We start from the raw sequence: 63,062 nt of genomic DNA, 5'->3' as shown, positions 1-63,062 counted from the left end.
TTTGGAAGCTGGGAGGCAGATGGATACGTCATAACTGACTTAGCACATCTGAGAACGGCAGGTTCTGTGCTGGCAGTGAGGAGAGCTGAGAACTAATCCTGTTTGCACCACAGAATCATCAAAAGGCTCAAAATTTAGAGGCACCAGGGACCTTAAGGAAGTCAAAGAGAGAACCACAATGAAGAGCAGAAAACAAGAGGCTAACAGGAAGGGTCAGGAAGATTTGAGAGAGACCAAAGGGAATCTCCAGAAACAAATGACAGCTGAAACTTAAAAAGTAACCAACAGGCTAAATATTCAATTATAAGCAGTTGAAGAGAGGCTTTGTGAACGAGGTGAAAGGATTTTAATAAGAACAACAAAGAGTTAATGGAATGGAAAGTATGGTGGAGAAGGTGATTGAGGGGTGGAGGACAGAATGCAAGAGTTTCAGATACATTTGATGCCAGCCCCAAAAGCCAACTTAGAATGGAGAAGAGACAGTGTTGGAAGAGCTGTTGGCTGGAACTAATGACAGATGTGATGATGGAAAGATCGTTTATTTCAAACAGGATAAATAACGTCCATGTTGAGAAACGTCACAGCAACGCTCCAAAACACCAAAGACCAAGACAACGTTTAAAGCAACCAGAAGTAAGAGCTCTTCCAGGGTGCTAACGGGTCCTGCTTGCCGCTCCTCAGCGCTCCCGGCGCCAGGAGGACAGTGGGAGCGGCCGGAGACACTGGCCTCCTGCAGGGTAGCCTCCTGGAGCAGGGTGGAATGCTGTTTTCAGAGAAGCAAAGAATCATCAGGGAAAGCATGCGTTGCAAAATGGAATGGTTAACAAATGGTGAACATATTTGCATGAAATAATTATATTTTGTAGGGTTCAGAGAGAGACTACACAGCAACATCAGGGGTGCTAGATGCAGCAGAACCCAGGTTTGGGGTGGGAGAGCAGAGAAGAGCACTGACGTCTGGGAACCCTGTCCAAGGGGCTCGACGCTCTGCAGCTCTCTGGACACATGGAAGCCTCGCAAGGCCTTCAGAGAGAAAGAGACAGAGAATTGAGCGTCCGAATGACTTTGCGCTTCTCAGTAGCAGTTCTGGAGTCTAGAGGTCTGGGAAGCAGTAAGTTCAGAATCTGATGGAAGGTGACCTCCAGTGTGGTGCTCCGCCCACGGACGCGCCCTGCCCTGCCGTCCTGGAAACGACCAAGATGCTCTTTACTGTGTGCGGTGAAGGGCGGCCCCTGGCCACGGCAGCGCCCAGCGATGGAGTGTGCCTCTGAGCGTGTTCCTCTTGCCGGGAGCGGGGCGAGGCTGAGCGCCTGCGTGTTTCCACCGTTCTCCGATGCGGTTGCCGCCCCAGCCGTTCAGGAGCCTTCGGGCATCAGCATTGCGGCACCTGCGTTGCAGGCGACGTTAGGAGCGCTAGGGGCCAGGACCAGTTGCCTCCTGTGCTCTTCCCTTACCCCAGAGGCGGGAGCAGCTCGAGCCGCCCGGGTGACCTGCTCGCCAGTTTCACCCCTGTTTCCTTTACGTGTTCCCACCCCTTTCCCGGTACTACTGCTGATTCTTCACTCAAATTTGCTGGTGTTTGGGAGGTTTGGGGTTGGTGTGGTAGTAATGGGGACAGAAAAGTAACTTTATATTTTGGGTGAGGAACCAGGTGTTAGGCGAGGTGGGAGAGAGGGACCCAGGGCGCTGCTGTGGGTACCACGTGAGACAGGAGCAGGGTGGGACGGTGCCAGTGGGCTGGGCAGGTGGCGATGGGGAGGGTGGGTTCTGGGAGAGGCTGCAGTACTTGGCATCTTCCTAGGATAACCGGCCACCTTAGAAATAGGAGACTGGAAAGCTCAGCTAGGGAAATGGCAGTGGGCGGAGCAGCGCCGTCTTGATGCGATCAAGACTCAGGTGCCCGCAGCACTCCTTGAGTTGGTCGCTTGATGTCTTTGGTCAGTTTGGGGACGTTCTCGGCCGACATCTTTTCGCATATTGCTTCTGCCCACTTGTCCACTCTGGCCACGGGAACACGCGTGGCACCCCTTCTCACGGTTTCCGTGTGTCTGTCTCTTCGGTTTTTCCACCCTTTTCCTCTCTAGTTGCGGTTGGACCATCTAGGCTCTTTTTCCAGCTCCCCGAGCTGCGTCTGCAGTGTCCATCTGTCCATGAACCCAACGGTGGAGCTCTCAGTTTCGGTTTCTGTGTTTTACACGTGAGCCCTTTCTGTGGATTCCACTTCTTTGGTCTTGTCGTCTGCTTTCATGAATCCACTGGTCACGGATGTTTAAAGTTAACGCCTTGTTGCAGAAGTCCCAGCGACACTGTGGGTCCGGCCCAGATGGACCCCTAGGGTGCTGCCGGCCATGCTGCCCCTCGCTGCCTGCCCGCCCGCCGCCTCAGCCAGATGCCCAGTCTCCGCACCTGCCCCCCGCCCCCCAGGTCCCCGGCGTAGGCTCCCTTCCCCCAGGGTCAGCCGGGGCCTTGGCCCCTTGGGTCCTGGCCTCCACGTAGGTTTCTTTAACCTTTTTGTAGATTTAGTTTCTGGTTTCCTCAGCCTGAGCTCTGCCTGCTGAATGCCCTTCCATCACTGGATGGAGAGTGTCAGGTGGGCATCTTGAAACAGAGGTGCATTGACCACTCAGGTCTTCTGTCCTGTGATGCCCCTGAAGTAGTGCCCGCTGAGGCAGAGAAAACCGTGTGGCCGGTGGTGCAGAGGACTTGGGTCAGCGGGCGCCGAGGGGCCTGGTGATGTGTCGCGGCCCTGCAGCCTCTGTGTGGATTCCACCAGCTGCCTGGTCCCTTGCTCTCTCCTCAAGGCTTTTGCCGTGGGAGTTGCAGCCCCTGTCTCGAGCCCCGTCTGCCCCAGCACAGGGGCTTGGCCACGTGATTTGTGCTGATGCGGGGTGGTCCTGGAGCGGGAGCCCGAGCCTTCACCTGCTCTGGCTGTGTCATGACAACGTCCTGCCCGAGAGGCTCAGTTCCAAACCTCATTCTGGGAAGACTGCGGGCAGAGCCGTGCAAGCAGAGGAAACACTGCTTAAGATCTGGGTTGTGGGTCCCTGTGCTGGACGTGGCCCCGACTGGTCTTCACAGTGTGGAACTGCTGCCCTTTACGTGTGGGCCAGAGTGGGAGCTGGCGCCTCAGTCCCAGTGGTGAAGGGCGGCGACTGCAGGAGGTCTGTCTAGCCCACGTTGGCACTTATGACTTTTACAACTAGTGCAATTTAAATGCTTCACATTTTGAATCATCCTATTAGCAGATGCTCCTGACGGTTGAACTCTGGCAGCTGTCACATCATCCAGAATAAACCCTTCTTTTATAACTGGCCAAACCCTCCTGTCCCACGTCTGCATGACCCTGGCAGTCTCGCCCCGGGCCGGGGGGCCGGCAGAGCTCGTGGGGTCACAGCCTCGCAGGGGCTCTCTGGTCGCTCACGTGGTGCTGTTGTCTTGGTAGCTGCAGGTCAGGATTCGGTGTGAGCTCGGAGCTGGGCAGAGCTGGGCATCCCTGGGACACTCGTGGGGGAGGCAGCGCTCAAGCCAGTGCCACAGGCTGGGCAGACTTCCTGGGGGCTCCCACCCCTCCTTGAGTTTGGAGCCTGTGCTTGGATGGTAAAGGGTGTGGGTGCAAATTGCCGACCATCCCTGGGCAGTAGGGCTTCACTTGGTCGGCACCTGCCCATCCATCTCCCAGAGGGACACGTGGAGGCTGGTGCGCACAGGGCAGTGCGGGTGCTGGGGAAGGTCCATGGGGACTGGATGCTGGAGGAGGTTCGGCCTCAAGTGGCAGCCACGGTGTGGTCTGGGAGCCGTGGGGTGCGTGTGAGCCCCGAAGGGTGAGTGCCCTGTGGAAATGTAGGATGGGCAGGGAGGCGCTTCACACCTGCTTTTGGTTATTAGAGGAGAAAGGAGGTTAAAAAAAAAAAAAGAATCCTAAGACTTGAGGTGAGCGTTCCAAATGCTGGTGGCACTTAGGACAGACTGGGGAGAAAGCCCGTGGGGCACCGTGGAGGTTCTCCCAGGGCTGTTTGAGAAGTAGTTGTGTACTTAGATCCTCTCCCTCGCTGCCTGGAGTTGACAACTGCCCCTCCCTGTCCCAGGAGGCGTGTGAAATCTTTCCTCCTGGGAGAGGAGGCAGAGGTCACGGGAGCGGGGACTCTGGCACCAGTGAGGATGCAGGTACCTGCCCAGGACTTTGGCGGCCAGGCCTTTCCCTCTGCACCAGCTTTTGGTGGGGAGAGTCCAGCCAGAGAGGCCTACTCTGGCGCCCGTCCAGTGGGCCAGTGTACAGCCCTGCCAGGCCCAGATTTGGAGCTGAGCTTCCAGAAGGAAGTGGAGAAGCATCCACGTCGCTGAGGTGAGAGGACTTACATTCCCAGGGAGCAGGCAGTGCTGTGCAGGAGGGGACGGGGCAGAGTGCGGGCGGGAGGGCAGAGTGAAAGGTGCAGTGAGTGAAGCGAACGTAGTCATGCAAAAGGAGAACAGAAGGACACGAACAGTAGGAAATAGAGAGACCAGTAGAGGCCACTGCAGCTGGTGCAGGAGCCTCAGCAGCACAGGATGGGGTGTGGAGCAGAGGGGCCCCGCGAGGGCCTGAGGGCAGGCTGGCCGGCAGGAGCAGGGGACCTCGGAGGTACCTCCAGACCTGACGCATGAACTCTGACCCAGCCAGATAGCCCATCAGCTGTCCAGGAAGGATAAAGGCGTTTTCAGACGCACACATTGTCAAAACCTTAGCTCCCACCTGCCCTTTTTCAGGAAAAAGAGAGAAGAAACAGGAGCCAGGAAAAAGCTCTCGCAGAAGGGAAGGCGGTCCCAAAGCGGCGGTGCCCCGGGGCTGCCTGTGGGTGGAAGAGGCAGAGCACCGAGCCCACCCTGTGCCCACCAGCAGCCTCTGTTTGCCAGGACCCTGGGCTTGCCCTCATCGGCTGGGCTGGAGGGTCCTGTTCACTTTCCGTATTAATCGGCTCCACTGCAGCGCCCCTGGAGGACGCCCCGCTCCACGTGTGCCGTCTGTGGGCTCCCCCAGCTCCGTGTACTGGCAGCTGAGTGCCTGGAGAGGCCAGGCCCGGTGAGGACAGGCGCCTAGGCTCCGGGGGGCGGTTGGAGAAGACGGTTCTTGCTTTCTGGACTCGCATTTGAAGTAGACAGGCTGCTCGTGTGAGGACGTCCAGAGTCTGGGTGTGAAGAGAGGTCAGTGGAGAGTGTGTCGAAGGTCTCCCAGGGCCGGGCCTGTCCCTGGGCACCGCACGCTGGGCCGGGACTCTGTGATGCCAGCAGGAGCCTGTCAGCTCTGGCACACGCCTCTCAGTAACAAGTGTTTTGGAGGTTTTCAGCTGAAACGAGGCCCCGTGACCCCACGTCAGCGGCAGCGCCCTCTGCCCACCTTTGTCGTGGTGCTTTCCTGCGGTGGTTCTCACAGCTTAAAAACGAACAAGACAGCTCTTGGCCTCTCCCCATGCTACCACCCCGCCTTCCTGTACCTGGCGCACCTGTGCCTGCTGTCCCTCCTCCCTGCTCCCCTGAGCCCGCCCCCACCGCCTGTCTCCGCAGGCTGCCAGCACCCTCTCCACGCAGGCTTCCTCGCCTCCTCCAGCCCTTACCTCTGTTGTCTCCGCTAGTTCGCTGTGCCCGTAAACACGCTGGGCAGGAAAGTGAAGTTCCTGTTGTGTGCTGATTTCTCCTAAGCTTGCATCCAAAACGTGGCCCTCGTCCCGACCCAGGTGCGTGTGGCCGACCACCTGCTTGACGCGCCGAGTCAGCGCCTGCTGGTGTGGCGGCTGCCCTGACGCTCTGTCTCTCTGCCTCTTGCACCCGTCATGCTGCCCTGGCTCGGCCTGTGCTGCCACCCAGGTTGCTACTCGTGCACCTGTCGAGCGATGTGTGGTGTGCGGTGAAGCGGGAAATCCGTCGCACGGGGCGCCACAGCAGATGACACCCTGCTCTGAACGTGTAGAAAACTTCTTCCAGTTTTCTAAGAAAAATCCCGAGGAGAGTAAACCGGCAGCTCTGGGGATCAGGGAAACAGTTGAGATCTCGAGGAGCACATGATCCATCCCATGTGCGCTGTTTAAAACCCCAGGGCCGACGGGGTCAGGAAGCGGCTGGTGGCTGAGGTTAGGCAGACACCAGAGAGGGCTGGCAGCGCGCTTACCTGCAGGTCAGCTCCGCTCGGGACAGCTGGGGGCCCGATTTTGTCCTCTGCTTGCTCTGTTGGTTATCCAGGGAGAGGTTTAAGTACTTCTGCTACGGCTGTGTCTGGGTCTCCTTTCGCTCGGGTGTCTGTGTGCCTGATGCTGCGTTGTCTTGTTTTGTCCTTTGGTGGCCCTTCGTGGTGGCGGAGTGACCATCTCTGGGCGTCGCTGTCTCCTCCGGGTGTGAGAACCGCTCTGAGTGTTCGCTGCCGCTTTCCTGTCATTCGGTCCCAGCCCTTCATGAGCCTCCCGCAGTGGCTTCACTCTGGACGTTACGATGGCCACAGAGGAAGGAGCCACCCTGGACACTGTCCACGTTGAGGTGACAGGCTGGGTGAGAGCCTGCATGCCCCCAGCTGCTCCGGAAGTGCCAGCTCTTTTGGGGGCGCAGCTTTCTGAGGACTTGGTGAATCCTCCTTACTTTCCTTCTGTACCGCGGCCTGGAGGGGCAGCCGGCTGCAACCAAGGCCCTTGGAGAAGGGGTGGGACTGGAGACTCCTTTCCACTGTGCCCTGGCCCCCTTCTCCCCCTTCCCCCTCTCTTCCCTGCCGCCTCATAACATCAGCAGGTGTGGGGGGCTAAATGGCCCCAGGAGGGCTGTTCTGATCACCAGTGCATCCCAGCTTTAGGACAAGGGATTCATATCCTCTCATTTGGACAGGTACTGAGAAGTACCTGCTTCAGGGGTGGCTGGATCCAGATGCCAGGTGGTCGTTTTCTTTTTTCCTATTACTTACTTCTGCCTCCTTTTTTTTTTTTTTTTTTTTTTTTGAGAAGCCTCTCCCTGTCGGGGACAAAGTGGCCCAGCAGCTGCAGGCCCCAAGCCCCATGCTGGCGCTTCCAGCAGGCAGGGCGTGTCTTCTCCTGTGATCCTCGGGGACGTTGCTTCTGCCCTGCACCCATCCCATGGGGTGGGGTGCAAGCGGGGCCTCCACTCAAACACCTGGAGGGGCACTTCCCTGGTGGTCCAGTGGCTAAGGCTCCACGCTCACAATGCAGGGGGCCTGGGTTCGATTCCTGGTCAGGGAGCTGGATCCCACATGCTGCAACTAAGAGTTCATGTACTGCATACCGCAACGAAGATCCCACGTGCCACAACTAAGACCTGGCGCAGCCAAATAAATAAATAAATATTAAAACAAAAATCTAATGACGTTAAAAAAAAAAAAACACACCTGGAGAGCCCCAGGGAATGGGGCTCCTAGCAGACAGGAGGGAGAGAAGCATAGATGGACAGGCCGGCTCCTGTGGCACGTGCTGGGCCCAGCAGGAGCTTCGGAACGTGAGCTCAGACTTTGGCCTTTTAGAAACGGGACCTTGTTTTCTGTTCTGTAAGGTGTGGACGGACACAGCTGCCGCGTCCCCAGGTGTGCAAGAGGAAATGTGATGGTGTTTGTACAGCTCTTCCCAAGCGTTTTACTGTATACAGTAGGTGCTCAGTAAATGATGCCGCCAGGGCGAGATCTGTGCCAGTTTAGATGCTGAAGCTGAGGCAGTTTTGTGGAGCAAGCGCGTTTTCACAGGCGGTCGGGGCAGTGTCCTGTCGCACTCAGGCCACCTGCTGAGTTGTGGGTTCCATGCTTCCTGCCCCCAGCCAGTCCTCTTCCTCATAGTTGCTTGTGTGGTGATTGCCCTTGTGCATACAGAAGGCTGTCTCTGTCGTGACCTGCTCTCCCATGTGTGCTGCACAGGGAGTGCAGGTGCCCCCCGGAGCGCGGTGGGGTGGTGCGCAGGTGCATACGGTGCCCTTGGGGTGACTGTGGCTCTAGGTTCCTTAGAGACGCCGCCGCAGCAGGCAGCTGCAGCCTCACCTGCTCGTAGCACATGATGGTCCTGCCAGCTTTCCAGTCCCTCCCCAAAAGGTCGCTTCTCAGCCGTGACCCCGAGGCCACTGGCCGTGGAAGCGGTGCGTATATCTTCCTTTTCCCCACGAGCTGTGACCACGGATGACTGCTGGGGCGGGGCCTTCTCACTCCCTGACTCACTGCTGTATCCCATGGATAGGGCTGTGACTGAGCAGCTGGGCCTTTGACCTTTGTTGGGAGCTCTGACTTTCATGCCCTGGTGTGGGGTCAGTTTTCAGAGATGTTCCAAGGATGGTCCCCTGAGATGAAGCCTGGTTAGCTGTGCTGGCTCTTCCTTCTCACAGATGTGCGGCCCCCCACCCCACCGTGCGGTGGGCCGGCCCGTCAGGCCTGCTTCTGGAGGTGCCTTCTGCCCACACCCCAGAGCCGCACCAGCTCTCCCTCAGGTCAGAGTGTCTTGTCCATTCTTGACCTTCACAGTTCCACATCCTTGTGTTTGAATGTATCTGGATCTGTAAAAATCTGGTCTGACAGTCTTTGTCTTAGCTAGACTGCTGGTCCATTTATGTTTATGAAAATTATTATATTTGAATTTATTTTTACGGTCTTATTTCACACTTTATTTGTCCTGTTATTTGGGGACAGATTACTTTTTTCCTCCTTTCTTAACTTCTATTTTATTTTATTATTTATTTATTTATTTTTTGGCTGCATTGGGTCTTCGTTGCTGCACGTGGGCTTTATCTAGTTGTGGCGAGCGGGGGCTACTCTTTGTTGTGGTGCGCGGGCTTCTCATTGCGGTGGCTTCTCTTGCTGAGGAGCGTGGGCTCTAGGCATGTGGGCTTCAGTAGTTGTGGCACGCGGGCTCAGTAGTTGCGGCTCGCGGGCTCTAGAGCTCAGGCTCAGTAGTTGTGGCGCATGGGCTTAGTTGCTCCGTGGCATGTGGGATCTTCCCAGACCAGGGCTCGAACCCATGTCCCCTGCACTGGCAGGTGGATTCTTAAATACTGCGCCACCAGGGAAGCCCTTAACTTCTTTTGGGTTGATCTTTTTTTATTTCTTTTTCTCTCCTCAACTAGATTGGAATTCATTCACTTGGCTTCCATAGTGGCTGCCCTGGATATTTTAACACACAGAATTCATTTATCAAAATCTAAATTAATTGATATTTTTACTCTCCTCCAAACAATTCAGTGCTCTTAGAACACTGTGCATCTGTTTAGTTCCATCCCAGGTGTGGGCTGACCTCTCCCTCTCCCCCTGCAGCTCCTGCTTCCTCAGGGTGGGAGGGCTGTGTTTCCTAGTGGCCCTCATTTACCTGATGCCTTCGGGGCCTCAGCCTTGGGGGTGTCTCCGAGAGAGTCCACACCTGGGCACATCCAAGGCTTTCTGTTCACTCGCCTGCCTCTTCTAACAGTACAAATGCTCAAGATCAGCCAGGCCCTCAGATGCAGACAGCAGAGGGGTGCCTTGATTTCCCCTGTTGCCGATTTTACTTAGCTTTTGCCCTCTGAGGTTCCGAACTTTCTTCCTATCTCATCAATGGGTTAAAAATTTTTTTCAGTAGTTTAAAACTGTCATGATAGTGTGTTTGTTCTCTCTTAAGAGCGTTGGTCAAAGCTGTCTGTTTCATTATTGTGGCAGAAATGGCAGTGTTCTCTGAAGTCTTTACTCCCAGTAGGTCCTGGGGCAAGCCTCCTGTGTGTGTGTTGGTGGGGGGCGTGTCCCCTGCACGACGGGTCCCAGCTCTCCCAGCGGCCTGGCAGGCTTGGCCCTGCCAGGAAGGCACCGTCTCTTCTGCTACTGGAACTTGGCAGAAAGGAGTCTCTGACAGTCTGAGTTGATGAAACGTTCCTCATGTTTATCAGTGGTTTTCTGGAACCTTCAGCGAGGAACTGGATGGGACATCCCCCTCCGCCCCCCCAGGAAGGCGAAGCCCCCTCAGATGCTGTCTGACAGCAGGGCTTGCCCCAGGCCTTCTGCACAGGGCCCTGTGGGACCCGTGGGGTCTGTTACTGTGACTGCCGGCACCACCTGCAGGTGTGCAGGGGCCCAGATCCATGTTTCCTGATGGTTTTCCGTCACGTAGATAAAAGGTTTCCACTTTGTTTTCCTTTCCTCTGTGTCTGGTTAATATTTTGTCGCACACTTGGGGTGAGTCCTGACAAAGCCTGTGGTCACCCAGTGCCTCCACCCCCCGGGCCTGAGAGCTATGAGAATGACTGGGAACCACGCATCACCCTCCCCACTGCTCCGCTCCCTCCTCCTTGCTTGCTGGGTCGTGGGAGGGAGGTGTTGCTGTTGCTTCTGTGGTGGAAACCACATTTTACTCCTGTTTCTGAGACGTGACCTTGCCGACCTTGGGACTCCTTGTGGGTCAGCATCTCTGGGTTTCACCGTTGACCCTGTGGACGCAGCCCCCTCCTCCGCTGCTGCCTGAGAAGGGCTCCACCTCCTGGCTGGGCCACCTCTTTGCTGGGCTGTGTTCAGCCGCGTGGTCTGTCTGCTGGTGGGAATTGGCCAGCTTTGCATTCCAGAAATATCTGCTGGCCTTTCAGCCTTGGGGGCGGGGAGGTCCTCAGGGAGGCAGTCGGCTTATGGGAGCGACTCAGGCCATGGCAGGCAGGACCACAAGGTCGTGCAGGTTGGCTGGCCCCTACCACCTTGCGTGGAGGTGGGGAGGACAGCAGGCCGGGGTGGGCAGGGCAGGGCTGGGCGGCCTCCTAGAGGCGGCTCCTGTCTGTCTGGACACACCAGTGGGTGGAGGGTGCCGTTCAGTGTCCCAGTGCCCAGCCCTGCCCGCCAAGGGTACCGCCAGTGGCTGTGGGCTGCAGGGGTCTTGGGATGTCCTGCCCTTGCCGTGGCCCCTTCCCTGCCCTTGCCGTCTCAGCGGCCCGGGGGAGTTGGGTGCAGCACGGAGGCAGGCGTCCCGGGCCCCAATCAGGCCTCAGGCTGTCGCTCCGGCGGGCGGTGGGCGCCGTGCTCACACGTGTTCACACGCTCACGAGGCGCACACCCCGCTCCACGCAGGCGGCACCGGGCAGAGCGTCCCCCTCGGCCCCCGGCCTGCAGGTTGCAGCTTCCTGGGGCTCGTGCTCCAAGCAGACCCCATCAGGAGCCGGCACAGAGCGTTTCTGTTCCAGAACTCGCGTAGGAAGTTGGAATCAAGAACCTTCTCGCCCACGGGTGACCGGAGCGTTCCTGCAGTGGGGGCGGGGAGGAGCGAGCAGCGGTCCGGTCCAGCTGCCCCTACGCAGCTCCGGCCTCAGCACCGGCCCAGGTCTGTGACAAGGACAAGCCGACCTGCCTGCGCAGCGGGGGAAGGGCGCCGAGCGACCACGTGGTGAGGTCGGTGGGCGGTGCGGCTGCTGAGAGCTCGGCAGCACCCGGCAAAGGGCAGCCGTCGTCACAGCCCAGTGAACTGTTTGTGAGTTTTTCGGTGTCTTTACTTCCCCTTGCGCCAGGTGCTCTTCAGGAGGCGGGGCTGCGGAGACCAGGTGCCGGGTCCAGGGGCTCCTCTCCTCTTGAGCTAGGGCAGCCGGGGCGGAGCCGGCCCCCGGCTCACCGACGGGGGCGCGGGGCGCCGGGGGCTTTTGAGGGGCCTTGGTGGGGAGGGTATCCCTCCTGCGGTGACTTTCAAGGGAGCAGACCTCCTTCAGGTGAGGGGTGTGCATGGAGCATTTTGGGGAGCCGGCCAGGACAGGGTGAGGGCGGCCCAGATCCGTGAGTGGGGAAGGCCCGAAGCGCGACACTGCGCGGAAGAGCAGCACAGAGAAACGCCAGGCGGCCGCGTCTCCACACTCAGAGCCACGGGAAGCCTGACCACCTGCCCCGGCGCCACCTTCGCCCGCCGGGCGGGTGAGAAGCGCCCTAGGAAACCCCCGAGTCCTGGGCAGACGGCCTGTCGCCGCTCTTCTCTGTGCTTTCAGCCGTCCCACAGCGTTCTCAGGAGTTTCCTTTTCCTCAGGGACCCTCTGTCTTCTCCTGGGCGGGGTGGGGTGGGCGGGGCTGCGCGCGGTGCCACGTGGCCCCTGGAGTGAGTGTGAGAAGCGTCCGCGCTTCCGCCGACTTTCCTTTGAAGGAGGCAGGCCTGTCACTGCAGCGAGTGCTGCTGCGTCACGGGGCAGAGGGCTGGCTGCTGGGGTGGGAATGAGCAGAAGGCACAAGGAGGTTGGAGTAATAAGGAAACATCCTCTGCCTCGAAGCGCCGCTGCTCCTCCTTCGTGGAGGCCCCGTCTCTGTCCTGCACCCCCGCCCCCTCGCCAAAGCCCCCGCATCATCTTTTGGGGCCGAGGCGGCTGGGGGCTCAGCCTGGAGGGGTCGGGACTGGCTGCCCCGTGGGCGCTGGAGGTGACAGGAGGGCTGGCGTTGGCGTCGTGCAGAACGACAGGCCTGTCACGCCGTCCTCCTCTGGGCGCCAGGGCGCTGTGCGCCTGGAAGGTTTGGGGAACCCGAACAGTTCGCTGGTGTTGGGCTGTTCCTGTCACAGGCCAGCTTGTGTCCCCGACCTTGGCTCGTGAACGTGTGATAGAGATTTTGTTCTCTCTAAACGGTCCTGCGGGGGCTCCGGTGCGGTTTTGTTGGTGAGGAAAGCCCAAGAAGGTGAGGGCTTGGGGACGCACACCGCGGGTGAGCAGAGGGGTCTGTGTGTCCTGATTGCCTGTCATGCAACCCCGAGGCCGGACAGAAGCCACGTGCTGTCCCCAGAGTGGCAGCTTTCCGAGAGCTTGCAGGGCAGCTCCAGCCTCCGAGATTCACTTTACGTTGCGTCCAGTTGACTCCAAATAGCAGTGTCCTTTCTGTGTGGGGTGCGGTCTGACGTCGTTTTCCAGAAAGGTCTGATAAGCTGGTTCTGACCTACAGGTTGATTCCATGACTTGCTGACGGATTGGGCCACGATTTTCAGCGTAACAGCGTGGCCCGTGCATTTGGGGGGTGGTGGAGGTCAGTGAGAACAGCTGCAGCGGGAGGTGTGGAGGCGGAAATGCCAGCCCGGCCTGTTGGCTGAGCGGGGAGAGCGGGGCCTTGTGCTGCCAGCCCACATGAAACTGAGATGGGCTCATTGTGCAGAACTTGGAAAACGTATTAAAAACAGCCTGGAGAATGGAACATAGGCCTTCTGGAAATGATGGCTGAGTAGAGGCTTGTTTGTTCTTCTTTCCTCCCTGAAACTCACTGAAGTGGACAAAAAGAATGAAAAATAGGGAACAGGATTTCATCTGCAGTGAATCTAAGGAACAGCCACAGCCAGAGGAGGGTGTCGGCCAGACAGGGAAGAGGAGCGAAAGCCAGAGCCTTGAGCGGGGCTGAGTTTTCGCCCAACAAAGAGGATTCTGGGGGCACCGTTGGCGACATTTACTTGGCAGAATGGGGTCTGTGGTTTGGGTGGGCCTTGGGGTAAACCGGATGTGGGTGGGCGTCCGGTGAGAGAGGAGCCGAAGGAGGAGGGCCCAGGTGCTCCAGCCGCATTTTCTACAAGATCCAGACTCTTAAGCGGTGAGATGGGGAAGAAGAGAGGGGAAACGGCACTCCCTGAGGACATGCCGGCCTCTGGCAGTGCCTTGGGCCGTGTCCCCCGTACTGTGGGGGCTAAGAGGCCTCCCAGTGAGTCCCCTGGCAGGCAGGCAGACAGTCACCCAAAGGAGCTTTTGCAGGAGGGCCTTCGGATGCCCATGGAGCCGCCTTCCCACCTGCCCCCGCACAGCACCAGTCAAGGCTGAGGTCCCAGTGCTCACTCAGAAGCCAGGAGACTCTTGCTAGAGCCAGAGGGAAGAAACTTCTGGCCGTGTTTGGGGGTGTCGCTGTATGGCTCTTGAGAGAGCCAGCCTGAGCAGAGAGTATAGGGGAGAGCGGCCTGGGGCTTCCTAGAAACTGGACAGCCCTACTGGGCACGGGTGCCAGCTGCTCTGTCTTAAGTTTGAGTTGGGTTTCCGTCACTTGCAACCAAAAAATGTCCTAAGACCAGAAACTCATTTCCAGAGCAGAACCTGTAAGGAAACTTGGCAGTCGAGCATTCTGGAGCCACACAGCTGTGGGAGCTCCCCGGCTCAGTCCTGTCCCTGCCCTCATTTATAGATGAGCAGTGATCGGGAGCCAGCGTGGGACCCTCATGTAGACACTGGAAGGAGGAGAAGGCAGCCCCGGGGGCAGGAGTGGAGCTCAGCTATGCACAGGAGGAGGAGGCTCTGGGGGACAGGATGCAGGGAGAGGGCACTGGCAGAGCTGAGAAAGGAGCTGGGGGACAAGGGCTGTGAGAGACGTGAGGGCCCCATGAGCAACGGCAGACAGCGGGGAGAGCAAGTCCCCAGGACAGCTGCTTGCAGAGAACGTGCCGTGCGGCACAGACAGGAGCAGACGGAAGACAGCTGGACGATGGCCAGGGGCTGCGAGGCGCCGGGCAGCGGGGCGTCCAGGGGGTGCACGAGACCCCCTGGGGTGGAGGGGCTGGCTTTGCGCCTTGAGAGTCATGTTTGGGAAGAATTGGGCAGCACGGCCCAGGACCTGGTGCCCAAACGGAACCCTCTGTAAAGCGTGGACCGCCGCCCTCTGCTCAGGTTGGGGGGGTGGGCTGTGCACAGGCGGGTGAGGGGGGCCCTCCAGGAGCTCCCTGGGCCGGGCCGGGCTGGGGCACCCGCGGGAGGAGGGTCCGTAAGGGCCGAGCGTCTGCATAGATTGGTGTTTGCAGGGGATATTTGTCTCTTCTCCCCATTTTACTTCCTTATTTGGTCATTTATTTATATCAGTATGGACTTAGGGATATCCTTTTATACTTTATAAAAGTTATAAAGTATAATGGGATGACTTTTTTTTTCCCTCAAAATGTTCCAGCTTTGGTCATTGGGAGCTCTTTTATTTAGCGCCATTGTCCCTTTGGCAGACCCCTTCATCGTGGGGTTTTGTTTTTGTCTTGTCTTCCTTACTTTCTGACTCTACGAGATCCTCCAGGATCATCTTTTTATTTATTTATTTATTTATTTAATTTATTTATTTTTGGCTGCATTGGGTCTTCGTTGCTGTGCGTGGGCTTTCTCTAGTTGCGGCAAGTGGGGACTACACTTCGTTGCTGTGCGCGGACTTCTCATTGCGGTGGCTTCTCTTGTTGCGGAGCAGGGGCTCTAGGTGCGCGGGCTTCAGTAGTTGTGGCACGTGGGCTCAGTAGTTGTGGCTTGCAGGCTCCAGAGCTCAGGCTCAGTAGTTGTGGCACACAGGCTTAGTTGCTCTGCGGCTTGTGGCATCTTCCCGGACCAGGGCTTGAACCTGTGTTCCCTTGCATTGGCAGGCAGATTCTTATCTACTGCGCCACCAGGGAAGCCCCATCCTGAGAACTTCTGACTTCCTGAATTATTTTCTTTTAAATTTGTGTACATTGAGGTTCACTCATTTTGCTGTAAAGTTCTTTGGGTTTGAGAAATGCATATTGTCAGGTATCCACAATGGCAGTATTACACAGAACCGTTTTGCCACCGTAGAAAATCCCCTGTGTTCCCCCATTCAACCATCCTCCCTCCTGAACCACTGGCATCCATGATCTTTTTACCAGCAATATAGTTTTGCCTTGTCCAAGCTGTCTTAATACTTGGAGTCATACAGTATGTAACAGAACAAACATTTGAGGTCCTTAATTGTACAGTGTGCCAAAATAAATTCCAGGTGATTAAGGAGTGTGTTTATTCAGTAAATGTTTGATTGGTTACTGTGTATCAAGGATATAACAAAACAAACATCATCTCTGCCCTCAAGGAGCTTACCCTCACCCTCTAGTGGGGAGACAGACGGCATATCACAGTTATAATGACTTATGTGTGTGTGTGACTATACTACAATCCACCTACACACGAGATGGAGTAACAGGGATCAGATTAGCCCTCCCACTCGAAACTAATAAAAAGCTGGACGGCTCCCCTGGTGGCGCAGTGGTTGAGAGTCCGCCTGCCGATGCAGGGGACACGGGTTCGTGCCCCTGTCCGGGAAGATCCCACATGCCGCGGAGCGACTGGGCCTGTGAGCCATGGCCGCTGAGCCTGTGCGTCTGGAGCCTGTGCTCTGCAATGGGAGAGGCCGCGACAGTGAGAGGCCCATGTACTGCAAAAAAAAAAAAGCTGGGCAATAGTTGTGAAACCTTGGTTTTCTAAACTTTGGGTATGAGGCAACAAAGTACAGTGATGCTTACGGGATGAGAATCAAACAAGATGAGCCTGATGGTTTCTGCAGCTCTTACGGCATTCAGGGAGGTGTAAGGATGCAGAGCCTGGCAGATTCCCTCCATAAAGGAGCTGGAGCTTAGAGTCCAGGGCAACTAAGGGAACTAGAGTTTGCAGGCAAGAGCACCAGAGAGCAGAGAGCCGCAAACAGAGAGAACTTGGACATGTGCAGAGGGTCTCTCGTAGTTTCCAGCAGAGTGTTGATCAGTGTGTGGGTGTGGGGAAACCACCAGAGGCCAGGGAAAGAGTCACTCAGAAGGATTAAGGGGAACAGTACCCAGAGCTGTCACAGCACTGTGAAGAGTGCCTTGTCTTCAGGCAGACTGAAAACCTTCATAATTCACAGGCCTCTGGGCAGGCTACTCAGTGGAGAACAGCTAGCCCTGGAATAAATGCTGCTCTGTGCCCCTGAACAATCTTAGAAACAAGAACCAAAAGTTTCACACTGTTTCCAAGTAACTGTATCCCCAAACAAAGCTCAAAAATATTTATAGGAATACAAAAATATACAGCTTACAAAAGGGTAAAATTCACAGTGTCTGGCATCCAATCAAAATTACCAGGCATAGAAAGAAACAGGAAAATACAACTCATTAGGCAGTGAAAATTCAGTTGAAACGGATGCAAAACTGACTCAGATGTTAGATTTAGCAGACGAGGTCATTACAGCAGTTATTATAGCTACATTCCATATGTTCAGAAAGCTCAAGGAAATATTCGAGACTTTAAGTAGAGACCTGGTGAAGTAAAGACACTGAACTAAAGATCCAAACTAAACTTCTAGGTTTGACACTACACTGTCTGAGTGCAAAACACACTGGATGGGATTAACAGCAGCTTAGATGTGGCAGAAGAAAAGATTAGTGAACGTGAAGACAAAGCAGTAAGAAGTATCCGAACTAAAACAAGGAGAGGAAAAGTACTAAGTAAACAACGCAAAAAACGAGCCTGACTGAGCTGAGGGGCAGTGGGCAGAGGCTGCGATTTGTGTAATTGGAGTTCCCAAAGAGGGAGGGAGGGACAGAAAAACTACTTGAAGAAATGATAGCCAAAAAGCCTCCAAGTTTTATGAAAACTATAAACCTAGATCAAACAATCTTAAACTCTGAGCACAAGGAACATGCACAGACCACATCATAATCAAATTGCTCCAAGTCAGTGATGGAGAGAAAGGTCTTAAAAGCAGCCAGAAAGGGCTTCCCTGGTGGCGCAGTGGTTGAGAGTCCGCCTGCCGATGCAGGGGATACGGGTTCGTGCCCCGGTCCGGGAAGATGCCACGTGCCGCGGAGCGGCTGGGCCCGTGAGCCATGGCCGCTGAGCCTGCGCGTCTGTAGCCTGTGCTCCGCAACGGGAGAGGCCACAACAGTGAAAGGCCCGCGTACCACAAAAAAAAAAAAAAAAAAAAAAGCAGCCAGAAAAAAAGACATAATTACACACAGAGGAACAAAGATACGGACGATGGCAGATTTCTCTTTGGAAACAATGCAAATGAGGAGACAGTGGAGCACCGTGTGCAAGTGCTGAATGAAAACTGTCAGCCTAGGAGCCGACACCGGGGCAAATATCTCTAAAATGAAGGTGAAATAAAGATACTTCAAACATGCAAAAGCTGAAAGACCTTCACAGCAAGAAATGTTATAGGAAATTCTTCAGGCTGCAGGAAAATGAAACCAGATGGAAATCTGGATCTATGTGAAAGAATGGAGAGTCCTGGAAACGCACCTACATGACTAAATATATGACACTTTCTTATTATTTAATTCTCTTTAAATGGCATCTCTTTAAAACGCAATTATCTAACTAAAAATAATAACAGTTTAGCAGAGTTGGGGGATTGTAACATAAATAGAATAAAATATATGACAAAAATGGCACAAAATCCAGGAGAAATGGCAAACTCATATGCTTGAAGAAATATAATTTCACTTGAAGGCAGACTATGATCAATTAAATATGGATGCTGCAAACCCAGAAGCAGCTGCTAAAATAGCAAAACAATGAATTACATACAGCTGATAAGTCAACAGTGGAGATAAAATGGAATCACATAAAATAATTCAAAAGAAGGCAGAGGGCTTCCCTGGTGGTGCAGTGGTTGAGAGTCCGCCTGGCGATGCAGGGGACACGGGTTCGTGCCCCGGTCCAGGAGGATCCCACGTGCCGCGGAGCGGCTGGGTCCGTGAGCCATGGCTGCTGAGCCTGCGCGTCCGGAGCCTGTGCTCTGCAACGGGAGAGGCCAGGACAGCGAGAGTCCCGCGTACCACAAAAAAAAAAAAAAAAAAAAAAAAAGAAGGCAGAAAAATGGAATCACATAAAATAATTCAAAAGAAGGAAAAGGGGGAACAAAGAACAGATGGGAGAAATCAAAAACAGGAAACGAGGGTAGATTTCAACATAACCTTGTCAACAATCACAAATATAGATGGTTTAAACACCCCAATTAAACAACAGAAATTGTCAGATTGCATAAAAAAGCATGACCCAATTATATGCTGGCTTACCCAATAAACCCACTTTAAATATCAAGAGACAAATAGGTTAGTAAAAGAAAGGCAAAAGAGATACAGTTCTAATGCTAATGGAAAGAAAGCTGGACCTGCTGTAATAATATCAAATGTACTCATTCCAGAGCAAAGAAAACTACCAGGTAAAGATATTTCATAATGACAAAGAGGTTAATTCCTCAAGAAGATACTATAAATTTTAGGTACTTAATAACAGAACTATGAAACATGTGAAGCAAAAACTTAGAGAACTGCAAAAAGAAATAAGCAAAGCCACAATTGTAGTTGGAGCTCTCAGTACCCTTTCCTCAGTAACTGATGAACAGGTAGACAGGAAATTAGTGTTGGCACAATCAACCAAGTTGATGTGATTGACATATATAGAGCATTCCACCCAACAGCATGTTTTTCCAGTGCATATGAAATATTTACCAAGATAGACCATTTTTCTGCACCATAACATTTTTGACAAAAACGGTACTAAATTAGACTATAAAAATGTCTGGGCCTTCCCTGGTGGCACAGTGGATAAGACTCCATGCTCCCAATGTAGGGGGCCTTGGTTCGATCCCTGGTCAGGGAACTAGATCCCACATGCATGCCGCAACTAAGAGTTCGTGTGCCACAACTAAGGAGCCCGCCTGCTGCAACTAAGACCCAGCGCAACCAAATAAATAAATTTTTTTTAAAAAATCTGGAAAATCACCACCTATTGGGAAGGTAAATAACATACTTCTGTATAATCCACAAGTCAAAGGAGAAATCAAAAGGGAAATGAGACAGCTTTTGAACTGGGTGAAAATGAAAATATAGCATATCAAAATTTGTGGGATATCGTGATAGCTGTCCTCTAAAGGAAATTTTATAACACTAGATGCCTAAATTGGATTAAAATTTTAAAAGGTCGCAAATCACTGAACTCAACTTCTACCTTAAATTAGAAAAAGAGCAAATTAAATCCAAAAGAATGCAAAGAAAGGCAGTAACAGATCGAAGCGGAAATTAATCAAAGCAGAAAAATAATAGAGAAAACTGATAAAGTGAAAAACTGTCTTTTTTTAAACAAGGTCAGTAAAATTGACAAGCTTTTGACCAAACTGATTAGGTAAAAGAGTGAAAAGACATAAATTACCTATATCAGGAACAAAAGAGATGGCATCACTACAGATTCTATTGATCTTAAAAAGATAATACAGGAATACTATAAGAACTTTATGCCAATAAATTCAACAGCTTATATGAAGGGGACAAATTCGTTGAAAGACAAAACCCACGAAAGCTCACTCAAAAAAATGCATGCCCAGATAGCTTCACTGGTGTATTCTACCAAACATTTGAGGAAGAAATAATAGCAATTCTGCACAGACTCTCCCAGAAAATTGAGAGGAGGGAATATTTCTCAAATCATTTTATTTTGCCAGTATTATCTTGATACCAAAACCAGACAGACATCACAAGAAGAATAAAGTACATATGAACATAGATGCAGAAATTCTTAACAAAATTTTATTTTGTTAAGAATATATAATATATACAATATATATACGTGATACACCAATATATAAAAGTGATAATATATCCTGACCAACTGGGATTTGTTCAAGGAATACAGGGTTCGTTTAACATTAGAAAGTTAATCAATGGAATTCAACTGTTCTGAAACCAAAAAAGAAAAATCATGTGATCATTTCAATACACATGGTAAAAACGATTTACAAAATCCAACATCCATTTCTGATTTTTAAAAAACCCCGCAAAGTAGGAATTCAAGGGAATTTCTTCAACCCAACACAGGACATTTATGAAACATCTGCAGTTAACATCATACTTTTTTTAAAATAAATTAATTAAGTTTTATTTTTAGCTGCGTTGGGTCGTCATTGCTGCGCATGGGCTTTTCTCTAGTTGCAGCGAGTGGGGGCTACTCTTCGTTGCTGTGTGTGGGCTTCTCATTGTGGTGGCTTCTCTTGTTGCGGAGCACGGGCTCTAGGCGTGCGGGCTTCAGTAGTTGGGGCACACGGGCTCTAGAGCACAGGCTCAGTAGTTGTGGCGCATGGGCTTAGCTGCTCCGCGGCATGTGGGATCTTTCTGGACCAGGGCTAGAACCCGTGTCCTCTGCATTGGCAGGCGGATTCTTAATCACTGCGCCACCAGGGAAGTCCAACATCATACTTAATAATGATACACTGGCTGCTTCCCCTGAGATCAGGAATGAGGCAACTGTGTCTGCTCTTACCCATCCTAGTCAGCATCTTGGCGGAGGTTCTAGCCAGGGCAGGGAAGGAAGAAAAAGAAAACGATCCATATTGGAAAGGAAGAAGTAAGATTGTCTGTGTTCACCATTGACATGATCATCTATGTAGAAATTCTAATGAAATTTTTGAAAGGGAGGGCACAATTAGAGCTAATGAGTGAGTTTAGCAAGGTTACCAATATGCACAACCAAATGATATACTTCTGTACTAGTAACGAACAATTGGAAATTGTTTTATATTTTGTCAGTGTCCAAAATATGAAATACAGGTAAATTTGACTAAATATGTACAAGATCTCTGCACTAAAAAAAAAAAACTACAAAACATTGCTGAGAGAAACTAGTAACTAATGGAGAGATATGCCCTGTTCACAGATTTGAAGACTCAGAATTGTTACGATGTTAGTTTTCTTCATGTTGATGGGTAGATTCAATGCAACTGCAAGCAAAATCATAGCAGCCTATTCTGGAGAAACTGAGAAGCTGATTCTGAAATTCATATGAAAATGCAGAGGACCTAGAATAATTAAAACAACTTCAAAAATGAAGAGCAAAGTTGGAGGGCCAACACTACCTGATTTCAGACCCGGGGCATTTGGGTCACCAAGATGAGGTGTCTGTCCCAGATTGGAGAAGGCTTTCTGGAGGAGGTGATGCCTTAGCTGGCACTGAAACGAGGAGGGCAGCCAGATGCACTGGAGGTGGTAGCCTTGCTGCTCTGGACCAGCCGGGAAGGATGGCAGATGAGTGAAAGGAGGTGCACAGGTTGAAGACATTGATTTGAGTTGTTCTCAGGTTATGGTAGGTACCTTTTACTTTTTCCAAAATTTCGCTAACAGTGCTGTTTTAATTTTTTTTTTTTAATGTTGAAGCCATAAAAGAAGGTCACCTATTTTCTGTTAGACAATTAGAAAGACTTGTTTCATTTTTTTAAAAATGGCATTCCTGGCAGTCTTAAGCATTCCTAGTAGTTGTGTGGACATTCCAGTGGTAGGAAGGAGGCGGCTGGGAGCCTGTTCTCCAGCCCAGGAACTGAGTGGAGTTGGGTGGGACGGGGCGTCACAGTCCTTCTGGGCCTTAGAGAAAGTGTCTGATTGGCCAGCAGCGTCCCTTGCCCCTGGGCCCCTGGCTGGCTGTGTTCCCGTGCCCTGAACCTGCTTTCTCCCTGCCTTGATTAGCACAGATAGGATCTGTGGACCGGCCTCTTCCAGAGAGGGCCTCGTCCCGAGAGCAGCTGGGGTGAGGACGGAGCAAGGGGCAGGTGTCCCCTGCTGCGCTGCCGCTGCTCCGCAGTTCTTCAGACGTTTTACTGAAGTGAGGCTTGTGTACAAGAAGGTGTGAAAGCGGTGGCATGGAACTCCAAGAGCTTTTTTTTTTTAAAATTAATTTATCGGGTCTTAGTTGCGGCATGCGGGATCTTTCGTTGCGGCGCACAGGCTTCTCTCTTCTCTAGTCGTGGCGTGCAGGTTTTTCCCTTCTCTAGTTGTGGCACGCGGGCTCCAGGGCATGTGGGCTCTGTCGTCGTGGCGCGTGGGTTCCAGAGTGCGTGGGCTCTGTAGTTTGCAGCATGCAGTCTCTCTAGTTGAGGCGTGCGAGCTTAGTTGCCCCATGGCATGTGGGATCTTAGTTCTCTGACCAGGAATCGAACCTGCATCACCTGCATTGGAAGGCGGATTCTTTACCACTGGACCACCAGGGAAGTCCCTCTGAGAGCTTTTATAAACCAACACATGCTCAACGGTGGCCCTGCCCCTTGGGCCCACCTGTCACTACCTGGCGTAGAGGCGGCTGCTTCTGATGTGTCCGCAGAGGCTCGTGTGCCTGAACGTACGTAAGGGGATTGTGCTGGTGACTCCAGTGTGTCAGGCTCCTGTCTCTCACGCCCCCGGAGCCACACCCAGGTTGTGGGGGGCAACTCCCGTGTGCCGTTTCTGCTGTGATGGACACGTGGCAGTTTCCCGTTGCGGCTGCTGGGAATGCCATGTGCAGGCCTTGGTGAGCGGCCATGTGGCCTCTGCTGGCCCCTGGCAGCCCTGGATGACAGGGCCTCGGGGTACGTGCAGCCTAGGAAGTGCTGCCAACCCGGTTGGAGGGTGTTAACCTGCGCCCTGCAGCCGGTGAGCCTCCACACTCTGGCCAGCGTGGGGTAGGTTTACTTTTCCATGCTAGCCATTCTGGTGGGCACGCTAGTGTCCCATTATGCTTTTAATTAGCATTTCCCGATGACTAATGAGGTGGAGCACACTTCTGTGTGTTCATTAGTCATTTAGATTTTTGTTGTTGTTAAGTGTGCTTTCAAGTCTTTTGTCCTTTTTTCTATTGATTGTGGTTTTTTCTTATTTATTTCTAGGAATCTTTTATATGTTCTGGAAATAGTCCTTTGTCAGATCAGATCATGTACACACATTTATGTAATGTATTATACATATTCTATGCATCAAATATCTCCTACCCTGGATTTGTCTTTTTTCTTGTAATGGAAAAAAATTATTTTTAAAAATTTTATTCGTCTTCCCTGGTGGCGCAGTGGTTGAGAGTCTGCCTGCCGATGCAGGGGACACGGGTTCGTGCCCCGCCGGGAGGATCCCACATGCCACGGAGCGGCTGGGCCCGTGAGCCATGGCCGCTGGGCCTGCGCGTCCGGAGCCTGTGCTCCGCAACGGGAGAGGCCACAGCAGTGAGAGGCCGGCGTACCACAAAAAAAAAAAAAAAAAAAAAAATTATCGAAGTATAGTTGATTTACAATGTTGTGTTAATTTCTGCTGTACAGCAAAGTGATTCAGTTATACATATATATATATTCTTTTTCATATTCTTTTCCGTTATGGTTTAGCACAGGATATTGAATATAGTTCCCTGTGCTCTACAGTAGGACCTTGTTGTTTGTCCATTCATTATATACTAGTTTGCATCTGCTCATCCCAAACTCCCAGTCCTTCCCTCCCCCACCCCACCCCCTTTGCCAACACAAGTCTGTTCTCTATGTCTGTGAGTCTGTTTCTGTTTCGTAAATAAATTCATTTGTGTCGTATTTTAGATTCCACATACAAGTAATATCATATGGTATTTGTCTTTCTCTTTCTGACTTACTTCGCTTAGTATGAAAACCTCTAGGTCCATCCATGTTGCTGCAAATGGCATTATTTCATTCTTTTTATGGCTGAGTAATATTCATAATGGTAAAAATTTATAAGCAGAGGTTCTTAATATTATAGTCCAATTTGTTAATGTTTCTTTTGTGGTTAGTGACTTTTTGTGTCTGATTATGTGCACCTACTCTAAAACCACAAAGATTTTCTTCTACATTTTTTCTAAAAGTCTTACTGTCTTACTTTTAATGTTCAGAGCATCGGTTTACCTAGAATTGAGTTTAATGTATTGGATGAGGTGGGGGTCAAGGTGCATTGTTTCCCATGTGTAAATCGTGTCAATGCAGCACCGTTTTTGAACAGCCCCCTCTGTCCTAAATCTGGGGGCCTTGCGTGTGCATAGGTCACCCTTGAGTGTTGCCCAGTCCAGGGCGTGCCATGTGCCTCTCGCTTGTGGACACGGTAGCGCCAGGTGGGTAGTGCTGTCCCTGTTTACCAGGCAAGAACACTGCTCTCAGAGGGGGCAGGCAGCTTGCCTAGAGCCAGCTGGCGAGGGGGTCTGGATGCCCTCCGCGGGGGCTGGGCAGGGGCCGGATCCCGGCTGGGGTTCAGGGTCGGGCGCGGGAAGCTCAGAAACCAGCTCAGGCAGGAGTGTGCCTCATTCTCGCCGGCGACCTGGGCCATGAGGGGCCAGGCTGGGAGTTACTGTTTCGCCAAATACCCAAAGGCGTGATAATGTGGCTTCTGCTCTCAGGGCGGTGCCTTCCCGACTGCTGCTGAGGGCATCCCACTGACCTGCTGACATCCGTCCACCTGGGTCCTCAGGAAGAGGCTGCGATGTCCCAGACGCAGGACTACGAATGCGAGAGCCATCATGCTGGCCTGCAGGAGTCTCGGCTTTCAGGGTCTAGCACGAGGTAAGGAGGCTGACATACCGGGGGCCAGCGAAGCAGGAGGCTTTTCCTCGGCTTGTCAGCGCTGTCCTGCCTGCTTACGCGGCCTGGCCCCGCTCTCCTCCACGAGGAGCTGTGTGCTGCCTGCTGAATCTGGCTTCCCCGGGGAGCCCCACCTCCCGTCGCCAACGGGCTGCAGAGCAGGGAGGGCTTCTCCTCAGGCAGTGGACACCCTGCCAGCCCTCAGCTGGGCCCAGCCCCTTAGGCGCCCTCTGGGCATCCACACCGAGGCAGGCGGCCACAGATGATCACTTGCGTTTTTCTAATTTATGGCTTTGTTTGGGAATAATTCCACAAGTTGCACGAACAGAAAGAGTGCTCTGAGCATCAGGTCCCCTTACCCAGATTCATGCTCTGTGCCGCCGTGCGGCCGCTGCTCCTTCCACAAACAGCACTGTTCTGAGTCATCTGGGGGACACGCACATCCAGCCCCGTGTTTGCTCACATCTCCCGGGACAGGAGGCGCCATGCGTAAATCTGTGCGATGGGAAGCACCCGCCTCCTGTACCGCCTGGTCCGGCTTTGGCCGCTGGCTCCTTGCCGTCCTTCGTGGCATTTCCGGCCCCTCCAGCGCCGCTTACCCCGAGTCTGCTGCACGTCTCCTTTGTGTTTTGTAACCTGGAAGATTTCCACTTCCTTCCTCTGCCTTTTGCGACATAGACACTTTTTCAGGGAAGCCACCCTTGTTAAGATAGAGCACTCGGGTTGGTTTTTCCGATGATTTCTGAGCAGAGTGTGTCCTTCTGCAGGTTCACGGCCACCTGCCGCCCACCTGCTCTCGGGACAGTGGCTGTTTGCCTCACTGCCGTGCTCCTCGCCAGTTTCGGGGCTTCCACCGTTTCTTCCTCGACCTGGGCCTTCCTGGGATGGGTGCAGAGCTGGATGCCTTCCCAGCCACGGCACCCGGTCCACGCCGGCCGGCCGGTGCCCCCTGTCCCTCGGGAGCAAGAGCCCCTCCTCCCCATCGCTGTGTTCACTTGTGGATCCCTCTCAGTGTGGAATCACAAATTCCGTTCTGCTTTCCGTGGTTTGTCGTTCATCCCGCACTTCATGACTTGGTGCTCTGTTGTACCAGGTGGGCTGGTGAGACTCCTCCAGGCTGGCCCTGGTGATTCCTGGTGGCTTCCCCGGGCTCCAGGTGCATCCTGGGCTGCCTCCCCCCACCCCCGTCAGCTGTTTCTCTGAGGGGCCCCGTTCCCCAAGGGAAGACGAGGGTCTAAGGACCAGCGCGTGTGCTCGTGGCTCCTGCGACGTGTGTGTTTCTTGACCCTTTAAGCAGAAGGGCTAGAAGCGCTGAGTTTGCGTGGACATCTCCGGTCGCGGCCGGCCCTTTTCTGAGGCGTTTTCTTGCCGCCTCCTGTACCACCGTCCTGCGCCTCCTCCAGGAGAGCCCTGTTTCCAAGAGCCGCAGTGCAATGACTCGTTTGTTCAACTGACAGTGTGTCCAAGATGGTTTCAAAGTCGCTTGCCCATTCTGCTACAGAGTTGTGTGTGTGTCTGTGTGTGTGTGTGTGTATACATACACATACTAGAAAAACGTCCAGGACTTATTTCACGCCCACACGCACCCTTCCCCCAGCAGCAGGGTTGGGGTCTGGTCCTGTGCTCACACCGGGTTAGCTTGCTTCTCCCTCTTGTGGTTGTGATGTTCATCGAAATACAGTTGCGTCCATTTGTTTCAGTTTGAGGTTTTTTCCTCTCCCTTTCCATTCTTATTGATTTAATTTTGTTTTGGTTTGTTTTGGTTTGGTGTTTTTGGCCGTGCCCACTCGGCTTATGGGATCTTAGTTCCCCAACCAGGGATTGAACCTCGGCCCCCGGCAGTGCAAGCGCCGAGTCTTAACCCCTGGACTGCCAGGGAAGTCCCTAATTTTGTTTTTTAAACATGTAGACCCTTAACATGCTTTCAAAGGACAAAACTATTCAAAAGGTATTTATATTCAGAGAAGGGCCCCCCCAGACCTTCTCTGTGCCCCCACCTACCTCTTGCAGGAGGTTTTCTGGTTTATCTCCTACGTCTGTTTGGAAGGGTGCCCTGGACCTCGGGCCCCAGAGGTGGCCCCCTTTGCAGCCTCCTGGGTGTGGTGGCCTACCAGCCCCGTGTTCAGTGTAGGTGTTTCCAGTTAGCGTGCACTTAGGAGTGATGCTGCGGTGAGCGCCTGGTCCTTGTGTCATTTTGTTTTCTTGGCGGTGTGTCTTCGGGGAGATTGGGGTAGGGGTTGCTGGGCTGGAGATGTCGTGCCCTCACGTGCCCTCCGTGGGGCCCTGCACGCTGCCCCTGTCTGCCCACAGCCTCCCCCAGGACAAGGCTCGGGCCTGGATGTGGTGCCCGGGGGCTGGGGGCCTCAGTGTGGCGTGGGTTTTATGTCTGATGCCAGGTGAAGTGGGACATTTCACATATGTTATTTACTTTAAGAATTGTCTGTTCTTATCTTTCGCCCATTTTCCTATAGTATATTTGTTTTCTTCTTGTTCAAATTTATGTATTAAGTATATGAACCTTTTATCTGTAATTTAATATTTAATATTTAATTTAATATTTAATATTCTCACCAAATGTGTCCAGAGAAACCAAATCTCTTTTACTTTCCAATTTACTGATCTTTTTTTAGTGCCTCTGGGTTCTTAGTCACTGCTAGGCGTGAGCTTCCTGTGTGCGGCGTGAGCTAGGGGCCCTCCTGCCCAGAGACCTCAGCTTCCAGCACCGTTTGCTGGAGAGGCTGCCCCTTCCCTGGTGAACGGTCCTGCCTCTCCTGTTGCAGGATCCCCACTGCAGGGGCTGTGCTTGGTCACACTCGCCTCCCTTTCACCTGGCAGATTGCCTGGGACAGACTTGGCACTCGTGAGGCTCTCCCCGGAAGTAAGTATTTGAACAGGTCATTGTCTGCGAGCAAACATCTCCAGGACTTGGAGGAAAGAGGCAGGTCGTCCACGCAGCCTGCCCGGCCCACGGGGAGAGGCCGCGGCCGGCGTCACACCCAGGAAACCACTGTCATCTTGAATCTTCCGGCTCTTTCCCCAAATGGCTCATCGTTTCCTACCCAATTCATGTTAGACATCGTCGCCATATAAATCTCCCTCGAACTCCATCGATGGTGTGGGTGGGTCACTGTGATCAGTCTGTCACCCACAGGTCCCGACCCTTCCTACTGGCAGGGAAGCCCCAGAGTGGTTTCAGCACCGTTCCTCCATCACGCGCCCAGGGACCAAGCATCCTTAGGCTCTGCAGCCTCCACTGACCGGGTGCTAGGTGTGGACAGCACCGACCTCGGGGACGAGGTCTGCCCTCCCCTCCCTGCCATGGGGTCTGCTCGGGCCCCGCTCGCTCCCGACCCTCCCCAGGCTCCAGATTCCAGCACATTCTCTGCCCCCTGGGTCCCTGGGGGACTTGGTTCAGTGCTGTAGGGAGCGCCCAGAACGTTCTTCTGAAAAGGCGGGGTCCTGCCCACGTGCACACAGGGATGCGCTGAAAAGGGAACAGATGCTTTTCTTTATTCAGAGAGAATTATCGCCATTAAATTCATTTGAAAACGTATTTAGAGCAAAAGTAAGAATTGTTATCGCTTCCGTGGGGCTCAGAGTGTTCAGTCCAGTGCTTTCTGAGCATCTCTGCTGGGTCAGCCCTTCCTTGGGTAGCGTCTGCCTTTTGTCCCAGCCGATCCCATGCCGCGGCCCAAGGGGAGAGCAGGCGGTCAGCTGAGGGCAATCTCGGAACCTCAGGGCTTCCTTCCTCACGGGAGCAAGACCCCCAGCTCCTGGCCTGGTCTCCAGGCGCCTTCGTCCCTGGGTGGGGGGCGCCCTCGGGCAGTGCCCGCCAGCTTCCAAGCCTGGTGGCACCCGTATCCTCTGGCTGAATGCGGGGTGCCCGCTGAGCTGCGCTGGCGGTGCCTTCCATCCTAGGGCAGTGCAGGCGGCCGCAGCTTCCTGGTTAAAAGTACCCAGTTCCCAAAGTTAGAAGTTTGCTCCGTCTTCTGTGTGGACAATGGCCAGCTGGCGGCCATGGGGATCCAGGCAGGAGGGGACGAGAGGACAGGAGGGTGTGAGAGGGCCACACACTCCCACCAGGCAGAGAAGCAGGCCAGGGGCTGGTCCACTCAGTGCCGCGAGGTCTGCCTCCTGTCCTCTACGTCTAGGACACCGCCTCACAGCCTCTGTCCCTCGAGCCGTCTGACCCCAGGATGCCCACCCAGCCCTGCTCCTCCCGCCCCTGCTCCTCCCGCTACAGGATGGCAGGTTAGGCAGCGGTCCCACATGGGCAAGCACGGAGCCCCAGTGCCCTCCCCCACTGAGAGCTGCCCAGTGTGACCGCAGGTAGAGGGAGACGGGAGGGCTGCAGCTCGGAGAGAGAGGGGGCTCGCTGGCTGGATGACCGGGGAGGGGGGAGGCCGCTCAGACGTAGCCAAGCCCCCAGGCCGGGCCCACTTCGCACTTCCTCCTCCAGCCCTGAGGATCCTCAGGGCTCTCCCTCTTTCCTGCTCCCTCCTCATCTCCTGCCCTCTCTGTGGCTCCACACCATTTAGCTGCTGTGCCCTGCCCACTATGCTAGCCTGCCTTGGCTCAGCTGGCTTCCAGAAATGACTGTGGACCCAGAAGGAGGCCCTAGAGCCTGCAGGGCTGCTGCGGGGCAGGTGTGTGTGTGTGTGTGTGTGTGTGTGTGTGTGTGTGCGCGCGCGCGCGCATCCTAAGCGATCGGGACTCATCGCCCGCAGGACTGTGCCTTTTCTCCTCCCCACCCCGAGCACTTCTGGCCTCAAAGAATAGGAATGAGGTCCCCAGAGAAGGATGAGGTCCTCAGAGAAGGGCTGCCCCCTCAGCCCTCTGCCAAAGCCCACCCGGGCTCCCAAGTGAAACACTGGGCCTTCAGCAGAGGGCAAGGAGCACGGTGCCTCCCCTTCTCTCCGAAGCCCTGGAAGCTCCTGACCATCCCAGTGGTGGTGAGGACCAGGCCCATCACAGAGTCCAGGAACAGTGGACACGGTGCATCCACACTGCAGAGCAGTGAATGGCATTTAAGATGGTTGTTTGTTGAAACTTGGAAGCAGAATAAAAAATGCTCCTTGTCAGCTGGAGCACACCCTGATAATCAAAACATTGGCATCATAATTGCCTTGTTCTGAATAGCTTTAATTTACACTCTTAAAAAAAAAAAAAGGCCTTACGTGGATGGAAGCCCTCTTCTCGGGGTGGGGGGTGCTCGGGGGGCCTCTGGGGGGAACCATCTCCGCTTTTGACTGGGGCATCACAGTAACGGTGGAGTCCGCTTCTGCTGCAGGTGGACGGGTGGTGGTGGCCTGCAGTGGCTGCTGCTAAGAGCAGCCGGGGCATCCTGTAGGGACCTGGCACCTGGCTGGGAGGAGTGTGGGCAGTGCACGTGGTCCGGGCCCTCTGAGGACAGGGGGCCAGAACCCAGGGCATCCCTAATGTGGGGCCAGCAGAGAGGGGCCAGTTGGAAGACCCCCAGCACTCCCAGGGCTGGGCTCTAATGAGCGTGTAGAAAATCAGAAGTGGGTGGAATTTAGGTATGCGTCGGTTTTATAAGTGACAAGATTTCTTGCTTTTGAGGCAGGCAGATACGAGGACGGGTCTGGTGCTGGATGAGCCATTCTGCAGACACGGGACGCAGGGTGGGTGGCCCGATGGGCAGGATATTCGCACCCTAACGCTGCCGCCCCTCTCCCCAGGCTGGAGTGGGTGGAGATCATCGAGCCGCGCACGCGCGAGCGCATGTACGCCAACCTGGTCACGGGCGAGTGCGTGTGGGACCCGCCGGCCGGCGTGCGCATCAAGCGCACCAGCGAGAACCAGTGGTGGGAGCTCTTCGACCCCAACACGTCGCGCTTCTACTACTACAACGCCACCACCCAGCGCACGGTGTGGCACCGGCCGCAGGACTGCGACATCATCCCCCTGGCCAAGCTGCAGACCCTGAAGCAGAACACCGACTCCCCCAGAGCCTCGGCTGAGAACAGCCCTGGGAGGGGCAGCAGCGTCAGCCACGATGGCAGCACCAGCTCGTCCCTGGAGCCCGAGCTGGATGCCGGCGACAAGGTGCAGGAGAGTCTGGGGCGAGCCAGCCGGCAGGCCGTGCTCGGGGCGGTGAAGGAGGAGAGCGGCAGGTGAGGCCGGGCCGGACGCGGGGGGTGCAGGGGCCGCGGGGGCCGCAGCAGCCTGCCTCCTGGGGGTGGGACCCTGTGCAGGGAGGAAGGGCCGCGCTCCCCTGCCCCCGCTGGGGGCGGAGCCCGGCAGGCAGCGAGGGCTGCTCTGCTCTGCTCTCCGGACCTGTTGCCTGGGGCTGGAGGTTACCTGGCCACTTGTGAAATTGCTTGGTTCTTTCCGCGGGGGGAAGTGCGAGCGTGGCTTCGGGACCCCAGAGCCGCCCCGCAGAGTACGCGTGAGGAGGGGGTGCCTTCCCCAGGCAGACCAGCCTGTTGGTCTCGGGACGCAGATCCGTGGGGATCCGTACCACCTGGCACCGAGCACCCCTGCCCAGGCTTGATAGATCTCGCCAGCATCCTGGGAGGGAGGTGAGGGGGTCACCCCCGTTTTACAAAGGAAGGACTGAGGTGGTCGGCAGCGAGGCGGAGCCCAGGAAGTGTCTGCCCTCTCCAGCGGCCGCCGTGGCTGTGTGCAGAGGTGACTGCCCTCCTGGACTGGAGAACAGTGAGGGCTTCCACCTCCTGCTGGCCTCGCACATCTGGACATCTCCCCCCAGCTCTTGTGGCCCACCCCAAGTGCCCATACCCCAGAGCCTGAACCCCGAGTACCCATCCCCCAGAGGCTGAACCCTGAGTGCCTGTACCCCAGAGCTGGCACTCAGCAGACCCTGTCCCAGGCCCCAGAGTCAACCCCAGGGCCCAGCTCTCAAGGGACCAAGTCCAGAAGGAATGGCCGGATGACATGTGCCCTGGAGAAAACAAACAGGCTGGAAGTTACCAGAAAGAAGCCAGGGAGGATCTGGAATTGGAGGCTGGGCAGGGACAGGGTGGCGGGAAAGGGGCTGGGCAGGCTGGGTTTCACTTGGGGACGGTGGAAATCACAAAGCAGTCGAAAGCCGACTTACACGGTGGGTCCATTTGCTTCTTGGAGAATGACGTGCCAGGCCAGGGACGGTGGCGTCATGTGCCAAGGGTGCAGGGGGCAGACGGCAGAGGCGGACGTGCTGGGACTCGAGACTGACTGTGCTGCTCCCGTACAGCACGGGGAGCCGGACACGCGTGGGGGCAGGTCAGCGTGGGTGCTGGACACACACTGGGCTTGGGCCAGAGCCTGAGGCCTGGGCAGGTGGCCTGAGCGGACTGACAGGCTGTTTGGGAGCTGTCCTCAGGAGCCAGAGCCCGGGATGAGCCCCAAGGAGGAAGCCAACGGCTGAGTTTTAAAAGCAGCCTTCCGCCCTTCTGGTGTCCTCATGGAGCTCAGGCGGGCTGCTTCCTCCCGCCCCGCAGATCTGACAGCCTTTGGGCTCAGATACCCTCCCGTTTGCCTTGGATTGTGGTGGGTGCCGGCTCATCCTTGCAGTCAGGTGAAGGGACGGGACTCTTTAGGATTCTGTTGACCAACGTGTCCAGCACCCACGCCCGCTGTCTGTGGGTGGGAGCGTCTTCTTTCCAAAAGCGTCCTGGGTGCAGTGTGGTGACTCGGATCATGGGGCGGCTTGGGATCAGGTTCCCACAGGAAGCCCTTTTCGGACATGGATTCGAATTGTGTTGGCTTTGTGGGGAGTAGGCACCTTGATTATGTCACCTTATGCCATAGATGAAGGTGGTGCATTTTACACTGTTTTCCACAAAGGACTTGCATATGTTTTTAAGGTTTATTTTTAGGTACCATAGAAAGTCATATGATCGTACTGGTACACAGACGAGAATTTTTATTTGTCAGTCCTGTTTTTACACTTTTGCTGCACTCTCGTTAGTTTCAGTAGTGCTCACCGTCTGTCTCCCGGGTTGCCTGTGACACTGGCCAGCTGTCCCAAGCTGGCCAGCACTTTCACAGTGAGGATGAACCAGGGAGGGCTTGTCCCTGCGCTCAGGCTGCTGGCCTGCTGGCCGCGTAGCGCTGTGACGCTGGCCTCAGGCTGCGTGACGCTGGCCTCAGGCGGCGGCGTCCCTTTCTATCATTAGGCTTTTTAGCATGAATGGATGTGGAACCTCATCCAGTACATTTTCTTAGTCTATTGTGGGTTGAATTTTGTCCCCCAAGAGATATGCTGAAGTCCTAATTCTCAGCACCTGTGAATGTGGCCTTATGGAGAAACAGGGCTGCTGCAGACATCATTAGTTAAGCTGAGATGGGGCCACCCTGGAGTGGGCAGGGCCCTAGTCCCGCAGGACTGGCGTCCTTGCAAGAAGACAGAGATGCACAGGACAGTACCCTGACGGCCGAGGCAGAGGCTGGAGCCCTGTGGCCGCAAGCCGAGAGACGCCAAGGATGGCTGGCCCCACCGGCAGCTGGATGGGGGCCTGAACAGACTCCCTCCAAGCATCCAGGAGGAGCCGGCCCTGTTGGCACCTTGATCCTGGGCTTCCAGCCTCCAGGACCGTGAGAGAGTGAATGTCTGTTCTTCTAAGATGCCCACTTTGTGGTGCTGGCTTCCGCGGCCCCAGGCACTACTACAATCAGCATTTTTAAACAGTCGTCTCTCTCATGTGTTCCTGGGATACTCTGTGTAATTTTTAAAATAGATTCAGGTTGCGAATATTTTATTTAGGATTTTTTTCCATGTTGATAAGTGAAAATGGCCTATACTTTTCTCCTTGTTCTGTGTGTCCTGGCTTTTTATCAACAGTGGGAGTGTTTCCTCTGAAACGTTGTCTGTTGCTAGAGTGTCTGGCAAAGAGCACTCGCTCACCAGCCAGGCCTGTGACCTGTGTGGATGGAGTTTTAACTACTGGTTTCTGTTCTTTACTGCTTGCAGGAATGTTCAGGCATTTACTGTCTGAAATCCTATTTTATGGAGGCCTGCTGATCTAAGTCACAGACACGTTGGCATAGGCTGCCCTGGTGCTGCCCCTTCCTTCGTGGACGTTTGTCCACACAGGCCCTTCGCTCCTGCTGCCGTGCCTTGTGCCGGTTCCTGGAGGATTTCCACGTGCTCAGTCTTCTCAGAGAACCCGCTCCGGCTCTCAAGAGCCTCTTTTGTGTCACTGCCCTTCTATATATTGGACATTTTTTTCTCAGTCTTTTACTAACTTATTGTTGGAAACTTAACTCATCTATTTTCACTGTTTCTTCTGAAACGGACTTTTGAAGTCATGCTTCCCTCAGCATACTACTTTAGTTTTATTACACAACTCTTGGTATGTAGAATTTTCATTGTTCAATTTTAAATATTTTCTACTTTTAATTATGATTGCTTTTTTGACTCGTTTGTAATTTAGAAATGTCTTAATTTCCAAAACTGTAGGTTACTCTCCATTCTTGTTCTTGATTGTGAACTTAATTTCATTTTGGCCAGAAAGCATGATTTTTTTTTTTTTTGACTTGCTTTGTAGCCTAAATCCTGAATTTTTATAAATGATTTCAGGACTACTTCAAAAATTTCTGTTCTCTGTTAGGTCCAGAGTTCTCTGTGTGTTTGTTAGGTCAAATCTGTTAATTGTGTCAATTGAGTTTCTTACTAATTTTTTGTCTACCTGATGTATCGATTCTGAGAGGTAAAGTCTCCCCACACGGTGGAACTGGTCTGTCCCTCCTTCCTGTCTCGCATTGCTGCTGCCTGTGTGTGGAAGCTGTGGGCCGGCTGCATATGGATTTGCAGTTAGGTGTCCTGATGCGTTTTTCCTTTGTCGTTACGTTGTCTACCTGCTGATGTTTTTTGCCTTGAAGTGTGCTTTGGAACTGACGTCGGCCAGTTTCTCCGTGGTTAGTATTTGCCTCTGAACGGCAGTCCTTTCCCATGCGCTTTAGGTGTGTTTCTCATCAGTAACCTGTAGGGTTAGGGTCATGCTTCACTCATTCCATCACCTGTCCTTGGTCTGGCGGGATGGTTGCGGGGGTGCTTCCTGGGGATCCCTGATATGGCGAGAGGATGTGGTTTACCATCCTCGTATCCTCCAGGCCCAGGCTCTTCCTGTCATCCTTCTTCCTGCATCGTCCCCGAACTGCTCCATGCGTGTGTCCACCGCCCAGCGTGTTCCTGTGCACGGGGGGCTGTGGACTATGCTCCCGCCGCAGGACACTGCTCTTAAGCTGCGTGCACCCTGCAGCCCGGGGCAGCCCTGCACCTCCTCCTCTGTGCCCGGGGCCCGGGTGGGAGCGTTTGGGGTGAGTGACCGGCAGGGCGGCCCTGGACCGGGCTTACCCAGCAGATCTGGTCAGGCAGAATCTCGCAGATGTGAATCGGCTGCTTCTGCCTTTCGCACACTTTCTTCTGGAGCTGCTGGCTGACTTCAGTGTGCAGGAGCCCTCATGGACCCCAGGGCTCAGCTCCTCCCCTCGGCGTGCCTGCTGACTGGTCCCTGGTGTCCTTGATTTTGACGCAACCAAATTTGCCATTATTTTCGCCTTATGGTTTTTCTTTTTCTTTTTTTTTTATAATAAATTTGTTTATTTACTTTTGGCTGCGTTGGGTCTTCGTTGCTGTGCACGGGTTTCTCAAGTTGCGGCGAGGTGAGCGGGGGCTACTCTTGGTTCCAGTGCATGGGCTTCTCGTTGCAGTGGCTTCTCTTGTTGCGGAGCACGGGCTCTAGGCACACAGGCTTCAGTAGTTGCGGCGTGCAGGCTCAGTAGTTGTGGCTCGTGGGCTCTAGAGTGCAGGCTCAGTAGTTGTGGCGCACGGGCTTAGTTGCTCCGCGGCATGTGGGATCTTCCCGGACCAGGGCTCGAACCCATGTCCCCTGCATTGGCAGGCGGATTCTTAACCACTGCACCACCAGGGAAGCCTGTGGTTTGTTTTTAACGTTTTGCTTAGAAAGTTCTTTCTTGGCCTGGGCCCAGAGGTATTCGCTTATATGTCTTGTGTTAACTTTATAGTTTTCTCTTCCACGCGGAGGCCTAGGTCTGCCTGGTGCCACCTTCGCGTGTGGCCAGAAGGATCCTCGTTCCGTCTTCTCCCCGGCCCACCCGTGCCACACGTCACTTTCTCTCCCTGCAGCGCCGTCAGTCTGCTCTTTGGGCACCACCCAAGCCTCGTGTGTGCTAGGAAGCGTCCCTGTCTCCTCTTTGTACTTAAGAGCATCTTAGCTAGTTGTGGGCTTTTCTTCTATCATTTAAATCCTAGAGTTCAGATTCCTCAGAAAACCCAGGGGGCTATTGCATGGACTACAGTATAGTGTAAACATAACTTTTTCTTTTCTTTTTTTTTTTTTTTTTTTTGAGGTACGCAGGCCTCTCACTGTTGTGGCCTCTCCCGTTGCGGAGCACAGGCTCCGGACGCGCAGGCTCAGCGGCCATGGCTCACGGGCCCAGCCGCTCTGCGGCATGTGGGATCTTCCCAGACCGGGGCACGAACCCGTGTCCCCTGCATCGGCAGGCGGACTCTCAACCACTGCGCCACCAGGGAAGCCCCTAAACATAACTTTTGTTTGCACTGAGATACCAGAACGTTCATGTGACTGGCTTTATTGTAGTGGTCTGGGACTAAACCTGCAGTACCTCTGAGGTTCACCAGTAGTTTGAGCTCAGAAAATATATCTGCTGCAAAACTGTGTGGGAATGGAGATCTTCTTGTTTTAATTTTTGTGGCACGGGAAGGAGATGATAGAACAGCCTCTGATATTATTTGTGACTCACGTTCACTGTAGTCAAGATGACTCTACTGCAGTCTCGGTATTTCATATAAGCTCTGTTTGCTTTATAATTTTAGGTTGAGTTCATTGAAAAACATTCTCAAATCTGAAAAAAAAAACCCTCATATTCAATGTTTGATGATAGTGGTCGAGTAGAGGTTTTTCTCAAACAGAAAATTTCAGTCTAGGTCGTGAGTTTTTTAAAAAACTGCAGTAAAACTTTCCCCTTTCAAGCTGTTAAACTGTTGTGTAGTAGGTCAAGTCGGGATGATTCGCTTCTATTTCTGACAAAAATCCCTGGAACTGGTGATGGCAAAGTCCAGGAGAGCAGAGGAAGTTCTCAGCCGATGCTGCTGTCTCATGACTCGTGATGGGTTTGGTGTGTTCTGCAGAGCACCTGCCAGTGAAGGGTACAGTGTGTACCCTTAAACACCCACCCTGGGCTTCCCTGGTGGCGCAGTGGTTGAGAGTCCGCCTGCCGATGCAGGGGACACGGGTTCGTGCCCCGGTCCGGGAAGATCCCACATGCCGTGGAACGGCTGGGCCCGTGAGCCATGGCCGCTGAGCCTGCGCGTCCGGAGCCTGTGCTCCGCAACGGGAGAGGCCACAACAGTGAGAGGCTCGCGTACCGCAAACAAACAAAAAAAACACCCACCCTGTGCGGGCCTGTGGTTTCCCAGCTGAGCTTCTTCTGACATGCATGTTTTAGCGTGATCAGTTGTTCACACATCTTAGCAGATTCCACTTCAGGTTGGGCTGCATTAGGTGTTTTCTCAGCTTCTTTGGCAGTACTTTCAGCTGCAGTTGCTCCACAGAGAGGATTCATGGAGGCCAGTTGCTCAGTCACTTCAGACTCAGTGTTGACTGCTTGAGTGAAGTAGCACCTGCAGAGCGGTGTCCGGAGCCCGGGGACCCTCTGATCCGTGGCTGCTGTCGCTGCTCTCACTGTCCTTGACTCTTCAAGACTGTCTGTGCCGAAAGGCTGGTAGTCTGACGCAGGTTTGTTTTCTCTGGACGCATAACTTTCGCTGCTGCAGTCAACACAATTTAATAAACTCATCATTGGTGAACAGCATTCCTTGCTTTCCTTGCTTGGCTAACAAATGAGCCCCTTGGGAGCTTACTTGGTGTAAGGTTCCTTTTCGTTTTCATTTTGTGAAGTAATTCTGCTGCGATGAGGTTTCCATTTCGAACTCTGACTGTTGCGCACTTTGGGACATTGCAGTGCTTCCAGCAGGGCTGTGTGTCCTACCGACCCAGCAGCAAAGAGCCCGCATGCCACCGCGCCTGAAAGGCATAACGGTACATGCCCACTCTCTTCGTGGTGTGGCATTGTGGATAGGCAGGGTAGTAAAAGCGTCAGTGAAATGTCATGGGTCGGCCATGCGTGTGGCACTCAGGCCAATGAGGTGCAGCTGCATCGCCGGGCCTGCGCCACGCTGAGTGATGCAAGCACCTCCTGTGGTCTCTGCTGTGGCCACGCACGTCACTGTTGCAGATGAGCGAATGGGACTGTGTTCCCACGTCGTGTTCCTGACGGACACTGGAATTTGAACCTCGTGTAGTTTTCACACACAAAAAAATTTTAATATATAAACCATTCTTAGCTCACCTGCTATACAAAAACAGGCAGCAGGCTGGACGTGGCCCACAGGCTGTAGTTAGCTGCCCCCTGACCTGAAGGGGCGTGCAGGCTTCCTGGCATGGCCAGCCCACGGGGCCTGGTGGCCCGGCCCGAGCCCCTCTGTGTCCCCCTCCTCACCACCTGCTGCGTCTCAGCACAGTGGCCTCTTCCTGTTCCCGGGCTATGCCCAGCTCGACCCCTTGCCGGCCCACTTTCCTGTCCACAGCTCAGATGCACCCCCCTAGAGAGCCATCCCTGGAGCTGTTTCCAGTCTGATCCTACAGTGGCCTGAGGTTCTGGTTCGTTCTGCAGTGGACTGCACCCGGAGTGTGAGCCCTGTGGGAGCAGAAGTGTGTCTGCCTCACCTGCCTCAGGTTGCAGCCCCGGCCCAGGCCCAGCCGCAGCTCATCGGCCGGAGCCCCAGCTCTGAGGTGGACCTGGGCTGTAGTGGGCTATCCCTGTAGGAGGGCGGTGGGCCTCCAGTCCGTTCAATCCGTTCCACGTTCCCAAGAAATACTCAGATCAGATGAAGGGGACGACTTTGTGGGCAGGAGCTGTGGATGAGAAACTAAAAGGACAGCACCCACATTCTGGAAAGTGAAAGAAAGGCGTGTTATTTTTGACGCATCGTGTTTCTAAATGGTTGCACTTCTGTTCACGTCTCCGTTTTATTTTGCTGTGTTTCAGCTCCTCACTGTCAGGAGGTCTTCTTGAGAAGGACTATGAGATTTACCAGGACTACAGTGCGGACGGCCACCTTCTCCACTGCAGGTAGGGCCCCTGCCTCAGGCCTGGCCCTGTCTCCTGACCCGGGGATGGTTTTCCTGGCAGCTCTTCGGTGAGCTGGAGGAGAGTCTGGCTCAGCAGGACGTGCACAGCACGCAGGGCCCTGCCCCAGCCAGTGGAAGGTGAGGAGAGGTCGTCAGGGCCACCAGCGCCGGGGCAGAGTGGCCCCAGGCCCGCGTGGCAGCTGCCAGTCACTGCGCAGTTTGGGGAGCTGTTGAGTCCGTGGTACCGGCCCTGGCCCCTGGCAGACTCCTCGGGGGCTCTTCAGCATGTGGTCTCCCTGGGAGCTCCGGGCCACACATCGGAGTGTTTCCCCGGCCACGTGGGGAAGACTGGTGCCAGCCGAAGGGAAGGGAGGAGGCTCGCCTCCCTCGGCCCTGGGTTGGCCTTGCAGGGCGTTGGGGTTTCTGGATACGACCCTCAGGACCCTGGGCACAGCAGCCGTCGGTCTGGGCAGGGGCCATCCCTTGGTCAGCTCGTGTGTCCAGGCTGGAGGAGCACCTGCCCTGCAGCCGAGGGGGGCCGGGCCGGGTGCCCCCAGCACAGGCCAGCAGGATTCATGTGAATTGTGGAGGGATTTGCAGGTGCGAGGGGCCTCTGGCAGTCTGCTCAGTTTAGAGATTGAGCTTGCAAGTGGTGACCGGGCTCGTTGATGTTGTAAGGGATCTGGGCCTGCGTGGGGCCAGTGGTATGGTGGTGTCCACAGATGTGTTTTGTGGCCTCCCATGTTCTCCTTGGTAAAGGGGTGCGGCGGCTGACGGGCAGGGCCTCACCCCGGCTGCAGGGCAGGGCAGGTCCCCGGACGTGTTTCTTCCCGGGCAGTGAGTCCTGCTCTTGCCGGCTGCGCATCACAGCCCTGGGCCCTGCGGGATGCACGTGCCACCTGCTCTGTGGTGGCCCGGCACTGCCCTGGCCCTGCCATCCCGGTGCCACCTGGGCCGGGCGTGAGAGCAGCTCCCTCAGCCAGACAGAGCGGGAAGGACAGGGAGACTGTTGAGGAGGGGGGCCGTGTGCCAGCGGCTGTGCAGCCCGGTGCAGGGCATGTCAGGGGCCTGCGGTTTGCTGGGTGGTCAGAGGACCACGTGGCTCCGGTTTTCTGACGTGGTCTCTTCTTGTTGCGCGTGAGCTGCACCCGCATCTCGGGCAGAGGCTTCCCTCCAGACCCACGCGGCAGCCGTCCCAGCCCCGCTTCCCTGCTGCCCTTTGCCGGTTCTGGGGGCCGCATGTGGAGCAGCGCTTCCCTGAGGAGGCGTCTCCTCCTCCTTTGGAGAACAGGCGACTGCCCTGAGCTGAGCGGAGGCCCCGCCCGCCCGCCCGCCCGCTCCAGCACTTCCCCGGGCGTGGGAGGCCGCCTCTCCCCTCGTGGCCGGAAGCCTTCTCGGAACAAGGGCGTGGGGCGGCGTCTCTCGCCTGGGTGCCTCCGCCCGAGCAGAGCCAACAGGGGGTTAGGGGTCGAGAGAGAAGCATGGGACTCCTGGTCTGGGGAGCCATGAGGAGACGGAGGGGCCGGCGGGGCGGGAGGCTAGAGGGGGCGCGGTGGGGGCCCTGCGAGGCTGCGGGGCTGCGAGGGGCCGGCCTGTGGGGCAGGAAGTGAGGCCGCCTGCGCGGGGGCGGGTGGTTGAGGCCGGCGTCTGCTCTGTGACCCAGGCGGCCCTCGTTTCCCGGTAAGACAGGGAGCCCGTGACCCCGGGGCCTGCCTTGGGGATGGAGTCAGAGGCTCCTGTGCGGGTGACCCGCCCTCAGCCAGGGGTGCCGTCTGCCAGGCACCTTCCTTCCTGCTGCCCCGTTCCGGCCTCTGCCCTGACTCGATGGAAGCCCTCTGGGCCCTGGAGTAGACTGTGCTCTGGACTCCGCCCGACACGACACACTCTCCCACACTCCTCATTCCGCAGCCGCAGCCCCGCCACCCTCGCCCCGCAGAGGGGCGGGGTCCCTCCTGCCGAGGGGTGAAAAGATGTGCGAAATAACGCTTCCCAGTTGCTGAGTGTTTCCTGTGTGCCAGTGCTGAGCTAAGGACTTTATCGTATGCGCATCTGCACATCGTGTTTGATCCTCGTAGGAACTGATGAGGACACGGGGACAGAGCCGGGAGGTGATTTCCCACAGCCTGCAGCCAGGGGACAATGGCCTGGAGTGCAGCCACAGATCTCTCCGACTCCAGAGCTGGCTCTCTGGGTCTGCTGCCCTCCGCCCTCCGCTCTGCCTGCTTGGCCTGGGGGGCAGGCCGGGAGCAGCCTCCGGCAACCGGGAGTGGAGCCCTGCTGCAGTCTGACTTCTCCCCTGGGTAATGAGGTCAGGCTGCAGGGTTTGGTCCTGGTCATGCTAGAGCAGGCTGCCCGGCCCGAGGCCTCTCACTCTCACGCTGACCGCACATGCTGACCCTGGTTCTCTAAGTCCTGCCTCACCCACGCCCAGTAATTAGGACTCATGGCCTTATCCAGAAAGCCCCAGCCTCAGTCAGAGGATAAAGGCGGAGGACCAGACTACACAACTGGTTTCTTAAGACGCTTGGGATTTCTCCTTTCTGTGATGGTGGATTCACTTAACTGAGACCAGCCTGTACAACAAGAACAAAATAGACCAAATATTCCTGCAGGCATCCGAGGAGCCAGGACGTGTGGCCAAGGTCTGGCAGTCATTGCAGCCCAGCACACGTGTCACCGCCTCAGGAGCCACAGAGGGGACCTTGGCAGCATTCCATGTTTCTACTGGGACTCCTGAAAGGCTACACGAAGGCATAGGGTGAGCCATAAGTAGACCAGTCTTCGAATAGACGCCCGAATTCCAGTCAGCTCAGTCCCAGATGGGATTCAGGTGATCGATCTGCCCTTATCCCAGCTGCCTGCTAAGAAACAAAAGTAAACCAGAGCCTCAAATTATCTCAACAGTTTTCCATACACAGTCACCAGAATTTCAGTCTAAAATTGCTGGAACTGATTAGGAACAAAAGCAGATAGTAGAAACAGACCCACCAGAGGTCTATATTTTGGAGTCATCAGACACTCACTTTAATATGATTCATTTGTACAAGATACTAAATGGCAGTTTTTCCAAATCAAATAATTTCATCAACATAGATCACATGGGCTCCCCTGGTGGCACAGTGGTTGCGAGTCCGCCTGCCGATGCAGGGGACGCGGGTTCATGCCCCAGTCTGGGAGGATCCCACATGCCGCGGAGCGGCTGGGCCCGTGAGCCGTGGCCACTGAGCCTGCGCGTCCGGAGCCTGTGCTCCGCAACGGGAGAGGCCACAACATTGAGAGGCCCACGTACCGCAAAAAAAAAAAAAAGAAAAGATAGATCACATTCTAGGCCATAAAACACAGCTTAACAAATTAAAAGAAAAGAAATAATACAGTATCTGCTCTCAGACCACAATGGAATTAAACTAGAAATCAGTTACAGAAAGATAGCTGGAAAACCCCCAGATACTTGCAGGTTAAACAACACACTTCTGAATATCACATGGGTCAAAGAAGAAATCTCAAGAGAAATTTTAAACTATTTTGAACTGAATAAAAATGAAAACACAACTTAAAATTTGTGGGGTGTGATAAAGGCAGTACTTAGAGGGAAATTTATATCAGTGCATATATTAGAAAAGTGCATATACTAGAAAAGAAGAAAGATCTAAAATCAATCATCCAAGTTTTCATTCTCGGAAACTAGGAGAAGATGAGCAAATTAAGTACAAAGTAAGCAGAAGAAAAGATAGGTATTAAAAATGAGAGCAGAAATCAATGAAATTGAAGTAGGAAATGAATGGGAAAAATCAATGAAATGAAAACCTGGTTCTTTGAAATGATGAATAAAACCAATAAGCAGTAAGTAGCCAGTCTAAGAAAAAGAGAGAAAGGACACAAATTATTAATATCAGGAATGAAAGAAGCGATATCACTAAAGATTCCTTGGACATTAGAAAGAAAATACAGGGCATTCCCTGGTGGTCCAGTGGTTGGGACTCTGCGCCTTCACTGCTGAGGGCCCCAGGTTCGATCCTTGGTCAGGGAACTAGGATCCCGCAAGCTGCATGGCCAAAAAAACAGAAATAAAAATAAAGAAAATACAGGGATGCTATGAACAGCCCTGTGCACACAGACTTGATAACCTGGGTGAAATAAACCAATTCTTTAAAAGACACAGTCTGCCAAAACTCATATAACAAGAAATAGACAATCTGAATAGGTCTACATGTGTTAAAGAAGTTGAATCAATAATTAATAATCTTCCAAAACAGAAAGGACCAGGCCCAGATGGGTTCACTGGTGAGTTCTACCAAACATTTATGGAAGAAATTATAGCAGTTCTCTACAGTCTCTTTCAAAGGATAGAAGCAGAGGGAATACTTCCTAACTCATTCTATGAGGTCAGTATTACGCTAATATCAAAATTAGAAAAACACATTACAAGAAAATTACAGACCAGTCTCTCTCATGAACATGGATATAAAAATCCTCAACAAAATATTAGCAAATCAAATCCACCACTGTATAGAAAGAATTACACACCATGACCAAGTGGGATTTATCCTAGTTATGCAAGGTTGGTTCAACATTTGAGAATCAGTAATACTCCATTACATCAATAGGCCAAAGAAGAAAAATCCATGATCGTATCAGCCGATGCAGAAAAAGCATTTGGCAAAAATCCAACACCCATTCATGATTTAAAAAAAAAAAACCCTCAGTAAACTAGGAACTAGAGAGGAACTTCCTTAACCTGATGAAGAATTTCTATAAAAAATTTACAGCCAACATCACACTTAGGAGTGAGAAGGTCAAAGCTTTCCCACTAAGACCAGGAGCAAGACGAGGGTTTCCCTTCTGACCTCTGCTTTTCAGCATCGTATTGGAAGTCCTTGCTAATGCAGTAACACAAGAAAAAGAAATAAAAGGTATACGGATTGGGAAGGAAAAAATAAAACTGTCCCTGTCTACAGATGACATGATCATCTATGTAGAAAATCCTAAAGAATTGACAAACTCCTAGAACTAAGTGATTATAGCAAGGTTGTAGGATATAAGCTAAACATACAGAAGTCAATTGCTTTCCTATATACTAGCAATGAACAAGTGGAATTTGAAGTTAAAATCAATAGCATTGACATTAATTTCCCCCCCCCCAAATGAAACAGGTATAAATCTAACAAAATATGTGAAAAATCTATGTGAGAAAAACTGTAAAATTCTGATGAAAGATATCAAGGGAGAACTAAATAAATGGAGTAAGATGTCACCTCTTCCCAACTTGATCTATATGTTCAGTGCAGTCTCAGTCAGCATCCCAGCAGGTTGTTCTGTGGATATTGACAAAGCGATAATAAAATTTCTATGGAAAACACACCATTGTAAAGCAATTATACTCCAATAAAGATGTTTAAAAAAATTTCTATGGAGAGGCAAAAGATACAGAACAGCCAACACAATATTCAAGGAGAACAAAGTTGGAGGAATAATACTACCCGAGTTCAAGACTTACTATAAAGCTACCATCATCACGACAGTGTGGTATTGGTAAAAGAATAGATAGATAAATAGAATAGACTGGAGAAACAACCAATAGACCCCCATAAATATAGTCAAGTAATCTTTGACAAAGGGGCAAAGGCAATGCAACGGAGCAAAGATGGTCTCTTCAACAGATGGTGCTGGAACAACTGAACGTTCACAGGCAAGAAAATGAATCTGGACACATTCCTTACACCCTTCATGGAAATTAACTCAAAATGGATCACAGACCTAAATGTAAAACACAAAACTAACTCCTAGAAGGTAATGGAGGAGAAAACCCAGATGACCTTGGGTTTGGCAGTGACTTTTTAGGTACAACGTCCAAGGCATGATTCATGAAAGAAACAATTGATAAGCCGGACTTCATTAAAATTAAAAATTTCTGCTCTGCGAAAGACAGTGTCAAGCGAATGAGCAGACAAGCCATAGACTGGGAGAAAATGTTTGCAAAAGACACAAATGATAAAGGACTGTTATCTGAAATATACAAAGGACTCTTAGAGCCCAGCAGTAAGAAAACAGCCTGATTTTAAAATGGGCCAAAGGGACTCCCCTCGTGGCACAGTGGTTAAGAATCCACCCGCCAGTGCAGGGGACACGGGTTCAAGCCCTGGTCCGGGAAGATCCCACATGCCACAGAGCAACTAAGCCCGTGCGCCACAACTACTGAGCCTGTGTTCTAGAGCCCGCGAGCCACAACTACTGAGCCCACGCACCTAGAGCCCGTGCTCCACAACTACTGAGCCTTGCTCTAGAGCCCACGAGCCACAGCTACTGAGCCCACGAGCCACAACTACTCAGCCCGCGTGCCTAGAGCCCGTGCTCCGCAACAAGAGAAGCCACCACAACGGGAAGCCCGCGCACCGCAACGAAGAGTACCCCGGCTCGCCGCAACTAGAGAAAGCCCGCACACAGCAACAAAGATCCAGTGCGACCGACAAATAAATAAATAATGTAAAAGGAAAATCTTTAAAGCAGCCAGGAGTCTCTTGGGGTGGGGGAGCAGGTGGCAGAGGTTAGCCCCACTCATCTCTCTGGGACTTGGTCCGGCCCGTCGTGGCTGGTACAGCTGTGGGACGTGGTGCAGACCTTCAGTGGGCGGATATGGTGTGTGGTCAAGTCCGTGTATCCCGAGGGGCAGTGTCACTCATGTCACGAGGCAAGTGAGGCTCAGAAGAGGCTGAGCGTCTTGGGTGGCCCCCTGCGCTCGGTGGCGGGGCCGTGATTTGGGCCCCACAGCTCCCCAGCTCTCCCTTAGCCTGATGCAGGCTTTCTCAGGAACTGGGGGACAGTTTTATCGTCTCTGTCAGGTGCAGAGTACCGACTGTGTGTGTGGGCAGTCAGAGGAGGGCAGTTAGCCTTTTTGGAGTTCACAGGAGCCTCTGTGGTTGAAATCCAAGGCCTGAGATGCTGATGCACAAGGGATGTGTTGGCCACCCCTGGTAGGAACACAGGCAGGTGCCGAGGCCGGGAGTGAGGCCTGCAGGGCAGTACTCATCGATTCCAAAGCCAGAGAGGCCCCTGGGAGGTCCCCCTCCCGGCTCTTCCTTACAGAAATAGTTCTGTGCCTGGTTCTAGCGTGGGACCAGAGCAGAGACACTCACAGAGGCCCTGGCAGGGAGTGTTGCCGTGGGCAGTAGCTGGGGTCTGGGGGAAGCTCCCGGATCAGGAGAGCCCCCAGAGGGGAAGGCTGCAGGGAAATGTGTGAGGGGAGTTCCCAGGCCAGGAGGGCAGCTTACTCTAGGCTGCAGTGACCAGAGGTCAGGGCCTATGAAGAGTGCAGAGCTCGCTGCTGGGAGCCCCAGGAGGCACCAGGCCCCCACAGCCTGCAGCCCCCGGGGGGCGGGTGTGAAGAGGACAGTGAGAAATGACCAGGCCTCTGGGCCCTGACCTCAGACACCCATGAGGTCAGCAGGTGGGTAATGGGTCCAGGCTGGCAAAGGGGTCAGATTTCCTCCTCTCCTCGGTAACCTGTTCCCCCCAGGACCTCCCCGGGTAACCTGCCCCCCCCCAAGACCTCCCTGGGTAACCTGTTCCCCCCAGGACTTCCCCAGGTAACCTGCCCACCCCCAGGACCTCCCCAGGTAACCTGTACTGCACCACCCCCCCCCCCCGCCCCCACCAGGACCTCCTCTCTCCGCTGGAACTCGGGCACCAAGGAGCGCATGCTCATCAAAGTTGCCGACAGGGAGCCCAGCTTCCTTTCCCCCCAGGGCAACGGCTACCCCCTGGACAGCCAGCCCAGGGGTCGCTCCCGCAGACCCTCTGGGGGACAGCACTCGCCCAGCCTACAGACCTTCACCGCCGACGCGGACGGCCCTGTCTTCTTCTCAGAGCGGAGGCCGTCACCCTTCCTGAAGAGGGCTGAGCTGGGGAGCTGCTCCCCACTGCTGGCCCAGCCCCGCAAGCCCGCCGCCGACTCTCAGCCGTCCTCCCCGCGTTACGCCTACGAGCCCCCCCTCTACGAAGAGCCCCCCGTGGAGTACCAGGCCCCCATCTATGACGAGCCCCCCATGGATGTGCAGTTTGAGGCCGGCGGGGGCTATCAGGCCAGCTCGCCTCGGCGGTCTCCCAGCCGCAAGCCGCCCAAGCAGGCCTCGGCGTCGCCCTACCAGCAGCTGGTGCTCACCAGGCAGAAGTGCCCCGAGCGCTACCTGAGCCTGGAGTACAGCCCGGCTGGCAAGGAGTATGTCCGCCAGCTGGTGTATGTGGAGCAGGCCGGCTCCAGCCCCAAGCTGCGCGCGGGCCCGAGGCACAAGTACTCGCCCCACCCAGGCGGCGGCTCCCTCTCCCTGCAGCCCAGCCCTTGCCTGCTGCGCGACCAGCGCCTGGGGGTCACGTCCGGGGACTACAGCAGCATGGAGGGGCCCGAGCTGCGGTCCGCCCAGCCGCCCATGCCACTACCCCAGGCCCAGGACGATGCCATGTCCTGGTCCAGCCAGCAGGACACCATGTCCTCGACGGGCTGCTCCCCCAGCACACGAAAGAGGAAGAGCAGGAACCCCTCTGCGTGCCACACCCCCAGCGCCCTGCCCACCGAGGGCCCCGGGGACCGCGACCCGCTTGGCCAGCAGCCCCTGACCGAGGAGCGGCCCCTGTGCGGCCCCAGCCTGGCGCCCACAAGGCGTGCAGAGGGCGAGGCGCGTGAGGGGGACGGGACCCGGGGCGAGGCCGAGCCCTTCCTGGCTCAGGCCCGGCTGGCCTGGGAGGCACAGCAGGCCCGCTTGCACATGAAGCAGAGGGGCAGCTGGGACTCACAGCAGGACGGCTCGGGCTACGAGAGCGACGGGGCCGTGCCGCTGCCCATGCCTGGGCCTGTGGTGCGCGCCTTCAGCGAGGATGAGGCGCTGGCCCAGCAGGAGAGCAAAAAGCACTGGCAGAGGGCCGCCTCGGACCGGCTCGCCTTCCCCCAGGCCCTGCTCGAGAAGAGCGTGTCTGTGCAGACCAGCCTGGCCTCCCCGGAGCCCTACCTCCACCCCTCTCAGGTAGGGGCCGGGTCCCCGGGCAGGGGTGGTGTGGCTTCACGGTTCCCAGCAGGCGTGAGTGAGGACAGACGGTAGATGCCCCCCAGGCCTCTGCCAGCACGGGGGTCTCTTACCTCGGCTGCTGGCCAGGCCCCGCAGTGCTGCCACGTCACCCGGGGGCTAGAGGCCATGTCCTGATTCCAGGCCACAGAGGCCGCCACCTGCCCACTGAGCCCTGAGCCTCTGTTCTTCCACCTGTGAATGGCTCTCAGGTGAGGAGCTGTGCAGGTAGAGCACCAGGCGCTCCTTGGGTGGCTCAGAGCCTGGGGCCAGGACACATTCAGCAAGCCCCAGGTGGCTCCCAGAACCCCACACTGCAGCTGGAGCCAAGGCAGAAGCCCAGCCTGCGGTGTCTTCCCTGCTCAGTGCTGGGTGTGGGCATCCATCAGGCCCTCGGGATCCTTGTGCACCTGCTGTCCCGGTTGCGTGCAAGGAGCATGGTGCCCAGGGCTTGGTGTGGCCCAGTATCCTCGTTCTCACCTTCTGGTCCCTGACCTTTCACACCAGTCTGCTGCCTGAAGCCAAGGCTGAGGGTCTGCCCTGGCCTCTGCTCAGAGCTGGCAGTGGCCACAGGGCCTCCCGGGGTCAGGATCCTCATGTCCACCCCCAGTCCTGGTGGGGAAGACATGCCCAAGAACTACGGCATCTTAGGTGGCCAGCATCCCCCGGGGCACTTAGTGTTCCTCCAGACTGGAGAGCTCAGAGCAGCATTTCTGTCTGTGGCTTGTAACACAGGAGGACATCAGGACAGATGGGAAGAGGCGGGGGGGGCAGGTGGTAGGTGGAGCGTGAACAGCTGCGTCCTGGGGCACCCGGCTCCCAGCGTGTGACCTGGACAGCAGGACGCGTGGGCTCCAGGGGCCTGACGGAGGTCCACTCCTGGCGCTGCCCAGGGAGGTACCTTCCCTGCTTTCAAGACCAAGGGTTGGGGAGGCCAGCACGGGTTTGGGGACGAGAGCCCACCTCCCAGACAGAGGGGACAGGAGCCCCTAAAGAGTGTTGGGTGAGGGGCTGTTATCTGAGTGCAGGTACGTGGAGGCTGTTGGTGGCGGGGGTGGGGGTGGGGGTGCGGCTTGGGGCAACGCTCTCCCTTCCCAGCATCACGGGAGCGGAGGGCCGCAGCCCACGGCCCTCTCAGGCCTGGCTCTGCCCCTCTGCATGGCGTCGCTCTTCCCGATGCCCGAGACTCCAAACGCGATCTTTGTTGGGGAAAAGGGTGCAGCCGTTGTGGCCCAGAGACATTTGTTTCTCTGTCAAATGTTACATCTGGGGGTTTCTGCTGCTTTGTGGGGCTGACCTTCCATCTGAACCAGCAGAAGCCAAACAGCCGCGGCAAGGCCAGTAGGAGGCAGCACCTTCCTGCATCCACGCACGGTCCAGCTCCCTGCCTGGGGAGAGCCCTGTGAGCACTGGGGATGCAGCGTCCCCGGGCCCTCTCCTACCTGGGGCTACGGCAGCCCAAGAAGCTGACGAGACACATGCGCGGCTCCCTCCTGCCCCCAGACCCATGCTGGCCACCCCCAAACCTCGGTCTCCAGACCAGGGCAGGCACCTCCCGGAGGCCAAGCCCGCAGGGTAAAAGTCAGAGGGAGGGCTTCTCTGGGTCCCTGTTAGACCAGTACAAGGTGCAGAGCTGGAAGCCCAGGCCCGGCCTCACCCCACCCCACCCCGCCCAGGCCTCTTTCCTACAGCAGCTTCAGGTCCCGCTTGGGGTAGGGGGGCCACATCTCTCACCTGGCTGGGTCACGTGGGGCCCCCACCCCCTCACAGCCCCCCTGTCCTCCCCAGTCTGAGGACCTCGGCACCTGCGCCCAGTTCGAGAGCAGCCGGCAGACCCGGAGCGTGATGCCCAGCGCCAGCTGCGTGTTCCCCACCTTCACACTTCGCAAGCCGTCCTCGGAGACCGACATCGAGAACTGGGCCTCCAAGCACTTCAACAAACACACACAGGGCCTCTTCCGGCGGAAGGTGTCCATTGCCAACATGCTGGCGTGGAGCAGCGAGTCTATCAAGAAGCCCATGATCGTGACCAGCGACCGCCACGTGAAGAAGGAGGCCTGTGAGGTCTTCAAGCTGATCCAGATGTACATGGGCGACCGGCGCGCCAAGGCCGACCCGCTGCACGTGGCCCTGGAGATTGCCACCAAGGGCTGGAGCGTGCAGGGCCTGCGGGACGAGCTCTACATCCAGCTGTGCCGGCAGACCACCGAGAACTTCCGCCTCGAGAGCCTGGCCCGCGGCTGGGAGCTCATGGCCATCTGCCTGGCCTTCTTCCCGCCCACGCCCAAGTTCCACTCCTACCTGGAGGGCTACATCTACCGGCACATGGACCCCGTCAACGACACCAAAGGTAAGACCCAGACAGGACCCCTGGGCTCTGCCACCAGCTCAAGTACAGGCTGCGGCTAGAGCTTTCGTCTGCGCTGAGTGGCACCTGGCAGCAGCAGGTACACAAACACAGCATCTCCCGGAGGGGCACATCCTTGGCCTCCACTGGGATGCGGGGTCCTCAGGCAGCCCCTTCTCAGCACTGAGGCCCTGAGAAGAGCCACAGGCAGTTGTGGCACAGGGTCCCTCCCTGGCCACGGGCTGACAGGTGGGGGTCTGCTTGAGGACCCATTGCACCCATGTCTCCGCCAGCCGGCATCCACTCCACTCTGAGGCTACCGTCCTGGTCACCCTGCCTGACGAGGGCAGGGAGGCCAGTCAGCCTGTGTGCACTTAGAGCGTTTGCCCTGGCCAGGCTCGCACTATGCCTTGTGGCCGTCGCAGGGGGGCTTCTGAGGGCGGTGAGGGACATGGGCGCCCTGGCCCAGCGCTGGGTCTGAGGGGCCTGTGCCATAGGCTGTTGAGGTGCTGTGAGCTGAGCTGGCCTGAGCCGCCTCAGGCGTTCAGGGGTTGGGACCGCCATGGACAGCAGCCTGCTGACGGCTGCCTGGGGTTCCTGAAGGCCATGCGTCAGGCCTGTGTGGGCCCCGGCTTGGCCTTCCTTGGGGAGGGCTCTGGGCCACGGTCCCGCCAGCCCGGCGGCGCCCGCCTTGGGCTGGGCAGAGTGAGCATGGGGGTGGAGCTGCAGGCCGCGCCTGCCAGCGCGGCAGGCCGCCTGCCGCCCCGTGTCCGAGTCCGTGAGCGTCTGCCGTGCCCAAGATTGCTTGGTGGGAGCGGCCATCCATGCTGGCCTAGCCAGGGCTTTGCCCCAGCCCAGGTGTGGGGGGCTGAGGCCCGTGCACACAGTGATGAGGGCTGCAGGGCAGTGGGGGGCCCGGGGAGGGTGTGTGAAGCATAGGCACCGTCCAGCACACCAGCCGTTTAGGGGCAGATCTTGGAAGCCGTGAAATGTTTGCCCAGGCTTGCAGTTTTTGAAGCAGGATCGCCGAACACTGCAGACGGGTCTCCCCAGGGGGCTCCCTGGACGAAGCGGGCAGCCTGGACCTGCCTCTGTCTTCTCAGACCTTCCCAGGAGCAGGTGGGCCCCCAGTGGCTTCATGGTTCACCTCAGCCTCTTCCAAAAAGGTCTTGAAACGTCCCTGCCGTGAGCTGGAGGTTTGGAAGTGTGTGTCCGCCGCTCAGCACACAGCCCTCGGGGGCCCCAGGAGTGCTTGCTGAGTGAAAGGTGAGTGAGCCGCGGACAGAGGCCAGAGGCTCCAGGCTGTGCCCGCTCTGGCTGGGGCGTCCATGGAGAGCTGGACGTTGCGGTTTTGCACGGAGGTTAGTGCACTTTCGCCCTAGTGTCTGTGCGATAGGAGCCAGACTGAGAGAACCGAGCTGCAGCCTGGTAGTCATGGTTTTGAGGCCCCGGTGGTCTCTGCCCACAGACCACGCTGGGTCTGTGTGGTCCCGCTAGCAGGGTTCTGTGTCTGTGGGATCTGGTCTTACATCTGTGGCACAGGGTTGCCCTCCAGCCAAAGCCCTGTCTCCAGCCCTGAGACCCACTCCTGGGTGGGCGTTTTCTGCCAGGCCCTGCTCGTCACTGAGCCCAGAGGAGAGGCCTCGATCTCCCTCCCACCGGCCCCTGTCGAGAACATGGGTGCCGGCTGCCAGTCAGGAGGGCAGGCCCCATCAGCCCAGAAGACCTAGCCTGTGCTTAGAAAAAGGAAATGCAGTCCATCCTGGGAGCACCAACGGGGGCAGAGCTGAGCTGGCTCCCGTGTGTGGAGCCTCACCCTGAACCACACTGCCTGCCTTGGCCTCAGAAGCTTTTGATTCATCTGCCAGCACATGTTTGACATCTGCTGTGTGGTCACCACTCCGAGGGAACAAGGTACCGCACAGTGAACCCCAATTCACGTGACCCCACCCCCTGGCTTAGCCTCGGCTCGCACGTGGTCACACCTTTGTACCAGCCACCACCAGGTGACTCCACAGCCTTTCTGCCCTGGACTTCCCTAAGCGTGCTGTCAGCACAGGCATCGCAGGGATGCTCTGCAAAGAGCACACGGGAAGGCTGCAGACCCTGAGGGCTACATGTGCCTTCACAGCAAGACGCTGCCTTCCAGGTGAAGATGGCAGGACGATCACGTGCATTTACTTGCATTCCACCCTGAACTCACGATAAAAGAACAGTGAAGGAATTTTTTAAAGGCAGAAAAAGAAACCTCACAAGGAAATGTAAAATGCTGCAGCCACTATGGAAACAGAATGGCAGTTTCTCAAAGGATTAAAAATAGAATTATCATAGGACTCAGCAATTCCACTTGTGGGTATATACCCAAAAGAATTGAAAGCAGGAGCATGAACAGATATTTGTACACCCATGTTCATAGCAGCATATTCACAATAGCCAAGAGGTAGAAAGCAGCCCAGGTGTCCACTGATGGATGAATAGATAAATAAAGTGTCATCTGTACACATAATGGAATTATTCAGCCTAATAGGGAAGGAACTTCTGGCACAGGCTACAACATGGCTGAATCCTGAAAACATTACGGTGAGTGAGATAAGGCAGACCCAAAAAGACAAATACTGCACGAATCAGACAGATAACTGTATGAGGTCCCTAGAGTAGTCAAGTTCATGCAGAATGGTGGGTGCCATGGGTTACGGGGAGGAAGACATGGAGAGTTGTTTGATTCGTACAGACTTCCCATTTTGGGAGATGAAGTGCTGGAGATGGATGGTGGTGATGATTGCACAGTAATATGAATGTAATTAATACCCTGAACTGTACAATTAAAAATGGTTAAGATAGCAGATTTTATGTTACGTATAATTTATCACAATAAAAAATACTAAAACCCACCAGGACAAAGAGAATGGAAGAGGAGGAACAACTATGCTTTGGAAGCTGAAAGGCATATGGACAAGTGGCTGGAAACTGACTTGGCCGACCAAGAAACGTGGATCCCAAGCAGGTGGTGGGGAAGCTGACAAGTCGAAGCAAGTAGCAAACCCTAAAAAGCGCAGCAGTGGGTGGAGCCAGCTTCCTCCAGCAGTGGTACGGAAGTGGGAATGACCACGGAGCTGAAAACAAAAGGACTAGTTGAAGGTCTGTTTAGGAAGCAAAGCAGCTACAATGGAGTAGGCAAGGTTAAAGACTCTGCGCCCAGAGCATCTGGACTCAGATCTCAGCCACTTTTCCAAAATAGGCCATATTCTGAGCCATAAAACAAGTCTCACTAAAGGTTAAAGAATGTGAGTCATAGGGTGGTCCAGTGGGTAAGACTCCACACTCCCAATGCAGGGGGTGCGGGTTTGATCCCTGGTCAGGGAAGTAGAACCCACACGCATGCCGCAACTAAGAGTCCACGTGCCGTGACGAAGAAATCCGCGTGCCGCAACTAAGACCCGGCACAGCCAAAATAAATACTAAAAAAAAAAAAAAAAGAATGTGAGTCATAGAAAGTGTGTTCTCTAACCACAGTGGAATTAAATTGGCAATCAGCAACATAAAGGTATCTGGGAAATCCCTGAGTATTTGGAAACTAAAGAACATACTACTGAACAATCCATGGGTCAAATAAAAATGAAAAAGGAAGGTGCAGAGTATTTTGAATTGAAAGAAAATGAAAACAAAACATTAAAATTTGTGTGATGCAGCTAAAGCAGTACTTAGAGGGAAATTTATGGCACCTAACTGTATTAGGAAATAAATCAGTTACCTCAGCTACTTTAAGAAACTTAAAAAAAAACAGTGAGAGGAAATTATATCAAAAAGTAAGGAGGGGCTTCCCTGGTGGCGCAGTGGTTGAGGGTCCGCCTGCCGATGCAGGGGACACGGGTTCGTGCCCCGGTCCGGGAAGATCCCACGTGCCGCAGAGCGGCTGGGCGCGTGAGCCATGGCCGCTGAGCCTGCGCGTCCGTAGCCTGTGCTCCGCAATGGGAGAGGCCACAACAGTGAGAGGCCCACGTACCGAAAAAAAAAAAAAAAAAAAAAAGGATAGTAAGGAAATATTATGAACAACATTATGCCAGTAAATATGACAATTTAGAGGAAATGGACAAATTCCTTGAAAGACACAAACTACCAAAGATCACTCAATAAAAAATAGATAACCAGAAAAATCATATATCTGTTAAAGAAATTGGTACTTTATGAAACTTTCCCACAAAGAAAATTCCAGGCCCAAATGGCTTCACTAGTGAATTCTATCCAATATTTCATTGTTTGTGTAGCAATTAACTCAGAAAATTGAAGTGGAGGGAATATTTCACACTTCTCTCTATATCAAAATTAGAAAAGGGCATTACCAAAAATTTGAAAGAGAAGCACAGATAGTATCCCTCATGAGGATAGGACAAAAATGAACCGTATTTTAGCAAATTAAATCCAAGAATATATTAAAAGGATAATGCATCTTGAATAAGTGGGGTTTATCTGAGGAATGAAAAGTTGGTTTAACATTCAAAAATCAATCAATGTAATTTGCCATATCAACAGAGTAAAAAATAAAAACATAAGATCATCTCAATAAGTGTAGGAAAAGCATTTGACAAAATCCAACATTCCATTCCTGATTAAAACACTTGGAAGAGAAGGGAGTCTCTTCAACCTCGTATACACATGTATCTTTCCTTGCCCTGTCAGCCTGGGGCCTAGAAGCAGTGACACCCCAAGAGCATTGAGGACACCTGACCCGCAGCTCTTGGTTTCTACCATTTTCCATTAAAAGGAACCAGAGCTGTCTGGAGAAACAGCTGATTCTAAGGCTGGGGTAGGGAATGTACAAGATGCAGTGCCTGAAGGGAGGATGTGCCAGAGGGGAGATGACGGGGCGTGTCACAGGACACGGGTCACAGGACACAGAGCTCCCCGGGGCCAAAGCTGGAGCACTTTAAGGAACAGAATAAAGTCATATTGAACTGTAAGCTGACAATGTAAGATGAATGAATGAATGTAAGATGAATGAATATGATATAAATGATTAGATAGATATATGGGACTTCCCTGGTGATCCAGTGGTTAAGACTCCACACTTCCACTGCAGGGGGTGCGGGTTCGATCCCTGGTTGGGGAGCTAAGATCCCCGAATGCCGCGCAATGCGGCCAAAAAAAGAAAGAAAGAAAAAAAGAATTACAAATAATTTATGTAGGTAAGAGGGTCCACCATGAGGGGAGCGTGAATCCCACCTCAGTGTGGGCTGTGTGCCTCGACTTCCTTCCAGAGCACGGGATGGGGGGATGGAGGGTCCGGATCGACAGCGCTGAGTTATTTTGTGCGGGGTGTGGGTGTGTGTGTGTGTGGGGGGGGGTGCCCAGGTCAGCCAGAGAGGGGAGCCAGGCCCCTCTCTCTCGCTCAGCACCCACTCAGCCCCTGGAGCGCAGCCACGTAGGAACCAGATGGCTGGGCTGCGGCCCTCTCAGGGGGCTCCCTACCCCTGCCTTTCTGTCGGCCAGCGGGTCATGAGCTGACCGCATCCTCTCCCCACTGCCCAGGGGCACGTTCCTGGCACCTCCCCAGCCACACGACCCAGGTGTGCCCACACACCCACCCCTGTGCCCAGGACTCTGAGCGAGACACCCGCCCCCGCCCGGCACTCCCCTCCCCCTCTGGCGGGGCATCAGCCCATCTCCCTCTGAGGAGTCCAGCCGGCTGGGGCAGTGACCTCCCAGCTGCCCAGGGTCAGCCCCGAGCGGGGCTGACACGTGTGGGCACGTGTTCCTCTTTGTGTTCTGTGGCCTCACCCTTTGTTTGCTCCCCAGTGACACAGCACATGAAAGCGCTTCTGGAAAGGAACAGTAAGAAGAAGTCCAAGTTGAGAAAGAAACCCAAGCCTTATGTTGAGGAGCCGGATGGTAGGGCCTCTCCCGCAGCCCCTGTGCGCTGCGTCTGCACAGCTCTGCTCTCCGGCCTCGGCCGCCTGGCCTCCTCTCTCTAACCGCTTCTGGGCTGGGGGGACAGCGGGGGGACACTAACCGTCAGGTCTCCTCCTGAGTGGGCTGGAAGCCCAGGTCGTCGACAGGGCTCCTGGGAGAGGCCACACCTGCCCTGCGCCTTTCTCCACGGTGCTCAGAACAATTTCCAACGTGCGTGCTGGGTTCTCAGTGGGGCGGGGCCTGCTGGAGGCACGCCGAGGTGAGGGAGTGCCCTGTGGGCAGGTGCCACCCCAGCCCTGACCTCCAGCCGGGCCACCCCTGGGGCTGGGGGCCAAGCCTGGCATTGTTTCCCTGGGGCCCCCAGCACAGCCCACCCCCACCCAAGCTCCAGAGAAGCCCTGTTAGCCCAAGGCTGTGCTCTCCTGGCCAGGAGACCCAGCCGTCCATTTCTGCCCCATGAGCCTCCCTTCTTGGCACCAGGGCCCTGGGACCAGCCCCCATCCCACCTGTACCTGGTTACCCACACTTGCCCCACTCTTCTTCCTGTGAGACTCACCCTTGGCACCCCTTCCTCTGGGAAGCTCTCTGGCTACATGCTAGCCTCACCAGAAGAAGGGGGGCAGCCACAGTCCAGGCTTCCCAGCCGCCCTTGGGGCCCTGTCCTTGGGGAAGGAGCTTTGAGCTCCTGCCTGAGCCCATCCACTGGAGTCCCGATGCAGCAGTGAGGGGGGGCTGGGGGCACAGAGTGCAGGCTCCTGTGGGCCGGGGGTGGTTGGAGCTCCGAGTGGGTCAGAGCAGGGGGCTAGTTCCCCCAGGACCCAGCAGAGTCCGTGCCAAGAGGTGGCAGGTCCTGGCCACACCCAGCAACCTTCGAGGTTCTTGGCCTGGGCACCTGGCACAGCAGCAGAGGCTCTGGGAGAGCTGCTTTGTCGGTCGCTCTGGGGGCCGCTATCTCTCCGCTATCCCATGCCCTGGCAAGGCCAGAACGGGGCAGTGGACTCAGAGGCCCCCACAGTACCATGTGGGTTTCCCTGGGTTGGCCACGGGCACTCAGACACCCCATAGTCTTGGCCCAGGAGGCTGTGCCCTGGCAGCAGAGGTGCCCCAGCCCTGAGACTCCAGGCACACGAGGCCTCAGTCCTCGGACTCCAGCAGCTGCAGCCCTCAACTGAGCCCTCACTCCATGCCAGACTGAGGTCAGCCCTTCATGGGCACCTGTCCCCATCCTACAGAGAGGAAATAAGGCCTGGAAAGGCTGCACCACAATCGCCAGGTGAGAGGTGGTGGCCCAAGGATATTCAGATCACAGCCTGTTGGAGAGGCCCGTTTGGTCCCAGGAAGCCCTGTGACACGAGGTCAGGGCAAGTCTGCCCACGGGCCCCGAGCCCAGGGACAGGAGGCTGTCACCCAAGGGAGGGGTGGGCACGCTCCCAGGGTGGGGAAAGCGAGCAGGCGCCACCCGCTGCCCTGCCGCCAAGCACTCTCTGGGCTCCCGGTGCTCAGGCTGCAGCCCAGGTCCCGTTGGCTTGAGCACCATCCACTCTCCCTGGGCCCAGAGCCTGCCCACGTGGGCCAGTGGCGGAAGGTTCCACGTGCTGTATCCCAAGCTGGCTGAGTGGTAGCTGCAGCTAGGATTCTCCGTTTGGGTCTGTGGGGCCCCAGGGACCTGAAAGATTCTTCACGGTTTAAACCCCTATAAGAAACGTTTGTTTTCACTTTGATTACTGTAAAACAGATTCCCCTTACCAGTTATAACGACGGAAGTATTTTGCGGTAACTAGAAACAAAAAGGTTTACACGCATCAGACATGTTTGTGTTCTTCACACTGAGGTTCACGGAACCCTGTGTCCTCAGACAACTGCTTCCTTTAAAAAAGACTCTGTTTGTATTTGAGACTTGGGTCCAGAGGCACCCCTCAGGCAGGGAGGCCCAGCAGAGGCAGAGCCTTACAGGGAGCGGGTCTGTCCTGAGCCTGGAGGCACATGGTCGGCCCATCTGTCTGTCCATGGTCTGGGGCAGCCCGGCCCGGATGGCTCCTGTCTTGCTGCTGCTTCCCTTGGCCTGGGCCAGGAAAGATGCGCCACACCTTTCAGACCCTCCCTGGGTGGGGTCTCCTCCCCACTCCCTCTCCCCCCTCCTCCCTTTGCCTCCAGCCCCCCCAGCCCCATCCCCCGCCCCAGCACACCGTATCTGGAAAGACCCGTGGCCTGAGGTCTTTGCCCTCGGATTGCTGGCCCTGCCACCCTCCATGACCACCAGCTAGAACTTCTGCTTTCAGGGGTGAGGTTTTAGAAAGCCCCCTCCCTTGAGAAAGGAGACAATTCCTCCTGTCACCTTCAGCCCTCAGGCAGAGTCACCATGTGGTCCTTCCCCAGCATTGCCCTCCCAGCGAAACGCAGGCTCAGGGCACAGGGCATCCCCTCCACACTCATGCCCCTCCCAAGTGAGCCAGGCCCTGGGCCTCCCTCTCCCTGACCCCCACCCAGGCAGCCTTCGACCAAGCAGGCATGAGATCCTGTGGGCTAAGGCCTCTCCCTGGGCTGCCCAGGGCCTCTGGCTGGAAGCTGGGCTGCAAGAGAGCTGGGCCTGCTGCCCAGCCCCTCGCAAAGCTCCCTCCTCCAGTGCTGGCTCAAGGCGATGGGCGCTGAGTGCCTGCAGGCGTGCAGCACATGGAGGTCACCCTTCTCAGGGGGCCCCCCCAGGCCCTGCCCCGTCCTGCGTGCGACTCCCCGGGGGAATAGACCTCATCCCCAGCCTGACCTTCCTGGCCAGGGGGAGGGTTGGGTAGGCTGGCGGAGGGCTTCCTTCTTCAACCTGGCTCCCCTGGAGGAGAGGGCAGTGCCCCCTTGCCTCTTCACATGAGTGAGGACCCACTGCCTGGGCGGGGCGAGCAGCAGGCAGGAGGCTGGCCGGGCCTGGGCGCCAGGTTCCTGCAGGAGCCACCTCTCCTCACCCCTCCTGCTGCTCCCTCCTCAGTCACTGGTTGGCCTGCAGCCTCTGCTCCCACTCATCCATGCCAAGCCAACTGGCACCATTCTTTTCCAGGGGTGGCAATAAGCACATACGCCAAGTACTGTTACCACAAGCTGCAGAAGGCGGCCCTGACTGGAGCCAAGAAGGTACGAGCTCCTCCCAGAACCGCTGGGCAGGGGTGGGCGGGCAGCCTGTGCCGGCGATGCCCGGACAGAGTCCAGCGGGAGGGGGGGGCAGCCTGTGCTGGCGATGCCCGGACAGGGTCCAGCGGGCAGAGGTGTGCGGGCAGCCTGTGCCGGTGATGCCCAGACAGAGTCCAGCGGGGGGCGGGGGGCAGCCTGTGCCGGTGATGCCTAGACAGGGTCCAGCAGGCAGCCTGTGCCGGCGATGCCTAGACAGGGTCCAGCGGGCAGCCTGTGCCGGTGATGCCCAGACAGAGTCCAGCGGGGGGCGGGGGGCAGCCTGTGCCGGTGATGCCTAGACAGGGTCCAGCGGGCAGCCTGTGCCGGTGATGCCCAGACAGAGTCCAGCGGGGGGCGGGGGGCAGCCTGTGCCGGTGATGCCTAGACAGGGTCCAGCGGGCAGCCTGTGCCGGCGATGCCTAGACAGGGTCCAGCGGGCAGCCTGCGCCGGTGACGCCCAGACAGAGTCCAGCCGGGGGGGGGGGGCAGCCTGTGCCGGTGATGCCCAGACAGGGTCCAGCGGGCAGGGGTGGGCGGGCAGCCTGCACCGGCGATGCCTAGACAGGGTCCAGCGGGCAGGGGTGGGCGGGCAGCCTGTGCCGGTGACGCCCAGACAGGGTCCAGCGGGCAGAGGTGTGCGGGCAGCCTGTGCCGGTGATGCCTAAACAGGGTCCAGCGGGCAGCCTGTGCCGGCGATGCCTAGACAGGGTCCAGCGGGCAGCCTGTGCCGGCGATGCCCAGACAGGGTCCAGCGGGCAGGGGTGGGTGGGCAGCCTGCACCGGCGACGCCCAGACAGGGTCCAGCGGGCAGCCTGCGCCGGCGACGCCCAGACAGGGTCCAGCGGGAGGCGGGGGGGGCAGGGGGGGCACTTAACGGCTCACAGTGCGGAGGGTGCCACTTGGAGCTTCTGATGCCGCAGGTGGCCCAGCAGGAGGCGCCTCTGGTGACTCAGGGGCCAGGGAGTTGGGGGTCCCCGGCTCGGGCCTGGGGCTCACAGGGACGAGAGGACAGAAGGAGGAAAGAGGGCGGGTGAGCCAGGGGCAGCCCTTGCACGGGTGTAGGGGGAGGGAGGGCTGGGAGCTGGGCGCCAGGCCACACTGGGACAGAGAGCTGGGCCGCCTTTGCAGGGGCTGAAGAAGCCCAACGTGGAGGAGATCCGGCATGCCAAGAACGCTGTGTTCAGCCCGTCCATGTTTGGCAGTGCGCTGCAGGAGGTCATGAGCATGCAGAGGGAGCGCTTCCCCGATCGGCAGCTGCCCTGGGTGCAGACTCGGCTGTCGGAGGAGGTGCTTGCACTCAACGGTGACCAGACGGAAGGCATCTTCAGGTGCCCTGCAACCTGGGCCCCGGGCCCCTGCCTCAGAGCAGCCAGAGAAGCCCCCTGAGAGGCCAGCATGCAGGCAGGGAGGGCAACTTGGAGCAAATAGAAGGGCCGGGCGCTCTGCGGCCAGGAGGGTGGGGAGGGCCCCATCTTTAGGAGGTGGGTCAGCAGGGCTCTCCCTCCTGAATGGCAGCACACCGGAACCCAGACAGGAGAGCTAGCCAGGGACAGTGCCCTTGCAGAAATGGCCAGCAGGGGCCCAGAGGGTACTTGGACACCAGCCATGGGCAGGGCCTGGAAAGATGCGGCAGCCCCCAGCAAACGGCCGTCACCTGAGAGTGGAGGTGACGGCCCTGCCCCATGGAGGGCGGCACATGGCCAGGCACCTGCCGTCGTGACTCACCTACCCAGGACCCAGGACAGGCGGGGAAACAGGCTTATGGCTTTGGGCCTCGGGGACCATTCTGAGGAAGGGATCTGCCTGGGGGCAGTCAGCAGAGGGATGAGGGATGGGGGCCTGGGACAGGGGACCCCAGCCACACCTCCCTCTGGTAGGAAAGAGGCCATTTGGGCAGAGAGAGGTCAGGCAGCCTTGACCCTGAGCAAGCCCAGCTCCTCCTCCCTGAGACCTGCCCTGTGCTTGGCAGAGTCCCTGGGGACATTGATGAGGTGAATGCCCTGAAGCTACAGGTGGACCAGTGGAAGGTGCCTACAGGCCTGGAGGACCCCCACGTCCCAGGTAAGCCCCCAGTCCCCTCAGCAGCAGGAGCAGCTCGGACGGTTCAGCCCTCCCTGCTTTCCGTCGTGAAGGGACAGCCCTCTGGTCCATTTCCAGCACAGACGTCCCCCTGCCGTTGGACAGCCTCCGCGGCGCCTCCCTCCGCTTGCCTGCGCACGGTGGCTGCACAGCCTCTCTTGGTTCCCGGCGCTCGGGGTCAGTCCAGGCCCTCAGGACCAGGAGCCCGCAGGCCTCCGGCCGCGCAGTCCACACGGCTGGGTGGACACCTCCCGTCTGGTCCTGGCCCCTCGCCCCCACTCCCGACACACACGGCCGCTTTCGCCCCTTGCTGCTGGTGGGGCGGGTCCCCGACTGCCCCGCCCAGCCGAAACCCCCGCGCTGCGTCCCCAGCGTCGCTGCTGAAGCTGTGGTACCGGGAGCTGGAGGAGCCCCTGATCCCCCACGAGTTCTACGAGCAGTGCATCGCGCACTACGAGAGCCCCGAGGCCGCCGTGGCCGTGGTGCACGCGCTGCCCCGCATCAACCGCCTGGTGCTGTGCTACCTCATCCGTTTCCTCCAGGTAGGCGGTGCCGCCCCTCCGCGCCCCGCCCCTCCGCGCCCCGCCCCGGCCCACCCGCAGCTCCCCGCTCCCCGCGCAGGTGTTCGTGCAGCCCGCCAATGTGGCCATCACCAAGATGGACGTCAGCAACCTGGCCATGGTGATGGCGCCCAACTGCCTGCGCTGCCGCTCGGACGACCCGCGCATCATCTTTGAGAACACTCGCAAGGAGATGTCCTTCCTGCGCGTGCTCATCCAGCACCTGGACACCACCTTCATGGAGGGCGTGCTATAGCGCGTGGGCACCGAGGGACCGAGGGTGGGGACAGAGCCTGCCCGGCTGCGCCCGGGCAGGGGGCACGCGGGGAGGGGGGAGGGGACGCCCGAGAAGCGGAGGTAGCATGCCGGCTCCGCCCATGCCCGCCCCAGCCCTGGAACCCGCATCCCCCGACCCGGGCCCTCGGCCTGAAGGCGCAACCAAGGCAGAGGGGCTGCGGGAAGGGCGCCTCTGCCCCGCCCCGGGCCTCGTGGCCGTGTCGTTCGGCGCTGCCGCGCCCACCGCCAGCCGCGGTCCGGCCGCGAGAAAGTGCCTTCTGTTTCCTGGAGCCAAGTGACACTGCCCCTCCCGGCCGGCCCGAGAGCACAAGCCGCCCTTGCTGGGGCGAGCCGCCTTGCTGGGGCTGCTGCGCTCAGCTTGGCCCCGGCCCAGCCCGGCTGCCCATCTTGCTCTTCCTCTGCCCTCCCCCTGACCTGGGGGGGGGGGTCTCCTGATCTGCGACTTCCGCCCTCCCCAGTCCCTCCCCGCCCCCTCCCCCTGCCACTTGTGGCCTCCAGCGTGGTGACTGCACAGGAGTTTGGGGGCTCCAGGGCTCTGGGCTTTTCACCACCAGAGCAGAA

General features: G+C 55.8%; 1 protein-coding gene across 2 annotated transcripts; it reads left to right on the top strand.

Moving 5' to 3' along the window:
- Nucleotides 1-24,869: 24,869 nt before the first annotated feature.
- Nucleotides 24,870-62,460, top strand: ARHGAP39 (Rho GTPase activating protein 39; the record flags this gene model as incomplete). 2 transcript variants are annotated; one of them, XM_082859116.1, is made up of 11 exons in its annotated part: nt 24,870-24,949; nt 30,667-31,101; nt 39,023-39,106; nt 46,757-48,116; nt 49,944-50,505; nt 56,296-56,388; nt 59,456-59,529; nt 60,694-60,893; nt 61,535-61,626; nt 62,017-62,186; nt 62,266-62,460. In XM_082859116.1, 11 exons carry the CDS (start codon nt 24,870-24,872, stop codon nt 62,458-62,460), a joined length of 3,345 nt encoding a protein of 1,114 aa, XP_082715242.1. The 2 variants fall into 2 exon arrangements, with proteins under 2 accessions (XP_082715242.1, XP_082715243.1); XM_082859117.1 differs by lacking the exon at nt 56,296-56,388.
- Between the last annotated feature and the right edge of the window lie 602 nt (nt 62,461-63,062).

Source organism: Leucopleurus acutus, assembly GCF_964270905.1.
Source record: "Leucopleurus acutus genome assembly, chromosome: 17".
NCBI lineage: Eukaryota > Metazoa > Chordata > Mammalia > Artiodactyla > Delphinidae > Leucopleurus > Leucopleurus acutus.
This window is presented reverse-complemented; position numbering and strand designations above follow the sequence as displayed.